Raw genomic sequence first — 68,403 nt, 5'->3', positions numbered from 1 at the left:
ACAGACAGAGATGCAGAGACAGACAGACAGACACATGGAGACAGACAGACAGGCAGACAGACAGACAGAGAAAGAAAAAGAGACCAAGAGAGAGGAAAGAGACAGAGAGTGGCACACAGACAGACAGAGAGGTAGGCAGAGAAAGAGAAGAGAAAGACCCAGACAGACAGAAACAGACAGAGAGAGACCGTCAGACAGAGAAACAGACTGAGAGAGACAGAAACAGAGACAGACTGAGAGGGACAGAGACAGACAGAAAGAGACAGAGAGAGACAGAGGGATGAACTGGCTCCTGGCCTCCTAGGAAGATGCATAATTTCTGAGAGGAGGAGAAGGACCTCCCTCCCCCAACCAGAGAGTGAGGAGAATAAGACACCTCCCTCCTTCCCCAACTCTGGACCCAGCCCCAGCCCAGCCCCAGCGCTGCACAGGAGCGTTCTGTGGCCTCTGCTGCCCCCCAGAGGCGTTCACTGGAAACATGCCCTCCTGACGCAGCTTCCCAGTGGCTGGAGACAGTCCAGTCGCTCCTCCTTCCTGCCCTCATTCCTGCCAGGACCCCGCTCAAATCCCCTCCTGGGGTGCACCTGGGGCTCACGGGTGTGTCTGTCCAACGCTAACCTCCCTGGCTACAACTACTGCAAGTATTTTTCCTTATTTTCCCTTTTTATTTCTTTTTTGGTTGTAAAAATAAAATATTAGCTATAGCCGGGCGCAGTGGCTCACACCTGTAATCCCAGCACTTTGGGAGGCTGAGGCGGGAAGATTTCTTGAGCCTGAGAGTTCAAGGCTGCACTGAGCAGAGATCTTACCACTGTACTCCAGACTGGGCGACGGAGCAAGACCCTGTGGAAAACAAAACAAAAAACAACAAAAATGTCAACTATAAAAAACTCATATAGAATATGTGTGGACGTTGAAAGCTGGAAGTCCCACCTAATTCTGCCGCACCACCCCAGTCGACCTTGGTGACACGGCATCACTGCTGGCCTTCTCCACCAGGCAGGAGGTCCTGTATTTCCAGGAGGTCTTTGCTTATGGGCCCATCTCATTCTTTTTTACAGCTGTCTTCGTAGGGGAGCATTTTCTCCTTCCTTTCAAATCTCTTTGAAATTACTTCCTGTTCTACTTGTTGGCAGTAGGGTCATTTCTGCTTTTCCTGGCTCTGCCTTGACCTGCAGGCATTTGTTTATTGTCTGTCTTATATCTTCATGGGGGTGGTAGCGGGGGGCCTTGGATCAGCTTCCAGCAGAAAATGCTCATCGAGTGAATGACCAAGCAAACACTTCTCTTACGGATGGATGGATGGATGAATGGATGGATGGATGGGTGAGTGGATGGATGGATGAGTGGATGGATGTGTGGGTGGATGGATGGATGAGTGAATGCATGGGTGAGTAAATGGATGAATGAGTGGATGAGTGAATACATGAATGGATGATCGGATGGATGAATGAGTGGATGAGTGAATACATGAATTGATGAGCGGATGGATGGGTGAGTGGATGGATGGATGAATTGACGGGTGGATGGATGGGTGGATGGATGAGCGGATGGATGGGTGGGTGGATGGACAGATGGGTGAATGGATGGATAGATGAGTGAATGCATGGGTGAGTGGATGGATGAATGGACGGGTGGATGGATGGATGGATGAGCAGATGGATGGGTGGGTGGATGAGTGGATGGATGGATGAGCGAGTAGATGGATGGGTGGGTGGATGGATGGATGGATGAGCGGATGGATGGGTGGATGGATGGGTAGATGGGTGAGTAGATGGATGGATGGATGGATGGATGGATGGGTGGGTGGATGGATGGATGGCTGGATGGATGGATGGCTGGATGGATGGATGGGTGGGTGGATGGATAGATGCGTGAATGGATGGATAGATGAGTGAATGCATGGGTGAGTGGATGGATGAATGGACGGATGGATGGATGGATGAGCAGATGGATGGGTGGGTGGATGGATGGATGAGTGGATGGATGGATGGATGGATGGATAAGCGGATGGATGGATGGATGGATGGATAAGCAGATGGACGGGTGGGTGGATAAGTGGATGGATGGATGAGTGGATGGATGGGTGGGTGGATGGATGGGTGGGTGGACGGATGGATGAGTGGACGGATGGGTAGGTGGATGGATGGATGGATGGATGAGTGGATGGATGGGTGGATGGATGGGTAGATGGGTGAGTAGATGGATGGATGGGTGGATGGATGGATGGGTGGATGGATGGATGGATGGATGGATGGATGGATGGATGAGCGGATGGATGGATGGGTGGGTGGATGGATAGATGGGTGAATGGATGGATAGATGAGTGAATGCATGGGTGAGTGGATGGATGAATGGACGGGTGGATGGATGGATGGATGGATGGATGGATGGATGGATGGATAAGCGGATGGATGGATGGATGGATGGATAAGCAGATGGACAGGTGGGTGGATAAGTGGATGGATGGATGAGTGGATAGATGGGTGGGTGGATGGATGAGCAGACAGATGGATGGGTGGATGGATGGGTGGGTGTACGGATGGATGAGTGGACGGATGGGTAGGTGGATGGATGGATGGATGGATGAGTGGATGGATGGGTGGATGGATGGATGGATGGGTGGGTAGATGGATGGATGTATGGATGGGTGGGTGAGCGGATGGATGGGTGGGTGGATGGATGGATGGGTGGATGGATGAGCGGATGGATGGGTGGGTGGATGGATAGATGGGTGAATGGATGGATAGATGACTGAATGCATGGGTGAGTGGATGGATGAATGGACGGATGGATGGATGGATGAGCAGGTGGATGGGTGGGTGGATGGATGGATGAGTGGATGGATGGATGGATGGATGGATGAGCGGATGGATGGATGGGTGGATGGATGGACAGATGTCTGTTCGGCAGGAATACAGAGCAACTGAGACGTGCCTGCACTGCTGGAGGGAATGCACAGTGGTGCAGACACTTTGGAGAGCAGCTTGGAAGCTTCTAGAATTAAGCACGTATCTGCCATGCTACTTAGCAATCCCACTCCCAAGTATTTCCCAAGAGAAGTGAGCATTTATGTTCTCGCAAACACCTGTACATGAAGGTCAATGGTGGCTTTATTCATAGTGGACCACGCTGGATATAACCCAAATGTCTTCAATAGAAGAATGGATAAATAAATGGTGGTGCATCCAGACAATAGACTATACTACCCAGCAAAAAAAAAAAAAAAAAAAAAAAGAGATTAATTACTGATGTGGGCAACAACCTGGTTGAATTAGTATCTTCAATAGGAGAAGCCAATCAGGAAAGGCTACACACCACATGACTCTGAGATAGGAGGTAGCAGGATGGGTTTCAGAAGACACAGGTCACAAAGACCCCACTGATAAAACAGAGTGTGGTAGAGAAGCCAGCCGAAACCCACCAAATCCAAGATGGCAAGGAAAGCGACCTCTGGTCGTCCTCACTGCTCATTACATGCTAATTATAATCCATTAACATGTGAAAAGACACTTCCACCAGTGCCATGACCGTTTACAAATGCCATGGCAACGTCCGAAAAGTTACCCAACATGGTCTAAAAAGGGGAGGAAGCCTCAGTTCTTGGAATTCCTCACCTCTTTCCCAGAAAATCCATGAATAATTCAGCCCTTTGTATAGCACGTGATCAAGAAATAACCCTAACAATAGCCAGTCAGCAGCACCCAGGGAAGCTCTGCCTATGGGAGTAGCCACCCTTTTATTCCTTTACTTTCCTGTCACCCAGGCTGGAGTGCAGTGGCATGATCATAGCTCGCTGCAGCCTCGGACCCCTGGGCTTAAGCGATCCTCTTACCTCAGCCTCCCAAGTAGCTGGAATTACAGGTGCATCTCACCACGCCCAGCTGATTTATTTATTTTTTGTAGAGACAGGGTCTTGCTATGTTGCCCAGGGTGGCCTCAAACTCCTGGCTTCAAGTGATCCTCCCAACTCAGCCTCCCAAGTAGCTAGGTCTGCAGGCATGGGCCACCACGCCCAGCCTTATCTTTAGCTTGAATTTGCGTTCTGTTTTTTGTTAGCTGTCAGAGTTGCATTTAGCAGTATCCCCCGTGGCTATCAGTTGTACCTTGACTTACAGAATGACAGCCGTTTGGGTTTGCAAAAGCCTTTCACAGTCTGAGTGCAGCCTCCTAAATGCAGAAATCTCTGATGCAAAGCCCCACAGGCCCAGGGCTCAATTCCTCTGGGGCAGGGCTCTCCCCACCTGCCATGGAAGGCCTCGGAAAGTTCCGGCATTCAGAAAGTGCTCGTGCTGTGTACAGTCTGCCTGCTCCAGCCCGCCATGCAGTCAGGCCTCTAGACTCACCCACAGACAGAGACAGGACCTTCGGGCAGTGAGGCCCTTCCCACCTTCCCACCCCACCACACTCCCTACCTTCCACAGGCAGGACCACCGAGCCACCCCTTCCTTCTTGGTCCCCCATCCCCACCCCAGTTCGAGAGTCTTGAGAGTAGATAGGAACCCCCAAGGAAACACAGCAATCACAGAAGTACAGACCTGGAGGCCACATTGCCAATCTGCCCATTTTACAGATGAGAAAACAGAGGCCCAGGATGGGAAGGGAACCATCCAAGGTCATCAGCAAGTTAGAGGTGAGGCCGAGGCAGGGCTTGGGCTGTGTCCTGCCTCCCGGGTCAGTCCCCATCCCTACACCCCCACACTACCTCGTGAACCACTTGCTTTGCACGTCTTGTTTAATTCAATCCAGTTCCACAAACGTTCATCCAGGGACCGTGACACACAGCACGCTGGCTCTCCGTTCTCTCCTGGAAGAGCGAAAACGCAGCAATAATGAATGAGCTTCCACTCAGGCTGATGAGCTTTGTCATCGAGCTCCACACCGGGCAACGGGGCGGCTTCTTTGCCAGGGGAAATAACTCCTTAAAATATTGAAATAAAGGCTTTTAGAAATTGTACATGGATTAAGGTTTCATTTCTTAAAGAACTAAACAAATAGTGCAAGAGGTGACGTGGCAGGTTTCAATATTTGCAACAAAGACAGAAAGCCTCACGCTAGGAACGAAAAGATTTTAAGACCGGAGCTTGGCTAAGTTTGGCAGAAAACAAAGGGACGTGCTCGACTCAATTCTGCTCCACAATGGAAGGCGGCCCAGCAACGGTGGGTTTCCTTTGTGTTTGCTGTGTGGTGTTAAACGAAATACTTCAGTTCACATAAAACTCCAAAGCTTGGCTGGGCTCCGTGGTTCACGCCTGTCATCCCAGCACTTTGGGAGGCCAAGGCAAGTGGATCACCTGAGGTCAAGAGGTCGAGACCATCCTGGACAACAAGGCGACACCTCGTCTCTACTAAAGATACAAAAATTAGCCAGGCGCAGTGGCGGGCACCTGTAATCCCAGCTACTCAGGAGGCTGAGGCAGGAGAATCACTTGAATCCGGGAGGCGGAGGTTGCAGTGAGCCGAGATCGCACCACTGCCCTCCAGCCTGGCAACAGAGTGAGATTCCGTCTCAAAAACCAAAAACAAAAACAAAAACAGAAAAAACAAAATTCCAAAGCTCGGGGCATCCCTGGGCCACACAGTACTCACAGCCCTGGCGGAGCTGAGACTACGCCCAGCAAGAAACGCCACTGGTCTCTGTTTTAATTTTTTTTTTTTTGGAGACAGGGTCTCACCTGCCGCCCAGGCTGGAGGGCAGTGGCACCATCACAGCTCACTGCAGCCTTGACCTCCTGGGTTCAAGCCATCCTCCTGCCTCAGCCTTCTGAGTAGCTGGAACTATAGGTGTGTGCCACCACCCTTGGCTAATTTTTAAATTTTTTTGTAGAGATGGGGGTCTCGCTATGTTGCCCAGACTGGTCTCAAACTCCTGGGCTCAAGTGATCCTCCCAGCTCGGCCTCCCAAAGTGCTGGGATGACAGGTAAGAGTCACCGCGCCTGGCTCCAAGCCATCTTTAAATACTCCCCGAGGAGAGCTTTTATTTCCTTTCTAGATGAGTCTCTCCCTGGATCCTGATAAACTGGATTTGTTTTTTAATAGGATTCTTTAATTTCCTTTGGGAAAAATTGGAATTTTACATAGACGACCCTGGGTTTTGTTCTTGTGATAAAATATCTGTAGTTTTCAATTGCAGATTGAATCTTTTTTTCCTCCAAAAACCACAGTAGCAGATGCTTCTTAAATCGTGCCTCCCCCCACCCTCAACTCGGACTATCAAAGTTTAGAAAAAAAAATAACGGTTCATTATGTCTTTCCAGATACCTGGGTACTAAAGGTCATCTCTGCCTCGCAGAGCGCTCTCACTGGATCGTTTATATTTCTGTGCTGCTACTTATTCAAGGGTCTTTGCAACCGTAGCTTGCAGGTCACTGCCAACAGCAACTCTACAGGCACACAGCAAGACCACAAGATTGTCACACCCAGCTGGGGACACAGCGAACGCAGTGATGAGGCCGGTGGAAAAGCCGGACTCCCTGGGGCACGGAGTCTCCCAGGCCTCGGCTGCAGGTCTGCCAGCGTACAGGAAGATCTTGGCCGGCCACAATGGCCCATGCCTGTAATCCCAGCAATTTGGGAGGCTGAGGTGGGGGGAGTGCTTGAGCCCAGGAGTTTGAGGGCAGCCTGGGTGACATAGCGAGACCTTATCTCTACAAAAATATTCTTTAAATGAGATGGATGTGGTGGCATGCACCTGTAGTCTCTGCTACTCAGGGGGCTGAGGTGGGAGGGTTGCTTGAGCCTGGGAGGTTGAGGCTGCAGTGAGCTATGATTGTGTCACTGTACTCCAGCCTGGGTGACAGAGCAAGACCCTGTCTCAAAAAAAAGAAAAGAAAAGAAAAGAAAAAGGCCGGGCACGGTGGCTCATGCCTGTAATCCCAGCACTTTCAGAGGCCGAGGCGGGCAGATCACCTGAGGTCAGGAGTTCGAGACCAGCCTGGCCAACATGGCGAAACATCGTCTCTAATAAAAATACAAAAATTAGCCAGGCATGGTGGCGGGTGCCTGTAATCCCAGCTACTCGGGAGGCTGAGGCAGGAGAATCACTTGAACCTGGGAGGTGGAGATTGTGGTGAGCCGAGATCGCACCATTGCACTCCAGCCTGGGCAACAACAGTGAAACTCCATCTCAAAAAAAAAAAAAAAAAGAAAGAAAAGAAAAGAAAAGAAAAAGAAAAAGATGTATAGCCCAGCAGTGAAGCCTGCCCACTGTCACCCCTCCTGGCCCTGACTTCACCTCCTCTGCAGGGACATTGTGTGTCTGCTTCTCCGAGTCAATATCCAGCTTCTTTGTTTTTCTTTTTTTGTTTGTTTGTTTGTTTGAGATAGAGTCCAGCTGTGTCACCCAGGCTGGAGTGCAATGGTGAGATCACAGCTCACTGCAGCCTTGACCTCCTGGGCTCAAGAGATCCTCCCACCTCAGCCTCCCGAGTAGCTGGGACCACAGATGCCCACTACCATGCCCACTGATTTTATTTTTATGTTTGATAGAGACGGGGTCTTGCTGTGTTGCCCAGGCTGGTCTCGAACCCATGGCCTCAAGCGATCCTCTCGCCTCGGCCTGCCGAAGCTCTGGGATTAAGTGTGAACCACCACGCCCGGAAGTGTCCAGCCTCTACACCATCACAGCCTACCTCGGTAGCCAGAACTGTGGCACTGAGGCTGTTTTGACATTTGCCAGGCCCGTCAAGGGGAATTCAGGAAGTGTAGGTTGGCTTCATTGCTATGTCTAGTCTTTCCACTTCTTGCAAAAGCCCAGGAGTGCAGAGAGCTCAGAACTATTGACCACAGTGGGTGTCTATTCATCTGTTACGACCAGTGGGTCCCTGTGCCCCATGAAGGGAAGGAAGCTTCACTGAGCATCTCTAACATGCATGTTCTGCACTGGCCCCTTCTGGAAAGGGGATGTCATAGACTGCTCCCAACTATTCAGCAAGCAGGAATCAGTTTCTCCAAAAGGAAAAAAGCACTAGACACAGGCCACAGCAGGAACAAACCTCGACATTGCGCTCAGTGAAGAGAGCCAGACACAAACGGACACACAGTGTACGGTTCCATTTATAGACAATTTCCAGAACAGACAAACCCACAGGGTCAAGAAGTAGAATCGTGGCCAGGTGCGGTGGCTCACGCCTGTCATCCCAGCCCTTGGGAGGCTGAGGAGAGTGGATCACCTGAAGTCAGGAGTTCAAGACCAGCCTGGTCAAGATGGTGAAACCCCGTCTCTACAAAAATACAAAAATTAGCCAGGCATGGTGGTGGGTGCCTGTAGTCCCAGCTACACAGGATGCTGTGGCAGGAGAATCGCTTGAACCCGGGAGGCGGAGGTTGCATTCAGCTGAGATCACACCACTGCACTCCAGCCTGGGCGACAGAGACTACGTCTCAAAAAAAAAAAAAGAATTGGCCGGGCGCAGTGGCTCACGCCTGTAATCCCAGCACTTTGGGAGGCCGAGGCAGGCGGATCACAAGGTCAGGAGATCGAGACCATCCTGGCTAACACAGTGAAACCCTGTCTCTACTAAAAATACAAAAAAAACTTTAGCCGGGCATGGTGGCGGGCGCCTGTAGTCCCAGCTACTCCGGAGGCTGAGGCAGGAGAATGGCGTGAACCCAGGAGGCGGAGCTTGCAGTAAGCCGAGATGGCACCACTGCACTCCAGCCTGGGCAGCAGAGCGAGACTCCATCTCAAAAAAAAAAAAAAAAAATTAGAATCATGGTTTCCAGGAGATGGGGGAAGGAAGAATATTAGAATATTTAGAACCCCTCATTATATTATGTAACTGAAGTATTTTTTTTAACTCCCAAATGCATGGGAAGTTGCTTTTACATTCATTCATTATCTTTTATTTTATTTTTTTTGAGACAGGGTCTCTCTCTGTTGCCCAGGCTGGAGTGCAGTGGCACGATCTCAGCTCACCGCAGACTTGACCTCCCGACCTCAAGCGATCCTCCCACCTCAGCCTCCCAAGTAGCTGGGGCCACAGACACACACCGCCACGCCTAATTTCTAAATTTTTTGGAGAGATGGGAACTCCCTGTGATGCCCAGGCTGGTCCCATACTCCTGGGTTCAAGCGATTCTCTTGCCTTGGCCTCCCAAAGCGCTGGGATTACAGGCATGAGACGCTGCGCCCAGCTCTACGTTAATTTAGTTTTTGAATAGTGATTGGTTCAGGGACCAGCATGTGACCCAGACTGGTCTAAGGAGAGTCAATCCTGGGACTTCTGGAATTATTGAGCAAGAGAAGCTACGGAGAGGTAACTAGGCCAGGGGAGACAATTTCACCATAACCCAGGGACAGCCCATCTGAAAATGATGCCAGAACAATTACAAAGTAAAGAGGCCGGGCGCGGTGCCTCACGCCTGTAATCCCAGCACCTTGGGAGGCCGAGGTAGGTGGATCACTTGAGGTCAGGAGTTTGAGACCAGCCTGGCCAACATAGTGAAACCCTGTCTCTACTAAAAATACAAAAATTAGCTGGGTGTGGTGGCACGCACCTGTAATCCCAGCTACTCATGAGGCTGAGGCAGGAGAATCACTTGAACCCTGGAGGCGGAGGTTGCAGCAAGCCCAGATTGTGCCACTGCACTCCAGCCTGGGTGACAGAGCAAGACCCCGTCTCAAACAAAAAAAAAAAAAAAAGAAAAAAAAAATTAGCCAGAAAGAGAAATCCTTTCAGCCCAGGCTCCTTCCACTTGTATGAACCCATCAGTCCCCCTGCAGGAGCGGAAGACAACTGGACATGGGTTTCTGTCTCCTACCCTTCCCTCATTCATTCCAAAACCTCTATAGCCTAAATAGAATAAAATATCTATGTTTAATGTCTGTGTCACTGGCCTGTATCACAAATGTCTTCTCCAACTGTCTGCTAACCAGCTCCTCTTAAAAGGCTGGCTGAGAGAAGTGAGAATAATGATCATTTCTATAGAAAGATGATTCTACCCATGACTGCACCACACAAAAACTTCGAGGGATGTTGCGTTGACAAGACAGCCACAGCCAGGCACGATGGCTCACGCCTGTAATCCCAGCACTTTGGGAGGTTGAGGTGGGCAGGTCACGAGGTCAGGAGATCAAGACCATCCTGGCCAACACGGTGAAACTCCATCTCTACTAAAAATACAAAAATTAGCTGGGCATGGTGACACACACCTGTAATCCTAGCTACTCAGAAGGCTGAGGCAGGAGAATTGCTTGAACCTGGGAGGATGGAGGTTGCTGTGAGCTGAGATCACATCACTGCACTCCAGCCTGGGCGACAGAGCAAGACTCTGTCTGAAAAAAAAAAAAAGAAAGCCGGGCGCAGTGGCTTACGCCTGTAATCCCAGCACTTTGGGAGGCCGAGGAGGGCAGATCACGAGGTCAGGAGATCAAGATCATCCTAGCCAACATGGTGAAACCCCATCTCTACTAAAAATAAAAATAAAAATAAATTAGCTGGGCATGGTGATGCACACCTGTAGTCCCAGCTACTCAGAAGGCTGAGGCGGGAGAATTGCTTGAACCCAGGAGGGTGGAGGTTGCAGTGAGCTGAGATTGTGCCACTGCACTCCAGCCTGGGCGACACAGCAAGACTCTGTCTCAAAAACAACAACAACAACAACAACAACAGAAAAAAATGGCCATTCAAGCAGCCCCTGGGGGCCCTGTGCAGGTCCTGATAGTCACCACTCCAGCAGCGTGTAGAGAGCCCTGCCAGGCCCAGGACGGCCCAGCCACACGATCCATTTGCACTCAAGCTGCTCCTTGTCAGGTCTAGAGCAGCAAGGTCTGTTTATCTAAGGATCGGGAGAACAGCTGGTTAATCATAAATGTAACAGCTAAATTTACGATATTCCGAGCCTGGGTAATATGGCAAAACTTCATATCTACTAAAAACACAAAAATTAGCTGGGCGTGGTGGTGTGTGCCTGAGGCAGGGGGATTCCTTGAGCCCGGGAGGCTGAAGCTGCCGTGAGCCATGATCATGCCACTGCACTCCAGCCTGGGTAACAGAGTGAGACCCTGTCTCCAAAATAAATAAATTAATAGATAAAATAGGCCAGGTGCGGTGGCTCACGCCTGAAATCCCAGCACTTTGGGAGGCTGAGGTGGATGGATCACGTGAGAATGGGAGTTCCAGACCAGCCTGACCAACATGAAGAAACCCTGTCTCTATGAAAAACACAAAATTAGCCACGTGTGGTGGCACATGCCTGTAATCCCAGCTACTAGGGAGGCTGAGGCAGGAGAATCACTTGAACCCAGGAAGTGGAGGTTACAATAAGCCGGAAATAGCGCCACTGCACTCAAGCCTGGGCAACAAGAGCGAAACTCCATCTCAAAAAAAAAAAAAAGATAAAATAATGAACATATAATGTTCCAGCGAATTGCTGCTGTGTGTTGGCTGCCCCTCTAAATCCCACAAGACAGGCACCCTCATTTTTCATCTTCATTTTTAAGCTGAGAAACTGAGGCAAGTTGCTCAAAATTAACAGCCAAGGAGGTTGATTCTGATGCCTAAAGTTTTACCTAATCTAAGATTTGCCATACCTGGGAGTCCTCCTGGTCTGAAGACCAGACTATCCGAGTTCCTGCCATTATAGGGCAGCAGAGGAAAACAGAAATCATCGTAACACAAAAACCGTTACTTCACTGGTGTCCACTCACACACCCCTCTCCGCCGAGCTTCAGAATCTTTCCTGTTGAGAGGATGGGAGAGCGTGTCGTGAGGCTGTGGAAAAACAAAGCACATCAGCTGCAAAGCCAAACCATCTATCTTCCAAGAGACGTAAGGTTTCAGGAATCTAGGCCAGGCACGGTGCCTCACGCCTGTAATCCCAACACTTTGGGAGGCCAAGGTGGGCGGACCACCTGAGGTCGGGAGTTCGTGACCAGCCTGACCAACACAGAGAGACTCCATCTCTACTAGAAACACAAAATTAGCCAGGCGTGGTGGTGCATGCCTGTAATCCCAGCTACTTGGGAGGCTGAGGCAGGAGAATTGTTTGAACCTGGGAGGCGAAGGTTGTAGTGAGCCGAGATTGCACCATTACACTCCAGCTTGGGCAACAAGAGCAAAACTCCATCTCAAAAAAAAAAAAAACGGTTTCAGGAAGCCCACAAATGGGATGCCAGGGATGCTCAGACGGAGACCAAAGCCGTGGGTCAGCGTGGGAGGCCCTGGCAAAGCCACATAGTCAGGCGGCTGAGAGTGAGGCCACGCCCATGGCTAATGGCTGGATGGCCCTTCAACAAGAAAGGGTGTGACTATTAAATGATGAAGAGAGACGTGGCCAGGTGCGGTGGCTCACGCCTGTAATCCCAGCACTTTGGGAGGCCAAGGCGGGCGGGTTGCGAGGTCAAGAGATCAAGACCATCCTGGCCAACATGGTGAAACCTCGTCGCTACTAAAAATGCAAAAATTAGCCAGGCATGGTGGTGGGTGCCTGTAATCCCAGCTACTCAGGAGGCTGAGGCAGGAGAATTGCTTGAACCCGGAGGGTGGAGATTGCAGTGAGCCAAGATCTCGCCACTGCACTCCAGCCTAGTGACACAGTGAAATTCTGTCTCCAAAAAAAAAAAGAGAGAGAGAGAGAGACTTGTGGGGAAATTGACGGTGTCCTTGTCCATTTTTGTAAAACCAATCCTCTTCATCCTGGAGCTGGGAAAATCACACACAATGGGAAGGATAACGTGTGTAGCGATCATACAATTTGTCAGAAAAATTACAATCCTACCAAATCGGCACTTGACTAAGTCTTTGTTGGTTCTACAAATGAACACACCATGGCATTATCACCGACAATTTATTGAATATAAGACAAACTTAAGATACTTTGCTTTTTTTTCATTTTTCAAAATAACTCCTCGAACTCTTTGCCCCACAATTGGCACCATTACTATTAGATTCCCATTTTATGTGAATGCACTTGAGTGAGTCTTTCTTTCCAGTTCCTTTACCCTCGGAGAACAGTCAATGGCATGCAATGAGGTCCTCTTCCATTCTTCTAGATATATAAATTCTGCCCAGGCATCCATCCAGGCTGCCAGAAAGTTCCTGGACCACCACCTCAGCCTAGGACAACCTTCCACCTCTCGTTTCTTTCCTACTGTCTTTATCTTAGATCTAGACCCAAACCACCCAAACAGTCCCTCACATAAGTGCTTAGCAGTGTCATCAAAAACAACATCCAGGCTGGGTGCTCACGTCTGTAATCCCAGCACTTTGGGAGGCCGAGGCGGGCAGATCACCTGAGGTCAGGAGATCCAGACCAGCCTGGCCAACATGGCGAAACCCAGTCTCTACTAAAAATACAAAAATTAGCCGGGCGTGGTGGCAGGTGCCTATAATCCTAGCTACTCAGGAGGCTGAGGCAGGGGAATCACTTAAACCTGGGAGGCGGAGGTTGCAGTGAGCCGAGATCGCACCACCGCATTCCGGCCTGGACGACAAGCGCGAGACTCCGTCTCAAAAAACGACAACAACAACAAAAATCCATCTTGTTCTTCAACATCCCTTTTTTAAAGGTGATAAGTTTATTTCAGACGGTTTTCTCTGAGAGGACACGATCAGATTTCTTGTATCTATTTGCCTACAGAGAGGGAGAATACACAAGCAGGTGAATAAAAGCGAGCGAACCTTTTGAAGATTTCAGATGGCAAAGCAATCCACTGGCAATTTGCTTGTGGGGTATGTGTGGGTGGATGTGTGTTTAAATTTAGAGCCGACAGAAACTTAGACTTTCCTGGGAAGTTGATATGCTTCCTGTTTTTTGAGTATTAGAACCATGAAACTCATCATCTCTCCTTTTGTGTACTGGCTGCAAGAATGCTCAAAAATGAATTTCCCCTTGATTTATGTCTATTTTGATCATTTTCTGTATGCATGCTTTTTATTTTAGGCCTCCAGAAATCATCACTGGAAGGAGCATGCTTCATTTGACTTGACTTGGATTGGATACGAAGTCATCAAATGGTGAGAAGAGGGAGTCAAGATATTCCTTGGAGCTTCAGTGGTGTAAATGTCAGAGGTGTTTGAACCAGAGCAACTCCATCTTGAATAGGGGCTGGGTAAAATGAGGCTGAGATCTGCTGGGCTGCATTCCCAGACAGTTAAGGTATTCTATGTCACAGGATGAGATAAGAGGTCGGCACAAGCTACAGGTCATAAAGACCTTACTGATAAAACAGTTTGCAGTAAAGAAGCTGACCAAAACCCACCAAAACCAACATGGCGATGAGTGTGACCTCTGGTCGTCCCAGCTGCTACACTCCCACCAGCGCCATGAGTTTACAAATGCCATAGCAACGCCAGGACGTTACCCTAAAGGGTTTAAAAAGGTAAGGCACGAATAATCCACCCCTTGTTTAGCATATCATCAAGAAATAACCACAAAAATGGGCAACCAGCAGCCCATGCTGCTCTGCCTATGAAGTAGCCATTCTTTATTCTGTTACTGGTGGAGGGTGTCCAGGTTCTTGGCATCTCGAACAAAGAATTGGACAAAATGCACAAAGCCACCGGGCGCGGTGGCTCACACCTGTAATCCCAGCACTTTGGGAAGCCAAGGCGGGCAGATCACCTGAGGTCAGGAGTTCAAGACCAGCCTGGTCAACATGGCGAAACCTCGTCTCTAGTAAAAACACAAAAGTTAGCCGGGCATAGTGACGCACGTCTGTAATCTCAGCTACTCAGGAGGCTGAGGCAGGAGAATTGCTTGAACCCGGGAGGCAGAGGTTGCAGTGAGGATCACGCCACTGCACTCCAGCCTGGACAGCAGAGACTCCGTCTCAAAAAAAAAAAAAAAAAAAAAAAAAATGCACAAAGCAAGAAAAGAATGAAGCAACAAAAGCAGAAATTTTTTGAAAATGAAAGTACATTCCATGGCGTGGGGGCAGCCAAAGCATAGGGGCTCAGGGCCCCATTACAGAAATTGTGGGGGGTTAAATACCCTCTAGGGGTTTCTACTGGTTACTTGGTGTACGCCCTATGTAAATAAAGAGGATGAAGTCAAGTTACAAAATCATTTACTCAGTGTACACCCTATGGAGAGGGTATTTCCTGTCATAGCTGAAGTGTTTCCTGCCTCCAGACCCTATTTTCCTGCCTCAATTCCTTTACTTTTCTAATAAACTTGCTTTCACTTTGTGGACTCGCCCTCAATTCTCTCTTGGGGTCTGGATCGGGACCCCTTTCGGGTAATATAGACAGAAAATACAGCCTTGACATGGCTGTCAGGAAACGACAGTAAGGCCTCTGAGGGTGGGGTTCTGAAGGGATGTTAAACGCCCCACCCCGAGGAAGGCTCTGGAGGCTCCAATCACTTTCAGCCTCTGCTAAAGATGTCCGACCCTACCAATAAAACTTCCAGCAGCGGGGCGCGGTGGCTCACGCCTGTAATCCCAGCACTTTGGGAGGCCGAGGAAGGCAGATCACCTGAGGTCAGGAGTTCAAGACCAGCCTGACCGACATGGTGAAACCCCATCTCTACTAAAAATAAAACAAGTTAGCCGGGCCTGGTGGCGCGCGCCTGTAATCCCAGCTACACAGGAGGCTGAGGCAGGAGAACTGCTTGAACCCAGGAGGCGGAGGTTGCAGTGAGCCGAGGTCGCGCCACTGCACTCCAGCCTGGGTGACACAGCAAGACTCCGTCTCGAACAAAACAAAACAAAAAACCTTCCAGCTTGGAGAAACTGAGAGTGAGCAGTAAGGAGTGAGGGGGTCCCTGGGAGGAACCAGAACTCATCCCGCTTCAGGGTGGGGCTGGCCCCCTTCTTGGCCTTGGCCGGGGCTTCGTGTCACGGAGCGCCCGAGGGACGGCCGGAGCCCACCCCAGCCCGCCCGCCGCCTGAGCCTGGCCGAGCTCTCTGCACCTGCACACGTCTGTAAAACGCGGATGAAATGCTTCTACTGAACCGGCTGGCTGAGATGAAATGAGTTATGGGTATAAAGCGCTTAGAGCGATGCCTGGCGCACACTCGGTGCCAAATAAGCGTTCGCTGTGGCGACGATGACGCCTCCAGCCCAAAGCCCGTGGTCGAGCAGGGCCGGGCTCCCAGCGCTAGGGGGTTCCTAGGCGCGGCGCTTCGGGGGTCCTGGACACAGACACGGGGGACAGAGCTCCTACCAGCGACGATCCCGAGGGTCTGCAGCAGAGGGGCTGAGGCCCGGGACGGGGGTGGTCGCAGGGCCCTTTCCTGAAAAAACGGGGTCCGGCTCTAACGCGCCCCCAAGCCCTGCCGGCAGCGCGGAACCCGAGCCGCTCAGAAGCCCGGGAGCCCCAAGTCTCCGGGACCAGAAGCGCCGCGGCCCTGACTTCCGGAAGGTGGACGGAACCCGCGGACGGGGCGGGCCCGCGTAGCGCACGCAGAGCCACTTCCGGGCGCGGCGCCGGCTTGGTGAGCGCGGGTACTCGCGGGCTTCCTCGGGCGGCTGCGTCCCCAGTAGCCCGGCCGGCCTCGGCACCGCGTGTCGTGGGGGTCCCGGGCCGCGGCTGCAGGGCCGGGGCGGCGGCGAGGCCGAGGGGCGGGAAGCCACTGCCCGGCCTGGCAGTGTGAACGTGCAAGTCGATCCCCTAACCCAGAAAGCCCCAGGCGCGGTCTCTATGGCGGCCCCGCTCCTGCTTCTGTTTTATTTTTTTACGGACAGGGTCTCGCTCTACTGCCCGGGTTGTAATGCAATGGTGTGATCACGGCTCACCGCAGCCTCGACCTCCCGGGCTGAAGCGATCTTCCCGCCTCAGCCTCCTGAGTAACTGGGACCACAGGCGCGCCCTGCTGATTTTTTTATTTTTTTTTTTGGTAGAGATGGGGGTCTCGCAATGTTGGCCAGGCTGGTCTCGAACTCCTGGCCTCAACGATCGTCCTGTCTCGGCCTCCCAAAGTGCCGGGATGACAGGCATGAGCCACCGCGCCTGGCCCCTTCTTTTGAATGGGCCTCCTTGCGTTTCCGTTTCAATGCCCTGTGCTACTTTTTTGGGAGCCCCAAGGCTGTACTGTTTGATTGACTCCTTTTTTTCCCCTTTCTTTTTAACCTAAATTAAAGCTGCCACTGCAGAGCCCCGCCATGGAAGACATGCCGTTGGTGATATCAAAACAGAAGACGGAGGTGGTATGCGGGGTCCCCACCCAGGTGGTGTGCACGGCCTTCAGCAGTCACATCCTGGTGGTGGTGACCCAGTTTGGGAAGATGGGCACCCTGGTCTCCCTGGAGCCCAGCAGCGTGGCCAGTGACGTCAGCAAGCCTGTGCTCACCACAAAAGTCCTTCTGGGGCAGGATGAGGTAAAGTGGATTGGCCGGGAACCGTGGCTCACACCTGTAACCCTAGCACTTTCAGAGGCCTAGGTGGGCAGATCGCTTGAGGCCAGGAGTTTGAAACCGGCCTGGGCAACAAAACAACACACACACAAGTCACTACAAAAAAACAAGTGCCTACAAAAAATATATAGAGAGAGAGAGGCTGGGTGCAGCGGCTCACACCTGTAATCCCAGCACTTTGGGAGGCTGAGGCGGGCAGATCACTTAAGGTCAGAAGTTCCAGACCAGCCTGGCCAACATGGGGAAACCCCATTTCTACTAAAAATATAAAAACTAGCTGGGTGTGGTGGCACATGCCTGTAATCTCAGCTACTCGGGAGGCTGAGGCAGAAGAATCGCTTGAACCCGAGAGGCGGAGGTTGCAGTGAGCTAAGATCGTGCTACAACACTCCAGCCTGGGTAACAGATAGAGACTTGGTCTTTAAAAAAAAAAAGGAAAAGAAAAGGAAACAAAAAATTAGCTGGGCCTAATGGTGTGTGCCTGTGCTCCCAGCTACTTGGGAGGCTGAGGTGGGAGGATGGCTTGAGCCCTGGAGGTTGAGGCTGCAGTGAGCCATGACTGTGCACTGTGCTCCAGCCTGGGTGAGAGAGCAAGACTCTGTCTTTAATAATAATAATAATAATAAAGTGGTCAGGAAGGGACCCCCAGGGAGGAGCATAAACCTCTCCAGTGGCTGTGATTTGTCAGTAAGGACATGGGGCATCTGGCGGACAAATACCCCTACAGCGATAGCATTTTCCGGGCATTTGTGGGTCTCAAGGCGCCCTGCTTGCCCTCAGTGGATGCTTTGTCCAGCCCGCAGGCATTTTATCCAGCAGACAAGCAGAAGTAGCAGTTTTGTCATTCGAGCCGCCTCCCCTGCCATGGTACATTACGTGAGCAGGCGGCTGGCTGTGCTGTGCTCTGTGGAGATCACACGTGAGATTCGACAGCACTCGCCTCTGCAGGCTTCTCTTTCCTGGGTTCTTTTAGATGAGAGAGAGCCAGAAGAGGCGGGGCTGCGGAAGGCGCTGGGAAAATGAATGGAGTGATGGTCTTCAGCAGTGTGCCCGTGACTGGAGTGTTCTGAGTGCTGCCAGAACTCTGAGTCACAGTTGCATGGACTTATGTGGCGGTTAATGGTGGTGTGGGAAGCCTGCCTGGGTTCCTAAGGGATACTTCATGAAAGCATTGAGGAAAAAACCAGGTTTCTTGCAGTTAAAATGGTTTCTTCTTCCTTTCACCAGCCTCTCATCCATGTCTTTGCAAAGAACCTGGTAGCGTTTGTGTCTCAAGAAGCTGGAAACAGAGCAGTCCTCCTCGCCGTGGCCGTGAAGGACAAAAGCATGGAGGGGCTGAAGGCGCTGAGGGAGGTGATCCGGGTGTGCCAGGTGTGGTGACCTGGAGGCAGCCGCCCCGCGCTGCTCAGCAGGACACGTGAACACCCAGACACCCACTCAGGGACTCAAGTCTCGCCTCCCTCCCTGGTGGAGGGAGGAACTTTGGCACTAGCCCTTGGAGCCAGGAAAAAATACTCGTGTCTCAGGCAGACTCTTACTCTGGTTACTAAGATCATCTGTGCATGACGGGGAGGGTGGAACAGGTCCCGGAGGAGTCGTGAATGGTTCTCACCAGGACCTGAATCGTTGCTTGTGTTTGAGAATTGGAGGAATGAGTCAGCAGGCGTGGCTCATGGACCCCCGTGTGCAGGATCAATTGTAGGAGGAAATTTCTTTTTTATTAAAAGCGAATGTGTATCCCAAAATACTTCACTGTCCTCCTTAACAGTAGCGAGACATTGCAGCTGCACAGCATGAGTTCAGTTTCATGGGCTTCATGAAGGGAAGCTTGTTGGGCAGAAACACAGAGAGACGTAGTTCCCAGGGACTGGGTGGATCCCATGCTTGGGCCTGTGCACGCTGTCACCCAGCTCCAACTCCAGTAACTTCTCTAAGCCTGCTGGGAAGCTGGTGGCCGTCAGCGGACATCTCTTACTATCTTAATGTGTGTGCCCGTTACCGTGCTACAGCTGGGGACAGACGCTGGCCTCTGAATCCTGAATAGCAAGGGAGGAGGGACGCTTCTGTCAAGGGAGCAGCATGCACAGAGGTCAGGAGGGAAGAGCACGGGAGGGCAGGGCACTGTGGGGTGGGTCGCCAGGGTTCACTGGGGTGTGGCTGAACATGATCTCCGTGTGGGGGTAGGCGTGGGTCCTTCCGTGCTGAGGCTGCAGGACTTAGTCTTGCGGGGAGCAGTGTTGGCAGGCATGGGCCTCAGGGTGGCATTTACAGCCCTGATAAGTGGCAGCCTGGGCCCCGCCTGGCTCTCCCTCCAGCCGCTGCGAGGGACGCTTCACTGATCATACCTGAGTTGGAATTTCTGAGGTTGGAAGTCGGAGCTTTGGACCCCTTCACTCTGACAGCAGCAACTGGAGAGCTGGGTGGGATCCCGAAGCAGAAACCAGGCGAGGCTCTGGAGCGAAGTGAGCGCCCAGTGGGCCCTTCCAGGGAGTTGGGGGTTTACTGCCTTAGGTACCTGTAAACAAACGGGCATAAGGTGTGTGTGGAATCAGAAAGGAATATTCCCCTTTTTCTTTTTCTTTTTTTTAATGGAGACTGGTCTCTGTGTTGCCCAGGCTGGTCTCAGAACTCCTGGCCTCAAGTGATCCTGCCACCTCAGCCTCCCAAAGTGGTAGGATCACAGGCATGCATCCTGCTTATTTCTTTCCTTTTTCTTCTTCTTCTTCTTTTTTTTAATTGTCACGCCTATTACCCCATTCTGAACCCCTGCTTGTTTCTTTTTTTTTTTTTAAGGCAGAGTCTCGTTCTGTCACCCAGGCTGGAGCGCAGTGGTGCAATCTCAGCTCACTGCAACCTCCGCCTCCTGGGTTCAAATGAGTCTCAGCCTCCCGAGTGGCTGGGACTGTAGGTGTGCACCACCACATTTGGCTAATTTTTTGTATTTTTTGCTAGAGATGGGGTTTCACCATATTGTTCAGGCTGGTCTGGAACTCCTGACCTCAAATGATCCACCCTCCTCAGCCTCCCAAAGTGCTGGGATTACAGGTGTGAGCCACTGCACCCAGCCTAACCCCTACTCATTTCTAATGGCTTCTGAAGTCCTGCAATTTTCTTTTTCTTTCTTTTTTTTTGAGATAGGGTCTCACTCTGTTGCCCAGTCTGGAGTGCAGTGGTGCAGTCTCAGCTCACTGCAGCCTTGACCTCCCAGGTTCAAGCCATCCTCCCATGCTCAGCCAAGCCACCCAAGTAGCTGGAACTACAGGTGCTTGCCTCATGCCTGGAGCGCCTAATTTTTGTATTTTTAGTAGAGATGGGAGTCTCACTATGTTGCCCAGGCAGGTCTTGAACTCCTGGACTCAAGCGATCCTCCCACCTCAGCTTCCCAAAGTGCTGGGATTCCAGGCGTGAGCCACCACACCTGGCCAATTTTCTCGCTATTAGAAACCCTCGAGGACAGGTGATGGGAGGGGCTGTTTCAGATGCTGGTCCGATTTCGAAGGTGAGTTTGCTAAAGATGGGACAGAAGGAAACTGACTCTTCAAGGGCTCACTCCTTCAGCAGATTGAGGACCTACTGAGCACCCAGTGCCATGGTGCCTGCTGGGTCACCCACAGCCGTGGTCCCTGCCCCTGCGGGTTCACAGCCCAGTCGGCTGTCAGGCAACCTTAGCATGAGAAGAAGAGAGCAGGGGAGTCCCACGTGGGGATCCTGCTGGACTTCCTGGAGGAAGCACTGATGCTTGAGGGCCCCTTGCAGGGGCCCGCTGCCCCCACCAGTGTCTGCGTTTTGGGGGGCCACCAGGGGATACTGAGGCAAACCCATCCCCGGCAGATAGGACTCCCTGCCCAGGGCTTCCACCCAACCTCCCTCGGGCAGGCTGGCATCGGGGTCTCCAGCCCCTCATGAAATCCTACGTTGAGTCTCATTTGGTGTCTGCCTCTTCGGGGACCTGATCCCACAGTTTTAAGGGCCATGAAGGAGTCGATGGGAGGAAAAGGGGAGGAGCATCTGCACAGGAGCGAGGCCCCAGTGGGTAGCATGTGTGTCAGGACGGCTGCGGGGACTCGGCCACCACCAGAGGAAGGGGATCTGTCGGGACGGCTGCGGGGACTCAGGATCACCGCCAGAGGAAGGGGACCTGTCGGGGGGCGGCTGAGGATCACCGCCAGAGGAAGGGGACCTGTCGGGGGGCGGCTGAGGATCACTGCCAGAGGAAGGGGACCTGTCGGGGGGCGGGTCAGGATCACTGCCAGAGGAAGGGGACCTGTCGGGGGGCAGCTCGTCGAGGGCTCAGCCTTGAACCGGGGGCCAGGGTGTGACATCAACAGGTTAATATCTTAGAGCGGGTGCCCGGGCAGAAGCCTCGCCATTCGGTATTAGCCCATAATTACTCACACTTGTCTAAAAGTCAGATGTTTTTGCTGGGTGTGGTGGCTCATGCTGGGAATCCCATCTACTCGGGAGGCTGAGACGGGGAGGATGGCCTAAGCCTGGGAGTTTGAGCCCAGCTTGGGCAACAGAGCAAGACCCCATCTAAATACATACATGCCTGTCTAAATACATACATGCCTGTCTAAATACATACATGCCTGTCTAAATACATGGCTGTCTAAATACATACATGGCTGTCTAAATACATGCCTGTCTAAATACATACATGCCTGTCTAAATACATACATGCCTGTCTAAATACATACATGCCTGTCTAAATACATACATGCCTGTCTAAATACATGGCTGTCTAAATACATACATGGCTGTCTAAATACATGCCTGTCTAAATACATGCCTGTCTAAATACATGCCTGTCTCCACCAATAAAAACCGGACAGTTTTGTGGAAGAGCCACAACTTCGCTCATGTAACCAGCGGGGACACGGCGTGGACGGGGCTCCAGTGTGAGTCCGGATGCGGGTCTGCAGCTTGTGCTTCCTGACCTGTCCCTTAGTGATAATGGTAGACCTGCTCACTGGCCGTGGGATCGCCCTTCCCACCGGGGCTGCCCATTCAATCCTCACCCCGTGAGTGGCTCCCCGCATTTTCCCTACACGGAAGCAGGCCGCACCCCAGAGAATGGGGAAGCTGGAATCACCCTGCAGGGTGCCCTGGAGCCCCCATCCCCCAGTCAGGGGCCCCCATGGTTCTCCTTCATGGCTTCCTTTTTTTTGAGACGGAGTCTCGCTCTGTCGCCCAGGCTGGAGTGCCGTGGCGCGATCTCGGCTCACTACAACCTCTGCCTCCTGGGTTCAAGTGACTGTTCTGCCTCAGCCTCCTGAGTAGCTGGGATTACAGGCGCACACCACCATGCATGGCTAATTTTCCTATTTTTAGTAGAGATGGGGTTTCACCATGTTGTTCAGGTTGGTCTCGAACTCCTGACCTCAGGTGATCCGCCTGTCTCAGCCTCCCAAAGTGCTGAGATTATAGACGTGGGCCAGTGTGCCCGGCCACGGCTTCCTTTTCTTTCACGCCGCAACTGCACCAGGGCAATGGTTCTTGCCAAGGCCAAGGTTGGCTTTGCCTCCATGCCAGCTGGTCTGGTGCGGCACTGTTTTGGTGAGGAACAGTTTTCGGGAGAGCATTGGCTCCTGAGAGCCAGGCCTGGGAGGCCTGTCCTGTCTAATTGGGCCCTCATGACTGTCCTTCAAAGGTAAGCCATGGAGGCCGGACACAGTAGCTCACGCCTATAATCCCAGCACTTTGGGAGGCTGAGGCAGGCAGATCACCTGAGGCCAGGAGTTCGAGACCAGCCTGGCCAACATGGCGAAACCCGTCTCTACTAAAAGTACAAAAAGTTAGCCAGGCATGGAGGCATGTGCCTGTAATCTCAGCATTTTGGAAGTCTGGGGCAGGCAGATTGCTTGAGCCTGGGAGTTCGAGACCAGCCTCGGCAACATGGGGAAACCCCATCTCTATATCTAAAAAAGCATATAAAGAAAAAAATTAATTTCATAAAAAAAAATAAAGGTAGGTTGTGGAGAAGCTAAGGCACAGGAGGGACGGGCAGGTTGCCTGGAAGCTCCTGGGATGTCCACGCAGCTCTGCCACATGTCATGTGCAGGGTCCCACGGCCACCCGCCTTGAAGGCGATGCCGAAACGGGCATATAATTGAGACTGGCCCCCCAGTGCCCTCCCGAGGTCCTCCTTCACAGCCGCCTGGCAGCCGGTAACAACGCAGACCGAGGCTAAGCACCTCCACCATCCAGCTAGCTCCTCTGCTGTAAATCAGATGGCGGCAGCTGTGGAAGGGCCCCGGCCCTCTGCTTTCTGGGCCCGCTCCCAGCCTCATCACTTCGGAGCAGCCCCTGCTCCAGCGAGGAGCTCTGTGGAGCCGGCCGTGGTTGCAGGCAGGGCCATCTGCTTTGGGGACTGCTGCTCCTTCAGGAGGATGAGCTGCCTGTGGTTTTCACCCAGAGATCCAGCTGGAATCGCAGCTCCCAGACACTCACGGCTCACTGTGAGTGGTGAACATGGGGCCCGTGGCAGCCACTGCGGCCGAGACAGTGGACAGTGTTCACTCTTTAAAGCAATGCCCTTGTGCCCACACAGTGCGACGTCCAGCACTGTTTTCTGCTCAGCTGCGAGGGAATCTCCCCAAGCCTCCCCACCACCCCCTTTTCCTAAGTGGACCTGGGGGCCTTGGAGGTCAAGAAGAGCCAGTGGGGGCCCTGTTCTTGGCTGTCGTTTCAAGCGGCTTCTCCAGGGGGTTGACAGAGCCCTGGGCCCACATGGACAGATGATGACAAATGACCTGCAGAGGGAGACGGTGGCACATGGGGACCAGCGGAGTGAGCTGGCCTCGGCTATCTTGTTGAGCGCCTGGGAATGGAATTGGAACAGGAGCCCCGGTAAGTGACTGGAAAACTGGAATGAGGGCCTGACCGATGGGAATGAACCAGAGACAGCGGAATGATGTGCAGATGACTGAGGGAGGCGCCCTGCCACGCTGGTTTTGTAGTTTGGCATCGCAGCGAGAAAAACAACAAACCCCGTCTTGTGTGTGGTGAGGGGTGGCTCCGGCAGAGAGTGAGGATGCGTGAATTCCAAAACAACTGTGAGAAGACCAAAGGCGCCAGAGCTCTGGGGATTCAGAGTCGCTTTCAGAAATAAGGCCGGGCGCGAGGCCCACTTTGGGAGGCTGAGGCCGGAGGATGGTCTGAGCCAGGGAGGCAGAGGTTGCAGTGAACCCAGATCATGCCACTGTACTCCAGGCTGGGTGACACAGCGAGACCCTGTCTCCAAAAAAAAAAAAAAAAAAAAGAAGCAAGAAAGAAGCACACACCTGGGGATGTTTTGATGAAGACTCTGCTCTCGTGGGCCCCAGAACACCCCGAAATAGGCTGCACGAAGCCGTGAGCCCTGGCACCTGAAGGCGCGAAGGTGGGCTGGGAGTTGCTCACTGGCAAGGTGGGTGTCAGCCTGAGGAGGGCAGAGGTCAGCTGCCCCTAGCTGGGCACGATTTAGGACACAGGACGGGAGGGGGCACTGGGTCTGGAAGGAAAGGCGGGGGAGGGAGGGAGGGGTCTCCAAGGAAAGGGAAGCCAGCAGTGCTGTTCCTAAGCAGTATTCCATGGAACTCGCAGACAGGACTTGGGACACGCACCTGCCCTGCCCGTCTGACCTCACCCCGACCACCCAGGAGGGGAAGCGCCATGGAGGCCACTTCACAGGAGGGAAGATCAAGGCCCAGGGCCATGCGTGACGCCCCCACCCAAGGTTTAGCCCAGGAAGGGGGAACAAACCGCGGCTCCAGCCCTGCCCCCCACCCATTAGCCAGGGGCCTGCAGCTCCTGACTCAGCTTCCCCCATCAAACGGGGGCTCATCCCGCCCCACCCGGGTGGGAGACCCAACCTTCCAGGCCCACAGGAGCTCGTGCGTGCATCTGACGTTCCAGTCACCCGCGTAGCAGGCGTGCGTGGGCAGGGGCAGAGCTTGGTGGCGATCCATGTCCCGACACCCTCAGACTCCCGAATGGGACTTTTCAGGGGTGAGGGGGCCAAAGAAGGGGAGGCAGGGGCTGCATCACTCGTGAAGGGGCATCGGGACCCGAGCCCACTTGTGATCCCACGTCTGAAATCCACCAGACAGGGAGATTGGTCCAGGCTCACACCCGCTGGGATGGCAGGAGGCAGGGGTGGCATGTGGACAGATGTGGGTCCCAAAATCCGGGCAGGGGGGAAGGTGGAGGGTGTGGTCCGTGCCAGCTGTACCCAGGCAGGTAGGGCCGGCTGGGTGGGGAGGGGGTGGGGCTGGGAGGAGTTCCTGGGTCTGGGGAGAGGCCACTGCTCAGGAGCAATCATCTCTCAGGGACCCAGGCTGCCCGCCGCTGTGAGGAGGGGGCAGCAGAGGCCAGGAGGCCGGGGGCCGAGCTTCAGGCCCACCCCGCCTTGGCCCCCCCTCTCAGGCCCAGAGACCTGCAGCCAACCTGCCTGACAGGCTGAGCGCCACCAGGGAGGTGAGCTGCGTGGGTGTGGGAGTGCGAGAGTGTGTGTGTGTGTGGGGGGGTGCATACCAGAGGGGTGTGGTGTCCAGGCTGAGCCCCTGCACTTCAGTGGGGTGGGGGGGCTCCTAGAAAAAAAAAAACATACCTTGAAATTCAGAGAATCACAGTCCGCCAACCCCTAAGCCTCACCGCCACCTCAGAGGCTGGGCCCCAGGATGGCACCTGGACACCAAACAGGGTCTCCAGCCAGCCTGGCAAGTCCAGGCCAGACGAGCACCCCCCATCCTGGCTCCAGATGAAAGGGTGCCCCCGACCCGTACACGCCCAGGGCTGGCAGCTCCCTCAGGTGAAGGCAAGTATAGGCAGGCCCTGGGTGACTTTCTGGGGATGGGGGCAACAGAGGGACCAGGGACAGGAGCAGGGAAGTGGGGGCTTGGCCCCAGAGGACAGGACGGGAGACCTATGGGAGGAAGAGAGCAGATCCTTGGGACGGCCCCACCCTGGGATCTGGGGCTGATGGGCTCAGGCAGAACAGAACTGCTCGAGAGTCAGAAGCTGAGGCAAGCGCCCCCCTATGCTGCACCTGCCTGCCAGGTCGCCAGGTCAGCTGAGACAGTGGAGCTGAGTCCCAGGGCCTGGCCAGGCTGGCTCTCCCATGCAGCAGCCTGCGTCCCTAGAAGGGCAGATGACAGGGAGGCCAACCTGAGGCCCTGGCCCGGCCTCCCTGACCTGCCACATAGCTCGTGCCGGTGGAGACAGGCACAGGCTGGCACAGGCTCTGCCTGAGGTCACAGACACCGTACACAGCCAGAGCCAGGCCCCAGCTTGTGGCATCTGGCCCAGGGCCTCCTCCTCCTGGCTGTAGGGGCTGCTCCCCGGCCCCAGTGAGGAGGGGGCGTGTGGATCACCAGAAGGCCATGCTGCCTGCCCGCCCCACTTGGCTCCCAGGAGGCCGTGCCCGTGGACAGGAGCCGGGGGAATCCCAGAAGCAGAGCTGGGAGGATGTGGAGCCCCATCCCTGTCACCCCCTGCTCACACCCGGGGCTGCTGCCTTGGTTAACTGCTGGCCAGGGCCCCCAGGGGAGGGCCGCGGGACCAGGTGGGGCGGGCCTGGGAAGCCAGGTGTCCGAGATGGGTGCCCACCAATCACCTCATCCCCCTGGTGTGCAGCTCTGCCTGAGCTGCACACCAAATGAGCCAGCCCTGAGGAGGCGGCTCCCGGGCACCCCGAGTTCCACCCAGCAGTGAAGGAGGCAGGCAGGGGGTACACCATGCCTGTCCGCATCTGCAGAGAGACGGGCAGGCAGGGGGTCAGGGGGTGGGCACTAGCAGGGCAGCCGGCCTGGAACCAGGCAACAGCTCATGGGCCCTTAGCCGGGTTTCTCATGAGGGCAGGAGGAGGTGGCTGTGCCAGGGCCAGGGTGTGGGACTGGCTGGGCGGCTTCTCAGCCTCCCCACAGCTCTGGGCACCTGGACACAGTGAACAATGGTCAGAGGGCCCCGTCGCCTGGATCTGGGCAGACAGGTCTGTCCTGCAATGGGCTTGGTCAGTGTCCCGCTCCCGCCAGAAAAATCAGGCCCAGCCGGCCCTGCCTCCTCCTGTGACCGGGTGCAGAGGCTGTGACACCAGCACCGGGTGAGGCCTCGATCAGCCGGCGAGCCCTGTGAGCAGGTGGCAGAGCGGTCAACCTCCCGACTGCCCCTCCCTGGGGACCAGGCCCTGCTCCTGACATCCCCAGACCAGCACACTTGGTCCACGGTTCCCGAGCTGATGCATCTGGCTCAGCCAGGACAGCTGTGGGCCGAGGAGATCAGCAGGCCTCCCTGTCCAGTGCCCAGCTGGCCCTGTGAGAAAACCCCACCTTTTTCCACAGAGGATCTGCCTCTGGCGGAAGACAGAGCTTTGGAGGTCCCTCGATCTGTGTCCGGGGCCCAAGCCCTGAGCCTCCCCAAAGCCAGAGCCCTCCCAGAAGCCTGGCTCTGGTGGCTCCAGCCAAAACGGTCCTGCTGACATCTAGCCACAGTGCCTCCTGCTGTCTGCACAGCCATTCCCACCGTCAGCCCAGGGAGGGGCCTGAGGCTTCATCCTGTGCTGAGGGCTGGACGCAAATCAAGCAGGGGCTGGGGCCTCAGTTTCCCCGCCTGTAGCATGGGCGAGTTGGATGAGGGGATTCCCGGTCCCTTCCAGCTCTGCGCATGCCCAGGTACCAAAGTCTTCACCCTTCAAACGGGCCCCCAGCCATCGTCACTTCACAGTTGTCCGTGACGGTGATCCCGACACAGCCAGAGGGCGACATCCACACGCGCTGAGCCGACTGCCTGGGGCTCTGCGGGCCGGGTGGGAGGCCGGCAGGAGTACCTGTGGCTGCAGAGGGAATGCAGCTGGACGGAAGTTGGGGACCGCCTTCCAGCACCCCTGCCTGGCCAAGGGGAGACCTTAGCCCACAGGGCCACCGCCTCAGCAGGACAGCCCCCACCCCGCAACCCCCGTGCCCGGAGCATGGACAGGGCACAGCTTAAGGCTCTGGCAGCTCCTGCAGAGGGAGGACCAGCAGCAAACACAGACAGGTGGACGGGGAGTCACACATGCACTGAGGAGGGTGATGGGACGGCGGGGATGGTCTCTCCAGAGGTGACGCCTGAGGCTGCAGGACAGAGTCACCCGGGAGCAGGGTCGGTTGGTCCAGAAGGTCCCTGCCTGGGGAGCAGGCAGGCTCCAGGAGGGCCCAGCCAGGGTGTGCATGCTGTGGCTCTGGGCCCGGGCCCGGGTGGGCACTGATGGGGAGGTTAGGCAAGGCGGGCCTGAGAGCTGGGCGCGACTTCCCGAGCTTGTTCCCCACCTGGGAGCCTCCCTGGAGGGACAGTGTCAGTGGAGGAGTTGGAAAAAGCAGGCAGGGTGTCCCAGGGAAGGATGTCCCAGGGGCCCTCAGCCCGGGCCCCTCACCGACCCCTCAAGGATGCTGGACGCATTGATGCACCTATCGTTCCCATCTCTAAAAGGGGAACAGGCCGGACGTGGTGGCTCAAACCTGTAATCCCAGCACTTTGGGAGGCTGAGGCGGGCAGATCACCTGAGGTCAGGAGTTCAAGCCCAGCCTGGCCAACGTGGTGAAACCCCGTCTTTACTAAAAATACAAAAATTAGCTAGGTGTGGTGGTGGGTGCCTGTAATCCCAGCTACTCGGGAGGCTGAGGCAGGAGAATCACTTGAACCCAGGAGGCGGAGGTTGCAGTGAGCCGAGATCACGCCATTGTACTCCAGCCTGGCGACAGAGCGAGACTCCGTCTCAAAAAATAAATTAATTAAAAATAAAAGGGGAACAGTGGCTCCAGTCATTCCAGCCTCAACCCCTTGAGCCCTGTTGCCCAGGGCTGTGGGAGGGTAGGAGATATGAAGGACAAAGAGTGTGTGGATCCGTTGCGGGCACGGAGCGGGACTTGGTAATGGTGGCCCCAGCAACATGAGCCCAAGCGTAACCAGAACAGGACAAGAGGTGGGCTGAGGGCCCACGTCCCTCTCCCAGGAGCCGGGGTGAGTGAGTTTTTTCTCCACAGGGGCCTCTGCATGGGGGTGACAGGGACGCTCAGGGCCCCGCAACCCCTTGCCAGACCCCGAAGAGTCCAGGGACTGGGCTGTCACTCCCCCCCTCCTGCCTTGATCCACAAAAACCAGAAATATTTCCTTTTTTTTTTTTTTTTTTTTTTTGACACAGAGTCTCCCTCTGTCCCCAGGCTGGAGTGCAGTGGTGTGATCTCAGCTTACTGCAACCTCTGCCTTCTGAGTTCAAGCGATTCTCCTGTCTCAGCCTCTTGAGTAGCTGGAATTACAGGTGCACGCTGCCACACCTAGCTAATTTTTGCATATTTCGTAGAGACGGGGTTTCACCATGTTGGCCAGGCTGGTCTCGAACTCCTGACCTCAAGTGATCCACCCACCTTGGCCTCCCAAAGTGTGGGGATGACAGGCGTGAGCCACCACGCCCGGCCCAGAAAACATAAATGTTTCCAACACATCTCTTGGGGCGTGGATTTTTTTTTTAAATTCAGATGAAATTCACATAACATCAATTTACCCAGGTTTAAGTGAACGATTCGGTGGCAGTAAGTATGTCCACAGTGCTGTGTGCCTGCCGCCTCTACCTCATTTCAGGACCCCTGTCACCCCCCAGAGAAACCCTGTACCATTAGCTCTCCACCCCTCCTCCTGCAGCCCGGCCCTCCTTGGCCTGCCGCAGACCTCTCCCACCTGTCCCCACCAGGTGGCAGCTGCCTGGCCGTCTGGCATAGGCAGGTGAGGGCGCCAGGCGGCCAGCAGGTTCCTGGGAGCCAGCTGCCACCCAGCAAACAGCCGGGAGGATAGGGTGTCAGCCGTGGGAGGGGACAGGAGGGGACGGGCCTGCAGCCTGGGGCCCAGGTGGGCCGCTGGGGACGTGAGGCACCGGCTGCCCCGCCCCAGCCTGGCACAGCCCTTCAGACCGTGGCCTTGCCGCACCCACAGTGGGGCCTCCAGTTGGGGCCACGTGGCCATGAGAATGACCAGCTAGGCTTCCCTGGAGGCCGGGCCTCCCTGGACTGGGCCAGGTGCTTCCTGCCAGCAAAGGTAGACCTGGGCCCTGTGACCGCAGACCAGAGGGAGAGGAGGAGGCTGGACTGGGCTGCAAGCGTGGGAGAGGGTGGACTCAGGGCCCCAGCAGGTTAGTGGGAGATGGAACAGGCACCCAGGGCTGCCAAGAACCCCAGCAAAGCCGGGCTCCCAGGTGGGTGGGCAGGTCCCAGAGCCAGTGGGGGCCGGCTCCTCCCATGAGGGTGGCTGCACACCCCCTCCTGCCGGGGCAGGCGGTGCTGGTCTGCGCCCGCTCCCCAGACCTCCCGGGCAGGCAGGGCAGCAGGGGTTCCCCCTTTTCTGCCCCACTGGAAGACGGTCTTTGTCCCCTAAGAAGCAGGCTCCCAGCAAGCCTGAGACTCGGAGGTGGAAGCTGGTTTTACAAGGGGGAATTGAGGTGGGACCCTCAGGTCGCAGGTGGCTGATGGGTGAGCTTCGATGGCTGAGCTCGGAGCAGGGAGGGAGCCGGGCCTGGCGCTGGTGTCCGTGTTGGGGGTGCGGCCTGGTGGGTGGCTCAGCCTCAGCTCCCGTCTCACTGTCTCCTCCCTCCCCGGCTGCTTCCTGCTGCCGGGAGCCAGTACCTTTGCCCTCACTCCTCCCGGTGTGTGTCCTCCCTCCCTCTGCAGATGAGTAATGTCTCAGGGATCCTGGAGACAGCCAGCCTCCCCTTGGTGTCAGCGACCTGGCCACAGCCCAGCCCCCCACCGGCCGTGCCAGCTGGGCCGCAGATGGACCACATGGGGAACAGCTCCCAGGGGGCCCCCTGGCTCTTCCTCACCTCCGCACTGGCCCGAGGCGTCTCGGGGATCTTCGTGTGGACTGCCCTGGTGCTCACCTGCCACCAGGTAAGCCCTTCCGCCCCCGAGCCTCCTTCAGGACCTTGGTCTCCACAGGATGTGGCCGTGGCTCAGCCCGGTCCCCCTGGGTGCTGCTGCTACAGACGCTGTCAGAAGTGGGATCGGCCAGGGCACAGGGGAGGGGATGAGCTTCCCCAGGACGTGGCGTGTGGGAGCCGGGCCTGAGAATGGGGAGGTCTCTGCCAGGCTGAGGGCAGAGCGCCCACCGGGCACCCCTGGCTACTTCACAGGCTCGTCACTCGGCTCACTGAGGTCCGCAGTGTGGTCCCATTTCACAGACAAGAATACTGAGTCTCAGAGAGACCAGAGGTCTTTCCCAGGCTCACATAGCCAGAAAGGGGAAGGGGCCTTCTCCTTGCAGAGGCGTGACACCCTGGAGAAGGCTGGTGGGAGGTCGGCAGGGGTTGGACTTTGCTCTGTAGGGAGCTGGGGAGCAAAGGTCACAGCTTGCTAGAGGGACTGGGACTCCTGTGCAGGAGATGGGCGAGAAGCAACTTCCCCAAGCCCGAAGCCACACACAGCCCCCGACCCAGAGCAGCCGCCAGGTGGGAATAGAACAGCCCCCAGGTAGAGAAGCGGCCAGGCGCTGTGGCAAGGAAGGGCCAGGCAGGGGCAAGGAGGAAGTGGTGCCCGAGGGCAGGGGCTGGGCAGAGAGGGCAGGGAGTCAGGCACAGGACCCTCCTGAGAGCCTCAGATACACAGAGAGGCCAGGGCGGTGTGCGCAGGGGTGGGGTGGGAGTGCGTGTGCAGGCCCGCGAGGGCCACACGGCTGCAGGGGTTTGTCCAGAGCCCTTGACCCCAGTGCGGTGAGGTGGCTTTCAGGGGGTGCTGGGAGCCCAGGAAGGCTGTGGAGGGCTGGGCTGAGAGCAGAGCTGCTTCCCGGGTGCACGGGGCACTGGTGTAGGGAATGGATCTGTAGGTGAGCCGGGGCAGGGGGCCATCAGGAGACTGGCAGGCAGGGACACCGGTGGCCACAAGCCTCCGAGGGAGCATCTCAGTGACAGTTTATTAACTGCTTATTAGCCGGGCATGGGGGCCTGCACTGTTAGTCCCAGCTACTTGGGAGGCTGAGATGGGAGGATCGCTTGAGCCCAGTTCAAGGTTGCAGTGAGCTATGAACAGATAACCAGAACCCACGGTAGACGTGTATGAGTGTGGCCTGGAGTGTGCAGAGCCGCGGAGGCAGTGCTGAGGCAGGCCCTTCCTGTAAGGCCATCAGAGAGGGCTTCCCAGAGGAGGCCGTCTTTCCGCTGTAATCCTGGGAACCGGCTGTGTGTGCGCGGCTATAGTGTGGCTTCAGCTTCATGGGGCCTCGCAGTCAAGACAGGGCTCACGGAGACCCCTTGGGCTGGAGTTCAGGCCCTGTCCCACCCCTGAGCCCACCGCCAGAGTCACCCTTGAGTGAGGAGTCCCAGGCAGGACACAGAGTGGCTGGATCCCCCTCACTTTATACATGGGAGGACCGAGGCCGGAGAGGACAGTGGCTTGTCAAGGTCACCCAGCCAGGCAGCGCCAGCCCCGGGAGAGGTCTCCTGATGGCTGGTCATGCCGTCCCTCCCAGGGACCAGCGGGGAGCGTGTGACTGATAAGAGTCTGTTCCTGCCTCCAACCTCCCCCAACTCCCTGAGCTGCACCCCAAGCGGCCAGGTGCACGTAGCCTCTGTTTGCCCACCGCCACGCATGCACCTCCTCCAGAAGGCCTTCCCCAGGAGCCCCCGTGTGCCCAGCTCCCAGGCTCAGCTGACCCTGTCTCAAAGACCCTGTAGTTGAGTTGTATCCTCACAGAAAACATGGAAAATTGGTCAGGCGTGGTGTCTCACACCTGTAATCCCAGCATTGTGGGAGGCCAAGGCGGGTGGATCACCCGAGGTCAAGAGTTTGAGACCAGCCTGGCCAACATGGGGAAACTCTGTCTCTACTAAAAATACAAAAATTAGCCGGGCATGGTAGTACGCGCCTATAATCCCAGCTACTCAGGAGGCTGAGGCAGGAGAATCACTTGAACCCGGGAGGTGGAGGTTGCAGTGAGTTGAGATTGCACCACTGCACCCCAGCCTGGGCAACAGAGCAAGACTCTGTCTCAATAAAAAAAAATAATAATTAAAAATTTAAAAAAAAACATGGAAAATCTAGAAAGGTTTAAAGGCAAACACTATAATCACCCATATTTTTTCCCAGGCTTTCTCTTTTTTTAGGCAAGATCTCACTCTGTGACCCAGGCTGGAGTCCAGTGGCGCAATCAGTGCTCACTGCAGCCTCCACCTCCCGGATTTAAGCCGTCCTCCCACCTCAGCCTCCCGAGTAGCTGGGACTGCAGGCGCCCGCCACCACGCCTGGCTAATTTTTGTATTTTTTAGTAGAGATGGAGTTCGCCCTGTTGACCAGGCTGGTCTCGAACTCCTGAGCTCAGGCAATCCGCCCACCTTGGCCTCCCAAAGTGCTAAGATTACAGGCGTGGGCCACCGTGCCTGGCTCCTAGGGAGGGACAAATTCTTAGGAATCAAAGGGTGCACATCCTTTGGAAGCCCCCACAGCAAAAGCCAATGTGCCTTCTGAGAGTCTGCCCAGCCCAGGACCAGGACGTGTCCCCTCTCCTTCCCCCGGGTTGGACACTTAGCTGGGCTCTAGAAACGCCTGCTGAATGAAGGAATGAGTGAGCGTTCCCATTCCCAGGCTAAGAACAAACAGGACCCTCACTCATGCCCAAGGAACTTATTCAGAAAAAAAAACACCTATTGTACAACATGGTGACTGTTATAAATAGCAATGTATTCTCTGCTTGAACATTGCCAAGAGAGTACCTTTTACATGTCCTCCCCGCAAAGAAATGCTACGTATGAGAGATAATGGAGATGCTCATGGGTTTGACTCAGCCATTCCCCACGAACACACATATCGGACATCGCGCTGCACACTGTAAATGCATACAGTTTTGATTTGCCAGTTTAAAAAATAAATTTTAGGCCAGGTGCAGTGGCTCACGACTATAGTCCCAGCACTTTGGGAGACGGAGGCAGGAGGATCCCTTGAGCCTAGGACTTTGAGACCAGCCTGGGCAACACAGTGAGACCCTGTCTGTACAAAAAATACAAAAATTAGCCAGGCAAGGTGGTGCACACCTGTAGTCCCAATACTCGGCAGGCTGAGGTAGGCAGATCACTCGAGCCCGGGAGTTCAAGGCTGCAGTGAGCCATGATTGTACCACTGCACTCCAGTCTGGGCGACAGAGCGAGACCCTGTCTCAAAAAAAAACCTGGGCAAGAGAGCGAGACCATGTTTCTCAAAAAATATATATATATTTTTTGAGACAGGGTCTTGCTCTGTCCACCCAGGCTGGAGTGCAGTGGTGCAATCTTGGTTCACCGCAACCTCCACCTCCCAGGCTCAAGCGATTCTCCTGCCTCAGCCTCTCTAGTAGCTGGGATTACAGGCGCGCGCCACCATGCCTGGCTAATTTTTGTGTATTTAGTAGAGACTGTGTTTCACCATGTTGGCCAGGCTGGTCTTGAACTCCTGACCTCAAATGATCCACCCACCTCGGCCTCCCAAAGTGCTGGGATTATAGGTGTGAGCCACGGCACCCGGCCATAAAAAGTCAATTCTTCAAACGTGTATTATTTTTAGTTGTAACCAGAAATATGTATTTAACATATACATTCATACTTATATGTACTTCTATACTAAATACGTATAAAAGTATGTATCTAATTACAATAGGCAAACAATTTATTTTCTCTAATTGTAATAAGGATGCCCATTGTAGAAAACTAGAAAATGCAAACATAGAAGGTGCCTGGTGGCCTGCGCCCACCCCCACCTCCTTCCCGGCTCACCTGGGCTGGTCCAGGGGTACCGGGCGGGCCCGGCTCTCACGCTAACCCTCCTGCGCCCAGATCTATCTGCACCTGCGCTCCTATACCGTGCCACAGGAGCAACGTTACATCATCCGCCTGCTCCTCATCGTGCCCATCTACGCCTTCGACTCCTGGCTCAGCCTCCTCCTCCTGGGAGACCACCAGTACTACGTCTACTTCGACTCTGTGCGGGACTGCTACGAAGGTGGGCGCTGGGCTGCGTCAGGTCGGGGGAGCGGAGGGAGAGACTCCCCGGGGCCTGCATGCACGCACACACTTCCGTGGCCAGCCCCCAGGGCACCCCACTCTCCCGGCCCCTGTCAGAGGGGCTGCCAGGGTAGTCAGGGTTAGCGGCGCTGGCAGGCCTGGAACACACGACCGACCCCACAGCCTCCGTGAGAGGGGCTCGGTGGACCTGCCCTGGCCTGGGGTGAAAGCGGGGCCCTGATGGAGCACCCTGACCCTCTCAGGCTGCCCCGCTGGGGATGGGGTCCATCAGGAGCCTCTTGCTGTGTGGCCTGCCGGGCTCAGCCCCTCCTGAGCCTCCTCCTGTCCTGGTGAGATGGGTGCCATGGGGTCCCGGTGCAGCTCAGGGCTCACGGCCGGTCCCCCTCTGTGCTCCCTGCAGCCTTTGTCATTTACAGCTTCCTGAGCCTGTGTTTCCAGTACCTGGGAGGCGAGGGCGCCATCATGGCTGAGATTCGTGGAAAGCCCATCAAGTAAGCCCGTCACCCCAGAGCCCCCACACCCCACACACCTGGGACAGGGAGCCCGGCGGCGCCGGGGCTGCATTCTCCCGCACCGGCTCAGGGACGTCCCCCGCAGGTCCAGCTGCTTCTACGGCACCTGCTGCCTCCGGGGCATGACCTACTCCATTGGGTTCCTGCGCTTCTGTAAGCAGGTGAGGGGCCCCCAGCCCTGCCCGCCCTCCTCCCACCCAAGCCTGTCAGGCGCCCTAGCCAGCCCAGCGCCACCCCACCCAGTGTCAGGGGGCTGCTTATTGCTGGCTGCCCCAATCCCTGTTCCTGGGCCCCTGGGGGACCTGGCCCCAGGCCCACCAGGTGCCGTCGCCCCCAGGCCACTCTGCAGTTCTGCCTGGTGAAGCCCGTCATGGCCGTCACCACCATCATCCTCCAGGCATTTGGCAAATACCACGACGGGGACTTCAAGTAAGGCGGGAGCTGCGGGGACACCTGGCATGAGGTGGGCACTGGGTCCCCCAGGGCCCGGGAGTGGGGCCCAACGAGGCGGACTTGGTGTCCAGCTGGGCTCAAGTAAGGTGGGAGCTGCGGGGGCACCTGGCATGAGGTGGGCACTGGGTCCCCTGGGGCCCAGCGGTGGGGCCCAACAAGGCAGGCTTGGCGTCCAGCTGGGCTAGGGGCCCCGCTCAAGACAGGTACCCACTTCTTCTCCACAAGGACCTCGGTGCCTGCCAAGGCCGGGGGCCTGAACCTCCCCTCACAGGACACGGCCAGGGTGAGTCTAGCGTCTGTGCCAGCATCTGTGCTGAGGACCCCAGGGCTTCTGGCCAGGCAGTGATGGCCCCAGCCCCCGCCCAGCTTTGAGCACTCTTGGTATTAAGGGCACCTGGGCCAAGGGGACCAAGGTCCACCCCGACCTGTTGGCTGAACAGACAGGCAGCCACCCAGCACAAGGAGGACCTCTGCGAAGGTCCACACACATGCTCACCAACACCACACAGATGCTCACACACGTGGACACGTGCTGTCACCTGTGCGCACACATCACACACGTGCATCACGTTCCCACATGCACACAGCACATGCGCAAACCGTGCACACACCACCACCACACACGTATGTACACTCACATGCACGCAATATGTGCACACACACAGCGCACCCCACCCGTGTGCACACGACATACATGCACACACCTATGTGCACACACTCACACGGGAACGACACCTGTGTGTCCACCACACAGAGGATCTTCAGGCAGTGGCCAGGTGGACGGGGTTGGGAGGTGGCGTTCCGACAAGAGGCAGCCTGGATGCTGCCTGAGCAGTGGACAGGATCCTGGGACGAGGAGGAGCAGGGCCGGTAGGGAGAACGGCCACATGTCCCTGCCCTACCCCTGCATAGGCCCCCCAGCCACCCCCAGCTCCCCACGCTCTCCTGCAGGCCCTGGAGTGAGGATCAGATCGGGGCAGGATCCCTGCAGGGCCCATGCTCCCAAGCTCAGGGTGGGGGCCAGGCCGAGGGTGCGGCGGCGGTGGCTCTAGGGTGGGGACAGTAGCGGGGTCGTGGGACCGCCCTGACCACAGCCCCCGTCTGTCCCAGTGTCCGCAGCGGCTACCTCTATGTGACCCTCATCTACAACGCCTCCGTCAGCCTCGCCCTCTACGCCCTGTTCCTCTTCTACTTCACCACCAGGGAGCTCCTGCGGCCCTTCCAGCCCGTCCTCAAGTTCCTCACCATCAAAGCCGTCATCTTCCTGTCGTTCTGGCAAGGTGTGTGGGGCAGGTGGGGCAGGTGGGGCAGGGGTGCTACCGAGGTGGGGGCTGCAGTCCAGTGAGCCTGGGGTCACCTCACGCCCCTTTCCCCAGCCCCCACGTGCTTCAGTTTCTCCAGCTGCAGCACAGGTCAGCTGGAAGCCAGGGTAGAACCTGCGGGCATGAGGGAGTGGAGAGGTCCCGCCAGCACGGGGGAGTGGGGAGGTCCTGCCAGCAGGTCTGGCCCCACGGTCGGTGGAGAGAGGTCGCACAGAGGCCACACCGGTGTTTCCTGAGTCCTGGTCCCCACTGGGCCCTGGGCCAGGCCAGGGCACTGACAGTCCACCTTGGCAGAGGAGGATGGCCACCAGACAGGGCACGGGCCCAGGATCTGGGGCTGGAGCAGCAGGGTGGGCCCGGGAGAGCTCCTGAGCACCTGCTGTGCCGAGACCCCCGACTTTGGAGGCGCCCTGCCCCCCTGAACCTCAGTCTCCCGGGGTGGGACAAGACCACACGGACGGGGTCACAGCACCTGTCAGAGGAGCCGCTGCGGGGTCCGGGGCCTCTTCCTCCCCTGCAGACCCCGTCTGGGGCTGGGGCTGAGCGGCCGTGGCGTCCGCAGGGCTGCTGCTGGCCGTCCTGGAGCGGTGCGGGGTCATCCCGGAGGTGGAGACCAGTGGCGGGAACAAGCTGGGGGCTGGCACGCTGGCCGCCGGCTACCAGAACTTCATCATCTGCGTGGAGATGCTGTTCGCCTCCGTGGCCCTGCGTTATGCCTTCCCCTGCCAGGTGTACTCAGAGAAGAAGGAGAATTCACCAGGTACACCCTGCCTTCCAGCCGGGGCACCCGGAGCGCACAGCCCTGCCCCGGGCGCCAAGTCTGTGTCCGTGCCATTCTCGAGGCCCAGGAATGCCAGCTCGCTGGGCAGGGAGATGGGCAAAGGGCATCCGGCTCCAGACAGGCACCTGGGCTGTGTGGGGTCCAGGCGGTCCCAGACCCCGATGGTGATGGGGGATGGGTGTCCCCTGCCAGGCACACCCCCATTAGGGCGGGGACAGCCTGTGGCCTGCTGGCTTCTCATCAGTCACTGTGGAGAGACCAGGGTGCCCACCCGAGGCCAGCCAAAGGCGTACTCCGCTGCTTGGAGCCCCTCGGAAGCTCTAGGGGACGTGGTCCTTGGCAGGGGTCTGGCCAGGGACAGGCCCGGTGCTGGGTGGAGCAAGCTGGGCTGGGGTCCAGGGGTCTGGGGCCACCCTCTGCTGGCCGAGGCCAGACCTGGACATGCACGAGCTACAGCCCTGGGCATCCTGGGAGGGGGCTTGTCCGGGGGGCTGGATTGCAGAGGGGATGGTGGGGCTCATACACTGCCCTCCCCCAGCGCCCCCGGCACCCATGCAGAGCATCTCCAGCGGCATCAGGGAGACAGTGAGCCCCCAGGACATCGTGCAGGACGCCATCCACAACTTCTCCCCCGCCTACCAGCACTACACGCAGCAGGCCACGCACGAGGCGCCCAGGCCCGGCACCCACCCCGGCGGCGGCTCCGGCGGGAGCAGGAAGAGCCGGAGCCTGGAGAAGCGTATGCTGATCCCCTCGGAGGACCTGTAGGGGGGCCTGGGCTGCCAGTGCTGTAGGGACCCAGGCTGCCCAGGCCTCTGGGGAAGAACAGGGTCCCCCCACCCACCAACTCCTGCCAAAGGTGGGGCCTCTCCTGAGAGCCCACCTGTGAGGCCCTCGGAGCCCACTTCCCATCCTCCCTCCAGCCAGGGGGTCAGGGCACCTGATGGCCCTGCCAGGCACCCAGGTGGGCCTGCCACCCCAGGAGAGGGCACCTGAGCCAATCGGAAGAGCCTGGGGACCCCCTGGGATCACCCGGCCATCAGCCCCAGGGGCCACTGTGGGGCAGAGAGTGAGTGTGGCTGCGGGGCCTTGGCTGCATGGGCCCCACGGGAGCTGTGAGTGGGTCAGACTCCCTGGTTCAGGAGACAGACAGCGGACGGATCCCAGGCTGGGCAGCTGGAGGGAGGGGCGCCAGGGCGCTGGGCAGCCAGGCTCTGACACAGTCAGCAGCTCCGGGCGCCGCAGGCGGGCGGGGTCCACACAGGCTGGCCGGGGCTGGGCCTCCTCGGAGCCTGCTATGGCCCTCGTGAGCACGTGGAGAAGGGCCCACGTGTCTCCACACGCCAGCCACAGGGGAGCCCTGGCCAGGCGCCCACCCAGGGGAACGTGTGCCTGGGATGGGTCACGGAACCACTGGGCACCTGTGAGGCTGGCCAGCACGGTGGGGCTGTGGGAATCGCTCTTATTTATATTTAAACACCTTGGATTTTCTACCGGGTCTTGGCTTATGTTCCCGCAGGGCATGAGCCTGAGGAGCAGGACGCGGTGGGGGTCACAGGAGGCTGCTGCTCAGAGTCTGCATGCGGGAAAGGGGTCCCACCTGTCTGGGGTGGGCAGCCTCGTGGTCCAGGGCAGTGCAGGGCAGAGCCTGGGCTGTGCGATCACAGCCGCTGCCTTTCTCCTGGGAGCCTCCACTTTCTCCAAAACGGGCCTTGTGCCAGCCCCACCCGCGGCGAGCGGACAAGGCCACGAGGGCAGGGCCCTGAGTACCTGGGCGGGGGGGACACTCCCAGGGGGCACAGAGGGGGCTCCCACCTGGGCACCTGCCTCCTCCCCTTCTCTTCTTCCTCCACGTGCCAGGTGGGGCCCTGGGTTTGAGGAGCCGAGCCTCGAACGCGTGCCCTGCCCGCAGGAAGCTGGAGGCTCCCAAGTGGCCTTGGAAATTGCGGCCGCGAGAACAGTAGCCGCCCAGGGACTAAGGGGGCTTCTGGGAGGACACAGCTGGCCCAGGGCGAGGGGTGTCACTGCAGGGCGCCCCCCAGGCCCAGGGCCCGTCAGGGGACAGTACGGTGACCCGGCCTGCAGGTGGCAGTCGGTTCTGTGTGTCTGGGGCCCGCAGCACAGGTTGGGTGGGGGCTGGGGCAGGGGCAGCAGAAGCGGGCAAGGCCTGGGGGGCTCAGGCACTGGGCGTGGAGAGCAGACAGGAAGCTCCAGTGGGCACCACCCCGGGACCGCGGCTCCCACCCATGCTGCCCCCACCCATGGCCACGGCCACCGGGAACAGCGGGACCTGGGGTCTCCGAGGGACTCAGCAGGGTGGGCACAGACCAGTGGAGTCCGGGCTAGAGAGGGCCAGCTACCAGCCTCTTGCTTCCTGGGCTGAGGACATGGGGATCCAAGGCCAGTGGGTCTGCAGGGCCCAGCCCGGCTGCCTGATAAGATAGGCCAAGCTCCTCCCTGCATGGCTGCAAAGACGCCCACCTGTCTTATTGGATCCCCACAGGGATAGACCCACCAGGCGGCCCCTGTGTCTCACTCTGTCAGCAGGTGGGGGCGTGGTGCTCCCCAGGGACCTGCTGCCAAGGGGCAGTTTCTGGAGGCTGGGGACACTGGCCGGGCTCTAGGCCTGCTCTGCCCTTGCCGTGGGGAAGGCCGCCCCGATAGGGGTCGAGTTGCTCAAATCTGCGTTTGGAGGGTGCGTGGCCGAGGGCTCCCCTTCTGGAGACCCAGACACCGCCTGGGCTCCGGGTGGCAGAGGCTGAGGTGTCGGGGGCTGAGCCCCTATGTCAGCAACACCTCAGGCCTGCGTTTTAGGACAGGGGAGAAGTCAGTTTCCTCCAAATGCCCCCTCAGACCAGCTGAGGACTGTGCCAGGAAACTGACATGCTCAGCGCTCACGCCAGCTGGGACAGCGACCAAGCCCAGAGAGATGGAGCAATTGCCTGAGGTCACAGAGCAGGGACTTGGACACCAGGCAGCCGGCTCCACAGAGGCCCTCTCTCCTCCCTGCCTCCTGACCCTCAGACGCCTCCGCCTCCGCGGGTGAGGCTGCTTCTGCTTCTTTCCAATACGACTCGAAGGAAAGCCCTGAGGGCCGAGCCCGCTCTGTGTGGACGGAAGGCAGCGTGGGGTGGTCCAGGCCGGGGCTCAACCTGCCTCGAGGGGGAGCGTGGGCGCATGTGAGCGGGAGGGACGGAGACCAGCATGGTTCCAGTGTCGTCATCGCTGCTGAAAAAGGGGTTTCCCGGTGACAGGCCCCGACAGAGGAGCAGGCCGTGAGGCAGGCAGGAGCCGCGTGTCTGGGCCCAGCGCGCCCGCCAAGCTCTCTAGCCTCTCCTGGCCTCAGTGTCCTTGTCTGGGAGATGGTCCAGCTGAAAATCCCCAGCATCCACAAGGAAGGGTGGAAGCCCTGGGGGCCCCGGCCTGGCCCGGGTGCAGGCTGCATGGCCGGGCGGGGCGGCATCTCCCTTCACAGCTTCCCCGTCTGTCCGCAGCCTCCAGGAGCCCCACACAGGGCTGGGGCTCTGTGCCCCCAACTCACACCCATCGGCTCCCCCAGGAGGAGCAGGCTGGGCCCAGAGCTGCAGGGTGGGCTGACTTAGCTGGGGAAAGTGCCATCCCTGCCATTGCTAGTGACAAGCTTGGGCTGCTGTGGCCCCAGCACAGATTCAACACTCACTGCGTCATGTGCCAGCTGTTGCACACTCACCTCCACGCCCAACTCACAGGAAGCAAGGCTGGGAAGGAGGGAATTGGCCCCAGGCCACACAGATGCTGAGAGTTGGGATTATGATCGGGTGCAGTGGTTCACACCTGTAATTCCAGCACTTGGGGAGGCCAAGGCGAGTGGATTGCTTGAGCCCAGGAGTCTGAGACCAGCCTGGGCAACATGGTAAAACCCCACCTCTACAAAAAAAAAAAATACAAAAATTAGCTGGGCGTAGTGGTGCGTGCCGGCGGTCCCAGCTACTCAGGAGGCTGAGATGGGAGGATTGCTTGAGCCTGGGAGGTCGAGGCTGCAGTGAGCTGTGATCACGCCCCTGCACTCCAGCTTGGGTGACAGAGCAAGATCCTGTCTCAAAAAACTCGAGTTGGGATTTCACCCTGCGTGGTCCAGCACTGAACAGCGTTCACACCTCGGTCAGCTCAGCCCCAAAAGCGGGGAAGGCCGGGCGGGGTGGGGACGGCATGTGGGCAGGCCCGTGGCTTTTCGGAGGAGTCCACGGGCTTCCGGCCACTGTGCAGGGGCGCTTTGCTCTCTGCTCCCAGACAGACCCTGTCTTGCTCACAGCTTCCTGCAGGCTCCTCTGAGAGTCCAGCAAAGCTGGGCGAGATGTCTCCCAGGGAAGGGGGACACTGACAGCCGTGCTGCTCTCTGCTCCTTCCACTGGAAGGGAGAGGCTGCATGGACAGGGGGCTCCGGGTGGGGCAGATGGGGACACTCAGGACTGCGGCCTGACCCTCGGAGACTGAGCCCAGGACGTGGCCACCTGACCAGCACCTCCCCCGTGGCTGTCCCAGCCTCACGGTCACAGGCCAGCAGTCTGGGAAAGCCACTTACACGTAGTGCCCGGATCCTGACCCCGGTGAGGGACAGGCGGGGTCCCCTGGGATTGGGGGGCTGTGGTTCTTGGCCCAAGAAAGCCCCAGCCGAAAGCACCAGCTACGCAACGAAAGGGTCTGAAACCAGAAAATTCTTTATTGCAAAGGTACAAAAGCAGTCACAGCAGCAGGACGCACGGCAATAAATTAGGTGGTGGCCGCAGGGACGGGGCAGGGCAGCGGCGGCCAGACACGGGCCCACATGTGATCTGTTTTCAATAATTTATATCATGATAAAAAGCAGCACAAAAAATAAATAATGAAATGAAACTGCCAAGTAGCACAGAGGCCAGGGTGAGGCGGTGTGGCGGCGTGGCGGCGTAGGGGGCCGGGGTCCCCACGCCCTGGAAACACAAAGACCTGGATCTCTTTGGGAAGCCGGAGGCACGGAGACAGAAAACAAACCCACGTGACAAAGAGGCCCTCATCCTTTTCTTAAATAAAAAAATCCATATATTAAATCATGACAATGAAATTTCAACAATCTGAAAAGAAAAGCAGAACACACCGTGCTTCCCCGGCCCAGCTCTGGGCAGTGACAGCGGCTCCGTCCACCCTGGGGACCAGGGAGTCCCTTCTCCAGCAAAGCACCGCAGGCCAAGGGCAGGTAGAAGCCCACGGCCCACAAGACGTGGACACCAAGAACCCCAAGACGGGACAGAACCGGCCACCCGCTGCAGCCTGTCCTGCGGGGCCCAGCTGCCTGGTACAGTCCGTGGGGAGAGGAAGGGGCACGGCGGGCAGCCTGGGCCTCCGCTCTGCTCCCAACTCCCACCTGTGCCCGTGCCCCCGGCTCTGCTCTGATAGATTTACAGTATCAAACTGGAAAAGAAAGATTGTTACGAAAAATCTGTAGATAAACTGTGAATATAATTTTATATCTCTATATATTTTCTGTTTCTCTCTTTAAATATCCCCCTGGTCCTTATGACATCCAATATGGATTACCTACCACGGCCACGGGGGCGACGGCTGTTTGGGAACACGCACGCCTTTGCTCTGTAGGGACCCAGTGGTCCCGGCGGGCCTGCAGCTTCCCACTCAACTTCTAACAGTAGACACGGAACCAAGTCGCAGCCCCGGGGCTGTCTGTCCTCTGCCCTCCCAGCGTGGCTGGCACCGGCCTGGGCTCTGTAGCCGGTGGGGGCTGTTACGGGGTGGGCAGGGGCAGCCGAGAGGGAGCCGGGGCCCCAGGCACCACCTTGCAGGTCTTACGTGGCGGCCCCCGGCCGGCGGCTCGCATTCCGCCAGCTCCCCCAGGCAGGGGCTCCGCAACCCCCGCGGCTCCTGCTGCAGAGACCCCAGTCACAGGAGGGACCCTCAAGGCGGCTCTCCAGGAAAAGGAAGCCCAAGGTGGAGTGCCAAGCCCACTGGTGCCTCGGTGCTCTTGGAAGGAGGAGCAGGCAAAGGCTCCGGGTGAGGACTGAGTGCTGAGGCCACACCTGCAGCCCGTGGCTGTGCTCCTGGGGGTGTGCGCGCGGGAGCCACGTCCACGAAGCTCTCCTGGCCTGGTGCCTGCTGCCTCCCCACCCGCCGCGCCCTCTGGAGTGCCAGGCTCACTCCTGAGCTCTTCTACAAGCCAGCCGCATCCTGGTCCTGCCCCTCGAGGCTTTCCACCTGCTCTCGCACACGGCTCCCGCCTCCTCCCACCACTCCACGCAACGTCCTCTTCCTTCCACCTCCACATCCATGTCCACCAACGTCCCCCAGGCTGCACCCCCTCTCCCTAGACTGCAGCAGCCCGTCCCCTCGCCAGGCCCCCAAAAGACCTCCTCGTTCCCCCTGCACTGACCACAGCTGGTGAGAAGTAGCTCCAGGACACAGAGCCTGAGTCCTGCTCACCGTCAAATGATGGGGCGCTCCTGCCTGTGTCTGCTGAGATCCGGGACGGCCTGTGGGGTCGGTGTCTGGGGGGCCGGAGCCCGTGGGCAGGGGCTTCTGCGCTGTGCTGCACGACCTCCTCGGGTCACCAGAGCACAGGGGAGACCTCACGACGGATGAGCCACTCTCTCCGCCATGTGTGCCCACAGGCCCTCCCCCAGTGAACGCCAGCAAGCTGCACCCCCTCAGCCCTGCTGCTGTGATGGCAGGCGTGCATGCACACAGACAGACACCACCCCACGCAGGCGACCTCCCACACCGTGCCCACTCACGCAGGCCCCTGCTAAGGCAGACGCGGGTCACGGGCACTGCAACGGGACAGCTGGAAGGACGGAGCTGCCGACACACCATCCATGCTCCTCCCTGGGGACTGCAGAGTCGGTCAGGGCAGTGAGGGGCTCCCGCACCGGCTGGGAGGCCGTGGCAGGACAGGTGTCGAAGGCTGCTTACAGCAGGAGTGGAAAACAAGCCCCACGCTAGACCTGACCACAGGGGCCTGACTCCTGGGGCCGTGTCTTCTGGCAGCCCCCGCAGAGGACACGGAACTTCCCGAGGGCCTTTCCATTATATGTCCCGACTCCCATGGGTGCAAGATACCAATTCCCACACACAGACACATCCTGCGGGGAGCAGGTGGCTGGCGTGAGTGTGTCTGTGGACCGGCGTGCAGCTCTGGGCCCACGGGAGCCCACTCTTCACCCTGCAATACAGTCTCTTCCTGGTGTGAGCTGCCTGCGCCCGAGGGGCCTGCGCTTGGACTCGGATGTTGAGAGTCTGCATCCCAGTGACAGGTACGAGGGTGCGCCCCCACCCGCCTGCCCACCGCCCGCCACCCCCCGTCCCCGGCCGGCACTAGGATGCGGCCGAGAAGGGCACGGAGGTGGAGGAGAGCTCGGCGGACTTGACGATGGTGATGACGCTGGTGGTGGCCACCTTGGAGGGCGCCACAGGTCCCCGGGCCACAGTGCGCGCGAAGGTCTGCAGCGCCTCGTACTTGGAGCGCAGGGCGTCCAGCTCCAGCCGCATGCTGCTGTTCTCACGCGCCAGCTTCTCCACCTCCTGCTGCAGCTCCACGCGCTGCCGCTCCAGCTCCTCCTTCTGCGTCACCCGCTTGATGCGGCAGCTGGCCGCGTAGCCGCGGTTCTTGAGTGTGCGCCGACGCTGCTTCAGGCGGGTCACCTCCTCCTTGGTGAGACCCCGCAGGTGCTGGTTCAGCTCCCGCACCGACATGGACACCAGCTCATCATCGCTGAGCACCGGGGCGTTCTCGCCCGCCTCCTTCTTGACCTGGGGGGCCACAGCGCGGGGTCAGCGGCGGGAGAACGCGGGGTGTCTGCCTGGGACCGACACAGGGGTGGCCAGGGACCCAGCGGTGCCCCTGCACGCCTGCGCTCTCAGGGCTGGCCTTCGCCATCCGCACCAGGGACCGCAGGACACTGCACGCAGGCGGCCCACATGACAGCTGCGGCCCCACAGGACCCTTTCCGAACGGGAAAAGCCAGTGGTGACATCGGTCACTCCTGGTTACCGACAGCCTCAGAGCCCACGAGGACCCAGAGCGCATGGGTCCTGCTGCTGGGACTGAGCCGGCCCACAGGCACACGCCATTGTGGAGGCGGCAAGCGCCAGGCACAGGTGGGCTCGGGCCTCGGGAGCTGGAGCATCGCGTTCACCAGAGGCCACGCTGCCCACGCCTGGAGCCAGGGGATGAGCTCATGCAGTAGCGCCCGGCGGACACACAGCCCAGGCGGGCAGGCAGCAGACCCTGCCACGCCCTCAGCCTGGGAGTCATCTCCTGGAACCACAGTCCCCGATCCTGACTCCACCTCTCCTGTGAACATCCCTCGGCCACAGCAGCCCCCCTCCTCCTGGCAACAGGGAGGCCTCCATCACAGGCTCAGGACGGCCCTGGGATAGCAGGGGCTGTCGGGCCGGGGGCCTTTCCCACGCCTGTGCTTGAGACGGGGCCTGCCTGGAACCAGCCTTACCTTTAATGCCTTATTCGGTTTGGGATTAGTCGTCATAACCCGGGCACGGTCACCAGGACAGAGCTCCCTGGAACTCGTAGCTGGAAAACATGGACAAGCAGAGAAGCCAGCACAGGTCAGGGCCGGCAGCGCCGGACGGGGTGGCCACCTCCCATGCAGGGATGCTTCTCAGCCTGGGGTGGACGGTCACAGCACCATGAAAACAAGACGGGGCACCATCCCGGCCCAGCCCGTCCTGGGGGGCTTCCCAGGGGGTAAGGCATCCCGGCCCAGCCTCTGTCCCTGCCTGAGGGTTCAGGGAAAGGTCTGGCTGCACCTCACACTCTAGCACACTCCACAGAGCGGCTGGGACCCCACCCCAGGGCCTGGCAGCCAGGTGTGGCCCCCTGCTGCCCTGCAGACCTGGGCTGCAGCCGCCGGCACTGTGGGGTGACCAGCAGGCGCCGGCAGTGGCTGCTTCCTGTTCTGACTCTCCCTAAGGTCAGAGAAGACATCTGCACCTGCACAGCACAAGGTGCCCCGTACCGAGGACCAAAGTGACTGGTGGCAAAACCTCCCTCCCTCAAGACAGCTGTGCTGGCCCCGCTGGACAGCGACCCTACGCTGGCAAAGGCTCCGGTGCTCCGGACCCAGCCTGGATCCCCGAGAGGGGGCCTCTGGGGAGCCCCTGACATCGCCATCCCCCACGGTGGGCCTGGGTGGAGCCCCAGCCGCCGTCCCGCCCCGCCCTCCCCACAGGCCACGGGACACCTACCACGGCCCTGGCCGCTGCGGCTGTGACATCACCACCTCCACCTAAGCTGCCCCCGAGCGAGGACCCTGTGGCCCAAGGGGGTGTGGGGTTCCTGAGGGGCGGCAGGTCCGGGGGCCACAGCCAGAGACCAGGGAGGTGGGGGAGCCGCCGCCCTGCCGAGCATTCGACCGTCTGGCGGGAGTCGTCCCCGCGGCCGCCCCCGCCGTCCTCACGTCTGCATTGTGTCACACATTCTGATCATTCATGAAAAACCCAGCCAAAGCATCCCCGGCATGAGCCCTCCGATAGTTGCCATGGCGACCTTGGGACCGAGCCAGCCCCCACGGTCGTCATGGAAACCGAGAAGCCCAAACGCGATCCTGACTTCAGGTCAGGTTGCGCAGACATCACGAGGCCGGCAGGCAGTCAACAAACCCATTTGCACCCGGTGGCCGGGACGGGCGGGCAGAAGGTGCCGGGCAGCTCGCGGGACAGGGGTTCACAGCACCCACTCCCATACCCCAAATACCAGACACAGGTTCCCGCAGGAACGTCAGAGCAGCACACGGTGGTGGGGGGTGTCCTTGGTCAGCACCTCCACTGGACATGGGCATCATGGGGGCGGGTGACCCCATCCCGTCCTCCCTGCCAGCCCAGGACCCTCCCCACACCCTGGGCCAGGGAGCCCTCGGGCCCAAATCCCTCCACCCTCCAGCCCTGCCTCCGATGGGGGCCCCACCCCCACAACCCACAAACCCCCACAACAAGAGGGCCGCACAGGTGAGAAGGGTCCTGCGCCAGGCTGCCAAGTCCGCCGCCCCTGCCAAGGCCAGCTGATCTCAGGGCGCTGACGTAGATGGCACAGGATGGCACCAGCCGGTCCCGGGGACGGCCAGGTGGGCTCCAGGCTCCTCCGCACCACGCCCTGGGGTGAGGGTGACAGTGGAGAGGCCGGGGCCCAGCTGCCTCCGCCACCGTGGGGACCTGCAAATGCCGGCGGCTGGGAGCACCATGAGAAACTTTTCCATGTCAGAGGGAGGGGCCGCGGGCACCGCTTCCAGCTCCACTGCGAGCACGTCAGTGCACAGGCCGGCCACGACATAGCTATGCGGTGAGTCACCAGATGTTTACAGAGCCGCGCGCATTCCCACACACCCGGGCCTCCCACCCAGCAAGGACCCGCTCCTGGGCCCCCGGGCCCACTGCCCGCCGTAGCAGCACAGCCGGGCGGAAAAGGAAGGTCCGGGGGAACAGGACCGTCTGGCCAGACCCACGGTGAGGTGTGGGGCTCGGCCGGATGCCAGGGGCAGAGTTCAGCGTGGGGATCTTTCCACTAAAAAGATGCCTCCACGATGCCCTGTGACGCTGCGGAGGCACACGGTAGCCGGGGGTGCCCCAGGAGGGGCGGCTGACTACCTCCAGGAGGTCAAGGTTGCCAGGGCTGCTGGAGCACGCCTGTGCCCCGCTCCAACTCCAGTACTTCGAGGCACACCTGCACTGGGGCCCTCCGAAGAATGAGAGACCTGGCGGACGCAGGGCTCCCAGGCGGCCCCCACGCTGTGCTCGCAAGCCTGCCCCCCACTTCCTTGGGCAGGTCACGACTCTGCTCTGCCGAGGAAGCCTGGACCAGCCACGCGCCCCCCGAGAGACGACGCAGCAGGGATGGCCCAGCCAAGCAGCAAAGCTTCTCTCAGGAACCCAGCACGGGATGGGATGGTGCTGGCGCCTCCCTCTCCCCACCATGCACAGAATAAATCCAAGTAGCATTAACCTAACGTCGCTTTAAACATCAGAGGCAAGAAAGATGACAGCTTGCTTTTGGAAGGACATTCAGAGAAGAGTTTTGTATGCACAAAAAAAGTTTGTAAAGCAACTGATCTAAAAATGGCAACTGCCCTAAACGGGGTTTTGTGAACTGTCCGACCTCACATGGCCTCCAGGGCCGCCAGAGCACATGTAGAAAGCGCTCCCACCCCAGGGCCAGAGACGCAGCCTTAGGGTGTCATCCAGGGGGAGAGCGTGCCTAGGGTCACAGAGACGCCCGTGCACTACCCCGGGCCCAAGGCAGGGGCTACTGCATTAGCACCTGGTCAGCACTGCAGCCAGGCTCCCCTCCAGCAGCCCCCGAGGAACGACGTCCTCGCATTCTGTCTTACGCCCAGCAGCTAACAAAACACCAGCATCGCCACGCACAAGCACCCGACCCCCCGAGCTCCTCTGAGTTTCAGTGGTCACCAGAGAAGTGCAGTGTTCAGCGCCACAGCGGGGGCCTGGGTGGGCGGGTCTGAGTTTCCACTGTGGGGCCCCAACAGCCTACGTTAAGTAAGGGTGCAGCGCTCACGCCCCACGTCCCAGGAGCAGCGCCGGGCAGCAAAGTTCTCCGGCACCACCTATAACTTGGAACAGCTCTCAGGTAACTGGTTTTCTGATGGAAGAGGCAGGGTTTTCAACCCAAGGCCAGACACCTCGATGTGACGCAGAACTAAACAAGGCTCAGCGGGGGCATCATTTCCTCTCAAGGAAAAGGAACCGCCAGCAGCCTCAGACGGTGGCAATTCCTGCGGCTGCAGCTGGGGATAAGTGACGGAGCCGGGACGCCGGGCGCCCCCTTCCAGGATCCAGACCGAGGGCCTGGGCTCCATAAAGCGCAGGGCAGGGCGGCTCTGCCCGGGAAGGCACCTTGCAGAGGGTGAGGATCAGAGCCCGGGGCTCCCGGCGGCAGGGCAGGCAGCCCAGGGTCAGCCGTCCAGAACTGTGCTTTCAGGAGCAGGTGATCCCCAGGCAGCCACCTCAGCTTCTGGAGGATCATGTTTTCCCTTTTAATTTTCATTTTAGAGACAAGGTGTCACTCTGTCACCCAGGCTGGAGTGCAGTGGTGCAATCACAGCTCACCGCAGACCTCCTGAGCTCAAGCGATCCTCCTGCCTCAGCCTCCCGAGCAGCTGGGACTACAGGTGGGCACCACCACACCCAGAGAATTTTAAACTTTTTTGTAGAGACGGGGTCTCACCATGTTGCCTAGGCTGGTCTTGAGCTCCTGGACTCAAGTGATCTTCCTGCCTCAGTCTCCCAACGTGCTGGGATTACAGGTATGAACCACCATGCCCAGCCATTTTTAACTTTTTAAGTCCCAGCAAATACTCACTGGTCACCCATGGGCCTGACCCTGCTCAGTGGGGGGTTGGCAGCCTTGGCATCTCTTGCCGTGCTGGCACAAGCTGAGAAGGACCTGCTTTGGGGTCCAGGAGGGAACACTTTCTCCATCAAGTTGGGACTGGGCACAGTGGCTCTTGCCTGTAATATCAACACCTTCGGAGGCCGAATGCTTGAGCCCAGTAGTTTTAGGCCAGCCTGGGCAACATAACGAGGCCCCATCTCTACAAAAAAAAAAAAAAAAAAAAGAATTTTAAATAGCCAGGTGTGATAGCACATGTGTGCCTATGGTCCCAGCTACTCGGGAGGCTGAGGTGGGAGGATTGCTTGAGCCGTGAAGTCGAGATTGCAGTGAGCTGTGATCACACCACTGCACTCCAGCAGCCTGAGTGACAGGGCAAGACCTTGTCTCTTAGGAAAAAAAAAAAAGAGAGTGCAAAAGTGAGTTGAGCAGCTGACGGCTGGATGACCCCTCTGAACGGTCCCGGCTGTGGCTGCCCATAGAGAAATGGGGATTTCAGCTTTGGGGCTCTGATTCTTCCCATATGAGAGGACGCATCGGGGCCGCCGCTCGCTCTCCGAGGCCAGCATGGGGGCTCTGGATGGGTCACTTGTTCTCGCCCAAGGGGTGAATGATGACACAGACTCCATGCCCCACCCCCTCAGCTGCCCAGCCAGTCTGACCAAGACGGAGTGGCCCTTCCACTTCTATTCTCCGCAGGTCTCCGAGGATGTGGGATGCGGGAGAGGGAGGAGGGGCAGGAGGAAGACCAGGAACGGAGGACGGGAGCTCTGTGCGAGAGACGCGGGTTCAGAAACCCAGCGGCACAGCAGCAAGCACCCTCCCGCCCCCCACCCCCCGACCAGTGACTCCCATGACAGGTGCAATCCACAAAACCAGAGGCCACCCAAGGTGTACCCGCCTCTCCCAGGAGCCTTTCTGCCAGAGACCCCAAGCCGGGTGCCCTCCACACTGGGCCGCAAGGGTAGGTGGGGCCACTGTGGCACTGGTACCCAGTGGGTGCCTGTCAAACAGGTGTCAACCGACTAATTGCAGCCCGGCTGGTCCCAGAGACCAGCCAGACACCCTTCCTACTGAGGATGAGGTCCTACACTGGGAGGGCCCCCACTGTCCAGCTGTCCCGGACACAGCCCCACTCAGCATGCGGGAGGCACCCCACTTGGCACCCCCCAGCCCGGCCCATACCAGCCAGCAGCCTGGCCCTGGCTGGCTGCCCTCCAGCAAGCCACGACTGTCGGCCCGGCTTGGAGGACGTCTGGTCACCTTGCATTTGCAGTCTGAGGAAGCTGTGTCATTCCGCTACATCCAGAGGTGACTCAGGCAGCTGCAGCAGCAGAGAGCAGACTGCAGAATACACCACACCCCCTCCAGTCCCCGCCCTGGCTCCCACCACACCATCCTCCTGACCTCGGCCTCCAGCTCCCCGTCCGCATCCTGTTCTCCCCCGGCCGCCCTGGGGCTTCAATCCGCTCCCAGCCTCCAAGTCCAATCAGGGGCATTCCGGGGGGCCCAGATGCCCCCCAGCCCCCAACCGCATCATTCACCGGAGTTGCCCCTGCCCCTCTCTCTTTTCCTCGTCCATGTGCCAACGGGGCTTGATCCCAGCCCTCAAGCATCTCCCGCCTGAACCCACAGCACCTGCCCAGGCTCCGGCCTCCAGCGTCTCCTGTCTGGACCACAGCTTTGCCAAATGGGATGCCCTCACCCTGATCCTGGTGCCCCCCACACAGCCCCACAGGCAGTCAAAAGTCTTGGGGGTTCCTCCCAAACCCCGACTCCCCCACCCCAATGCCGTTTCAGGTTTCTGATCACCATCTGCAGAGAGCACGTGGTTCCCTGCCCTGCTTCTTCCAGAAACACTCCCCACTGCTCTCCTCCTCGCATAGGCAAGCACCCTCTACCAAAGCCTGGTTCTAGATCCTTCTGGGGACAGGGGGCCTCCCCACGGCATGGTGAGCTCCTTGCAAGCAGGGAGAAGGTCTTCCCTACACCCCACACTAGCCCCCGCTGTACGAGATGAGCCGGCCCCGCATGGGAGGGAAGGGAGAGGGCAGTCTCCACCCCAATACCTTCCCCAGGACACCCGACACACAGTGCGGAGAAGCAGGAAGGCTCTACACCAGACCCCACCGGCCCTTAGGACAGGCCAGCAGACCTCATGGCCTGGGCTTCCTCATCTACAGCAGCTGGTCAGGGGGTGGGGCATGTGGCCACTCAGGTTCACTTGTACCTGCTCTAAAACTCTATGATTTTAAGACGACACTCCCAGTTTCCTGAAACTGTAGGAAAGCGGAAACATGACGAGTCTGTGACTTATAAAAAGCAAAAATAAATAGCGGGGAAAGGCATCTTCCATTCGCGGAGAGCAAGGAGGGTGGGGACGGAGCGGTGAGTCACTGTTTACTGTTGAAAGGCGGCCACACGGAGCCTTCTCTCAGCTGGCCAGATTTCCATTTCCCGTGTGGACTGGACCCGAAACCCAGAAAGTCCACTCCAGAAACCTTTAGACTCAGAAACAGCTGGGACAAGAACAGGCACAACTTCTTCTCGGTCTGGGTGGCAAACAGCTTTGCCAGAGACTGTAAACAAACGCAGCCATCGCTGAGCCCCGTGGGTGAAAGCACACGCCTTGTAGACAGCGAAGTGGCCCGGAAGACGGTCTCCCTTAACAGCAGCCTCCCGAGTGCACACAAAGGCTGGCGCCCCGACAACCCTGACCCTCGGTAAACGCTGGCTCCCGGGTTTACCAGCACCTGGGGAGTCGACGCTGCGGGCAACCAGCCCCTTAAAGCCCTGGCTCGGTTCAAGGATAAAAGGCAGGAGAAGCCTGGTTTTTCTGCTTTAATAAATGTCTTATTTTGGAATAATGAGAGGTCTAGTTTTAAAAGCAGACTCCCTCTCCCAAGGTCAAACTCAGACATTCCTACTGGGTTACCTAAGAAAGGGAGATGTTCTCATAAATGGCACCGGACGCCCAAATAGGGTGTAGCTGTGTCCCAGACACCTGCACAGCCCACCTATGTTCTCCAGACCCCGCCCACGGCTCTTTGAACGCTCCATGTCCCTGAAGACATTGGGTTTGGAGAAGCTGCACAGGGCACCCCACTCTGTGTTGGAGATCCCCTTACAACAACACGCCGTGATGGTAAAACCTCAGTGCCAGTAAAGAGACCTGGCAGCCCACCCTGGAGAATCAGAGGGGTGGGAAGGGCGCTGCCAGAGCCGAACCACACAGATATCCCCTAGCCCACGGTGTGGGGCGGTGGGGGGCGTTTTGAGTCTCAGGATCTTCCCAAGGCCAGGCACCTGGCCAGAGATTGGCTGGCTGCCTGTGGGTCACCTGCTGAATGAATGGTGAGTGGATCTAATTTCTGCCTCAGCTACAAGAGCTACTTAAGAAGCAAGAAACAGCATGCTCAGGGACGCAGGACACCGGGAGAGGGACACGGGAGGCCCCACGAACACGGACACACACGGTGTGAGCGTGAGAATGCAGCGCGGGGCCACTGCTGTGTCCCAGGTGGACCCAGGTCAAGGGCCAAGGCCAGGCGGGGTCCTGGCTTTCTGGGTTTCTCGGTGGCGCCTGGTCCCACCCCCCAGGATCTAGAGGCTGTGCAGACGCAGACACACACAGTCACGGGCACATACACAGTTTCCTGAACTTGACAGAAGCACAAAAGAACTCACGCAGTGGGAGCGGGAAGAGGCCGGAGCCCCTGCCCCACACGTGAGCAAAGGGACGCGCCTTGGGGCCACTGTCACCTGCCCCCCTCCCGCCTCCCCACGGCCTTCCTTCCAGCAACCCTGGCAGGTGGGCGGCTGAGAGCGACACCAGTCCCAGGATCCCGCCTGTGGGGAGACCCGGTTACCCCCACCCCGTTCCCGGGCACGCGTGGGCCCAGCCACTGGGCCAGAGCGCCGCCCGTCACCGGGAGGAAGCGCGGGGGGCAGTCCGGGGCCGCACGCGGAAGCCACGCTGGGGCGGAAGCCGCGGGGAATCCACGCGCCCGCGCCCGCGCCCTCCCCGCACCGCCCGCACGTGGCGCCCGCCCCGCCCCCCGCAGGTGTGAAGGCGCGGGCCCGATGCGCGCCGCCGACCCGCGTGGATCCTCGTCCTCCCAGGTCTGGGGTCGGCGCCCTGGGGCCCCCGGCGCGGCAAGCATGGCCCGGGCGGCACGTGCAGGGGAGAGAGCCTCGCGTCCCGGGGAAGCCCCCGGGCCTGCGGGGCGGGGCCCACCTGGGCAGGTGCCCGGGCCGCGCCGCGGGCCGCATGAGGGTCTCGGGCCCCGCGCACCCAACCCCGCCACCCTCGGCCCGCGCCCCAAGGCGGCCGTGACTCAGCGGCCAGGTAGCCCCGGCCCCGCGCCCCGGTCCCCGTCCCCGCCGCGGCCCGGGCCCCGCTGCCCCACCGCCCCTCACCTGGCGTCGCGCGGAGGGCGCGGGCGCGCGGCGGGTCCTCGCGGGCACGCGCTGTCCTCGCGCCGGCGCTCACTGTCGCGCTCCCCTCGGCCGCCGCCGCCGCCTGGCGCTCGGGCTCCGACTTCGCGAAGAACAACAAGTCCCCCCCCGCCGCCCGCCGCCACCGCACCCGCCCGCCCGGCTCCCCAGCATCTGACACCGCTTCCGGGATCCGCGGCGCGCGCGTCACACCGCCCTGCCCCCCGGGGCCACGCCCCCTCCCCGCCCCGCGGCCACGCCCCCGGCCACGCCCTCCTCTCCCGCCCGGGGGGCCGCTGGCCCCGCGCGCACCTGCAATCCCCGCGCTTTGGGAGGCCCTGCGGGAAGATCTGTGGAGGCCGGGAGTTCAAGACCAGCCTGGGCAACATAGCGAAACCTCCCTTCCCCCATTCTCCGTCTCTACAAACATAAAAAACATTAAGGCCAGCTGGGAACGGTGGCTCATGCCTGTAATCCCAGCACTTTGGGAGGCCAAAGCAGGAGGATCGCTTGAGCCCAGGAGTTCCAGACCAGCCTGGACAACACAGTGAGACCCCCATCTCTACCAAAAAATTACAAAAATTAGTCGGGCGTGGTGGTATGTGCCTGTGGTCCCAGATATTCAGGAGGCTGAGGCAGGAGGATGGCTTGAACCTGGAAGGTGGAGGCTGCCATGATTTCATCACTGCACTCTAGCCTGGGTGACAAGGTGAGACCCTGTCTCAAAAAAACAAAACAAGCAAACCAGCAATGTAAAAATGGGGATAAGCGGCTAGTGATCACAGCCTCTGTGGGTGGGGCCAGCCCACTTCTAAAGCCCCAGCTGGTGGTTGCCAGGGGACACAGCAGGCCCAGGATGGGGTTAGGGCACCACTGGCCCAAGGAGTCCTGTGAGGGATCCTCAGGTGGGGGCGGGCCCCTGAGGGAGCTGCCTCTGCTTCCTGTCACAGGTGGAGGACAGGCTGGAGAGGGGATCCGTCTGGAGCCCCTTGCCACGCTTCTGGATCCTCAAGTCCCGCCCCCCTCTGAGCGCTGCAGGAAGAGGAGTTTCAGGCCTGGGCAACCGAGGGCCCCCCAGGGCACCCATGGCATCTGCCCAGGGTTCTGGGAAGCCTGTTTTCTCAGCTCAGGTGGGACCCGGGAGCCTGTTTTCTCGGCTCAGGTGGGACTCAGGAGCCAGTGCAGGGAGGTCTGTGCATCTTCTGGGTGTCGTCCTTACCACCACGTGGCTGGGGATTTAGGCAGCAGCCCAGTGGCCTCTTGCTGTGGAGCACGGGGGCAGCCTCCCGGGCCATCTCTCCCCCCCACTTGCAGGTTCTGCACTGGCCACCTGGGAGGCCCCTCCTTGCTAAGGCCCACACGGCCGTCTGGGGCAGCTAGCCACAGTGATGCCTGCAACCTGGCCGCAGAAACAGGTGCCAAGAAATAACTCAACAGCAGCAGTAGCGACAATGTCCCACGTCCCCAGGATGTTTGCAGAAAGACATCCCCCGGGGATGGGAAAGGTGCTTCCCTTGTCCTGGCCCACACTCTGCACTCGGGGTCCTGGGATGCGCTGGGAGCCTCCAGAGAAGCTGTGGCCGTCTCCGCGGGACTCTTTACGTTACTCATGGTGTCGCTCCTCTAACCCAACTGCATTCTTTCCATAGCAGGCTTTTGTTACTAATCACACAGTTTTATTATCTTTTTAATTTTTTAATTTGTATTTATTTATTTCTGAGATGGAGTCTCGCTCTGTCGTCCAGGCTGGAGTGCAGTGGCACCATCTCGGCTCACTGCAGCCTCCACCTCCCGGGTTCAAGTGATTCTCCTGCCTCAGCCCCCTCGAGTAGCTGGGATCACATGTGCCCACCACCACGTCTGGTTAAATTTTGTTTTTGTTCTTGTTGCTGTTTTGAGATGGAGTCTCACTCTGTTGCCAGGCTGGAGTGCAGTAGCACGATCTCGGATCACTGCAAGCTCCGCCTCCCAGATTTAAACAATTCTTCTGCCTCAGCCTCCTGAGTAGCTGGGACTACAGATGCCTGCCACCACGCCCGGCTAATTTTTTTTTTTTGTATTTTTAGTAGAGACAGGTTTCACCATGTTAGCCAGGATGGTCTCAATCTCTTGACCTTGTGATCTGCCTGCCTCGGCCTCCCAAAGTGCTGGGATTACAGGCGTGCGCCACCACACCGGCTGATTTTTGTATTTTTAGTAGAGACGGTTTCACCATGTTGGCCAGGCTGGTCTCGAACCCCTGACCTCAGGTGATCCACCCGCCTTGGCCTCCCAAAGTGCTGGGATTACAGGCGTGAGCCACTGCACCCAGGCTAATTTTTAAAATTTTGAATTATTTATTTATTTGTTTGTTTTATGAGACAACATCTCACTGTCGCCCAGACTGGAGTTCACTGGTGCAGTCACAGTTCCCTGTACCCTCCACCTCCCAGGTTCAAGTGATCCTCCCACCTCAGCCTCCTAAGTAGCTGGGACCAAGGGCTGGTGCTACCACGCTCGGCTAATTTTCTTTGTTTTTTTTTGTAGAGACAGGATCTTGCTCTGTTGCCTAGGCTGGTCTTGAACTCCTGGGCTCAAGTGATCCTCCCGCCTCGTCCTCTCAAAGTGTTGGGATTACACTCATGAGCCACTGTGCCTAGCCAAAGTTTACTTTTTATTGTGGTAAAGTAAACGCCACATAGAATTTACCATTTTAACCATTTTTTTAAGTTAAAAAAATATTTTTTCAGAGATAGGGTCTTGCTACGTTGATCAGGTTGGTCTTGAACTCCTGGGCTCAAGCAGTCCTCCTACCTCAGCCTCCCAAAGTGCTAAGATCACAGGTGTGATTAGGTGAATAGGCTGGGCATGGTGGCCATCACACTAGTCCAATTTAACCATTCTAAGTGTACGGTTCGGTGGCATTAAGTACATTCACGTTGTGGTACAAACATTGCCATCATCCATCTCCAGAAATTTTTCATCATTTAGTAGTTCCTTTTGTAAAAAATGTTAAGTTCTGGCCGGGCAAGGTGGCTCACGCCTGTAATCCCAGCACTTTGGGAAGCTAAGGTGGGCGGATCACCTGAGGTCAGGAGTTCAAGACCAGCCTGACCAACATGGAGAAACCCTGTCTCTACTAAAAATACAAAATTAGCTGGGTGTGGTGGCACATGCCTATAATCCCAGCACTTTGGGAGGCTGAGACGGGCAGATCACCTGAGGTCGGGAGTTCAAGAGCAGCCTGACCAACATGGAGAAACCCCATGTCTACTAAAAATACAAAATCAGCCAGATGTGGTGACTCACGCCTGTAGTCCCGGCTACTCGGGAGCCTGAGGCAGGAGAACCACTTGAACCCAGGAGGCAGAGGCTGCAGTGAGCTGAGATTGCACCATTGTACTCCAGCCTGGGAAACAAGAGCAAAACTCTGTCTCCAAAAAAAAGAAAAAGTGTGTGTGTGTGTGTGTGTGTGTGTTTTGAAACAGGATCTCATTCTGCCACCCAAGCTGGCGGGCAGTGGCACGATCCTGGCTCACTGCAGCCCGGACCTCCTGGGCTCAAGCAATCCTCCTGCCTCAGCCTCCCAAGTAGCTGGGACTACAGACATGCACCATCGTGCCCAGCTAATTTTTATATTTTTAAATAGAGATAGGGTCTCACTAGGCTTCTCAGGCTGTTCTTGAACTCCTGGGCTCAAGCAATCCATCTGCTTCAGCCTCCCAAAGAGCTGGGATTACAGGCATGAGCCACTGTGCCCAGCCTTGAAGAAAACATGTGTAACTTTCTTTATAACTTCAGAGTGGAAAAAGGTTACTCTAATCATGATTAAAAATCTAAATACCATAAAACAGATTCAAGGCAAAAATCCTCGGAAGTAAAGTCACAACACAAAGCACACACTAGGAAAAATACTTGCAACTCAGATCTACCAGGCAAAGGGCTCCTAAACGTGTGTGAAAGAACACAACCAATAAAAGAAGGCAAAGGAGGTGAATAGATCATCCACGGAAAAAGAAATCCACAGGACAAACACGTGAAAAGGTGTCCGTAATCAGAGAAATGCACATCAGAGAAAGACATCGCCGTTCTGCTTCTTGTCCAGGCGAATCCCCAAATCAGATCTCGTGCCCTAAAGGCACGGCTCAGGGAGCGCGCCCTTGGAGGCATTGCTGATGGAGGGGCCGGGCAGCGGAGCCCCAGTGAAAGAGTCTGGCCACACTGTCCATGAGACCATGGCCCCAATTTGTGCTAGAACCCAGCAATCCCACTACTTCTTTGTCCTTCTCCTCCTCCCCCTCCTCCTCCTTCTTCCTCTTCCTCTTTTTCTTCTTTCTCCTCCTCCTTCTTCTTCTCCTCCTCCTCCCCTCCCCTCTTCTCCTTCTCCTCTCACTCCTCCTCCCTCTCCTTCTCCTCCCCCTTCTTCTTCTTCTCCTCCTCCTCCTCCCCTCCCCTCTTCTCCTTCTCCTCTCACTCCTCCTCCTTCTCCTTCTCCTCCCCCTTCTTCTCCTCCTCCTCCCCTCCCCTCCCCTCTTCTCCTTCTCCTCTCACTCCTCCTCCTTCTCCTTCTCCTCCCCCTTCTTCTCCTCCTCCTCCCCTCCCCTCCCCTCTTCTCCTTCTCCTCTCACTCCTCCTCCCTCTCCTTCTCCTCCCCCTTCTTCTCCTCCTCCTCCCCTCCCCTCCCCTCTTCTTCTTCTCCTCTCACTCCTCCCTCTCCTTCTCCTCCTCGTTCTTCTTTTTTCTTTTGAGACAAAGTCTCTTCTGCTCAGGCTGGAGTACAGTAGTGCAATCCTAGCTCACTGCAGTCTTGAACTTCCAGGCTGAAGTGATCCTCTCGCCTCAGCCTCCTGAGTAGCTGGGGCCACTGGTGTGTGCCACCACATCCAGCTAATTTTTATATTTTTTTCATAGAGACAGGGTCTCGCTATGTTGCCCAGGATGGTCTTGAACTCCTGGGCTCAAACCATCTTCCTGCCTTGGCCTCCCAAAGTGCTGGGATTACAGGTGTGAGCTACAGCACTCAGCCTCAGAAATCCCACTTCTAAAACTTGTGCCATTGATCTGCTTGTTCATATGTGAAAGGGACAGGTGCAAGGATCACCGCGGGGACATCGACGGTCATTGTGACCGACTGAAAACAGCCAAGCTGCCATTGTTGAGGGCTTAGCTAAGTCACTTGGTACAGCCACAGAGCAGAGTACTACGCAGCTATGAAAAAGAAAGCAGAAGACCTCTGCATGCTGATTCGGAAGGTCTTCTGGGGTACATTGTTAATGAAAAAGCAAGGTGCAGAACTGGTGTATAATATGCTACCTTGAGTGTAAGAAAGTGCAGGAGAGAAAAATGTAGATTCGTGTTTGCACCAGTACAAGGAAGACTGGAAGGATGAACAAGAAGCTAATAGAGACCGGGCCGGGTGCAGTGGCTTACGCCTGTAATCCCAGCACTTTGAGAGGCCACGGCAGGAGGATTGCTTGGGGCTAGGAGTTCAACACCAGACTAGGCAATGTGGCAAGACCCCATATCTACAAAAAGTTTTCAAATTAGCCAGACATAGTGGCACATGCTTGTAGTCCTAGCTGCTTGGGAGGCTGAAGTGTGAGGATCGCTTGAGCCCAGGAGTTCAAGGCCAGCCTGGGCAACAGAACAAGACCCTGTCTCTACAAAATATGAAATAGCTAGGCTCATGCCTGTAATCCCAGCACTTTGGGAGGCTGAGGCAGGCAGATCACTTGAGCTCAGGTGTTCAAGACCAGCCCAGCCAACATGGTGAAACCTGTCTCTACTAAAAATATAAAAAACTAACCAGGCGTGGTGGCAGGTACTTGTAATCTCAGCTAATCAGGAGGCTGAGGCAGGAGAATCACATGAACCCAGGAGGAGGTTGCAATGAGCTGAGATAGCGCCATTGCACTCCAGCCTGGGTGATAGAGTAAGACTCAGTTTCAAAAAAATTTTAAAAAAATTAGCAGGGCCCTATGGTGCGCACCTGTAGTTCCAGCTACTCAAGAGGCTGAGGTGGGAGGATTGCTTGAACCCAGGAGTTTGAGGCTGCAGTGAGCTAAGATTGTGCCGTTACACTCTAGCCTGGGCAAGAGAGCGAGACCCTGTCTCTAAAAAATAAAAAGAAAAAAGCCAGTAGAAACAGGTGCCTTTGGCGGGGTGGACGGGGCAGGGTGAGAAACCAGACTTCTCTGGAAAACCCGTTTTATGTTCTTTTGGCTGTCGTCAGGCCACATATTCAAAACTATGCAATTCATTATAAAGTGAGATAGTGGAAAGAATGCCTGCCTCATGGGGTGGTTGTGTGGGTTCAGGTTCTAAGGGGCCGTGCAGACCTTTGCCCCATGCCTTGGTGAATGTCCCTGTTATTACGGCTTTATGGCAGAGGCAGCCTTAGTTACACCCAGACAGGCTGTCCCTGTTTGCCCTGGGAAGAGCTGTGTGGCTGAGGCTGTCCCTGTTTGCCCTGGGAAGAGCGGTGTGGCAGCCGGGGCTCTGGGACTGGGGTACAGAGCGGGGTCTGCCCCGGGACCCCAGCAGTGCAGGGCTGGTTCTTGCAGGGAGATGAGTCCAATTGCACCATGAGCCCGGGGCGCCCCGGGAGGGGTGGGGTCCCTCCTACCCTCACTTCTTCCTGAGAGTTGGAGGTATGGAGGGTAACCCGGGGGACTCAGGTGGCCCCGGCTGAGGTCGGGGAAAGGAAGGGACACGGAGACCACCAGGATCAATTCTACTGCAGGGAGAAGACAGGCAGGAGCCCTGAGCATGGCGTGTGGGAGGTGGCCCCAAGAGTTCTACCCTCAGGATGCCCACAGGCTCTCCCCCAGGGACTCACATCCCAGAAAAGTGGAGACTGGAGTCCGGAACAGGCTGGACTTCAGGACCCCCGGCCGCATCCCACCCCCAGCTCGGGAAGTTCAGCGTGGCTCCCCGGGAGCTAAAGGGGGCCCAGTGTCTGCACCCCACACCTCGGGAAGGGGCAGCCTCTGCAGGCAGGTGCTTGCTGACCGCCACACACGATGCATGCTTCTCTGCAGGACGGCAGGGCTCAGCGGCGTCCATCCGTCTCCAGCGCTCCCTGCCCCCGTGAGGAGGAGAGGGGATGTGTCTCTCGGCAGAGGCAGGGCCGCACCTCGACCTGGTCCGTCTGCATGCTCAGGGCTGTCTTGGGTGTGGCTGAGTCAGTCCTGTGCCCTTGGAAGGCTCCACCTGAACAAAGGCCCTCCCAGGAGTGTGGGGGCCCCCGGCTGGGTCCCAGTGTTCAGGCTCCTCCCAGGAAGCAGTGATGGGCCGGGGCTGTCGGGATGGCGGGGGACCTCTGCCTGTGCAGGGAGCAGAGGGAAAAGGGGTCCCTGTGCATGTCAAATCTGGCAGAGGTACAAAGAGCCCCGGAGAGGGAGGAGGTGGGATCTGACTTCCCAATGCTTCACCACTTGCCCTGAGGGCACGGCTGCCACCCTTGAGCCTGCTCCTCATCCCTAAAATAGGAACAGGATCAACTTGAGGGCCAGACATGGGGAAGTTCTTTGTAAACTGCAAAGCGTTCTCAAATGAAAAGACCGGCTGGACGCAATGGCTCACGCCCAGGACTTTAGGAGGCCGAGGTGGGCAGATCACCTGAGGTCAGGAGTTCGAGACCAGCCTGGCCAACATGGCGAAACCCCGACTCTACTAAAAATGCAAAGAGTAGCCGAGCTACGATGGCGCCATCGCACTCCAGCCTGGGTGCCAGAACGAGACCCTGTCTCCAAAAAAAAACTCAAACCAAACAAAAACACAGTTGTTCCCACCCAGTGGTGACCTGGCCTCTGGGGGTCCCTTGGCCTGGACAGCTTCCTGCATCCTTGGTTGTCATGCCGGTGGTGGGGGAGGTGACCAAGGTTCTCTCCCGGAGCAAAACCCAATCAGGCTTCTCTGGCTCTTTCTTTGCTTTTTTTTTGAGACGGAGTCTCGTTCTGTCACCCAGGCTAGAGTGCAACGGCATGATCTCAGCTCACTGCAAACTCCGCCTCCCAGATTCAAGCGATTCTCCTGCTTCAGCCTCCTGAGTAGCTGGGATTACAGGTGCCCAACACCACAACCAGCTACTTTTTTTGTATTTTTAGTAGAGACTGGGTTTCACCATGTTGGCCAGGCTGGTCTCGAACTCCTGACCTCAGGTGATCTACCCACCTTGGCCTCTCAAAGTGCTGGGATTACAGGCGTGAGCCACCATGCCTAGCCTAATTTTTTTGTTTTTTATTTTGTGTTGAGAAAGACAGGGTCTCACTCTATTGCCCAGGCTAAAGTGCAGCAGCATGATCATCACTCACTTCAGCCTCAACCTCCTGAGCTCAGGTGATCCTCCCACCTCAGCCTCCCAAAGCGCTGGGATCACAGGCATCAGCCACGGCTCCAGGCTGCCTTCCCATCTTCCACAAGCATCACTGAATGATGTTTTCTTTTTCTCTAACAGGGAGTTGCTGCTGGCGTGGAGTAAGCGGGAGCCAGGGAGGCTGGTCAACACCTGCATACACAGGACAGACCCACAGCAAAGAATCTTCCACCCACGGGCTGGGGTTGGGGCACCTGTTCCGAGGAAGCCCAAGTCCCTCTGTGACAGCCTTTCCCTCATGCTCAGACAACAGCAAGAAGCAAGTTAAGAGCTGCCAAGGTTGAGTTTCTTTTGGGTGCCAGTCACTGGGTCAGGTATTCGACATTCGTCCATTAGACTCTTCCGAAGGGCCTGGCGAGACAGCCAATATGGTTCGGCTGTGTCCTCACCCAAATCCCATCTTGAGTTGTAGCTCCCATAATTTCCCCATGTTGTGGGAGGGACCCTGTGGGAGGTAATTGAATCACGGAGGTGGTTTCCCCCACACTGTTCTCGTGGTAGTGAATAAATCTCACGAGATCTGATGGTTTTATCAGGGGAAACCCCCTTGTGCCTGACTCTCATTCTGTCTCTTGTCTGCCACCACGTGAGATGCGCCTTTTGCCTTCCGCCATGATTGTGAGGCCTCCCCAGACCCCTGAAACTGTGAGTTTATTAAACCTCTTTTTCTTTATAAATTATCCAGACTCAGGTATGTCTTTTTTTTTTTTTTTTTTTTTTTTTGAGATGGAGTCTCACTGTGTCGCCCAGGCTGGAGTGCAGTGGCACAATCTCGGCTCACTGTAACCTCCGCCTCCCAGGTTCAAGTGATTCTCCTGCCTCAGCCTCCCAAGTAGCTGGGATTACAGGTGTGCACCACCATGCCCGGCTAATTTTTGTATTTGTAGTAGAGACGGGGTTTCACCATGTTGGCCAGGCTGGTCTCGAACTCCTGACCTCAAGTGATCCACCTGCCTCAGCCTTCCAAAGTGCTGGGATTACAGGCGTGAGCCACTGTGCCCAACCAGGGTATGTCTTTTTCAGCAGCATGAGAACAAACTAATACAACAGATTTGTGGTCTCGCAGGAGGACCAGAGAGCCAGGACCGTGGCCCGTAGACGTGCGTGCAGGTGAAATCAGGCTTGCCCTAGCCTTGTTCATAATCGCCCCAGACTGAAACCACCCAGGAGTCCACCACCCGGGAGACATGCCTCATTCCCGGACATTTGCGGTCCACAGCCTGGGCAACAGCCACGTCACCTTTCATGATGTCACACATGGCATTTTCCAGAGAGGGCTGTAGCAATCTCTCCTGTCCTCATGTTCTCATTACGGTGACCTCACCACTCTTCCAGCAAGAGGCTGAGTAGGGCCCTCACCCCGTGAACCTGGGCCGACTTACGACAGCCTTGGCCAGCAGGGGACAATGAAGGTGATGTCATGGGACGTCCAGGGCTGGGTCTATGAAAGGCAATTGTTTGTTTTTTCAAAACACCAACTGCATTAGTCAGAGGTCTCCAGAAAAACAGACGCAAGAGGACGTAGAGAGAGGGATGTGGGGAGACGTATTATGAGGAATCGCTTCATGCAGTCCGTCCGCTGCATGTGAACGCTGCTGGTGAAACTCACCTGCGCGCAAAGGCCTGAGAGCCAGGGGAGGCGATGGTGGAAATCCTAGTCTGAGGATGAAGGCCCAAGGGGGAACTGGGGAAAGTCCCAGATCCAGAGGCCCAAGAACCAGCAGCTCTCATGACCAAGGGCGGGAGAAGGAGAGAGAGAGAAGTCAGCCTTCCTCCACCTTCTGTTCCAGTTGGACCCTCCGTGGATCGGATGTTACCTGCTCTCACTGGGGACGGGGGGCGCCTCTTCACTGGGTCCACTGATCTAGTATTGATCTCTTCCAGAGACACCCTCATGGACACACCAAGAAAGAATGTTTTAGGCCAGGTGCAGTGGCTAGGGCCTGTAATCCCAGCACTTTGGGAGGCTGAGGCAGAAGGACAGCTTGAGCCTGGGAGGTCAAGACCAAGCTGGGCAACATAATGAGACCCCATCTCTAAAAGAGTATCAAAAAATGGCTGGGCACGGTGGCTCACGCCTGTAATCCCAGCATTTGGGAGGCTGACACAGGCAGATCACTTGAAGTCAGGAGTTTGAGACCAGCCTGGCCAACATGGTAAAATCTACTCTACAAAGAATACAAAAATTAGCCTGGCGTGGTGGCATGCACCTGTAACTCCAGCTACTCGGGAGGCTGAGAGAGGAGAATCGCTTGAAATGGGGAGGCAGAGGTTGCGGTGAGCCGAGATTGTGCCACTGCACTCCAATCTGGGCTATGTAGTGAGACTCCATCTCAATTGAAAAAAAAAACAGTATTCAAAAAATTAGTTGGGCATGGTGGTGCGTGCCTGTGGTCCCAGCTACTCAAGAGGCCAAAGTGGGAGGATCGCTTGAGCCCAGGAGGTCGAGGCTGCAGTGAGCTATGATTGTACCACTGCACTCCAACCTGGGCAATAGAGAAAGACCCTATCTCAAAAAAAAAAAACAAAACCTGTTATACCATCTGTCTGCCATCCCTTAGCCCCCTCAAGTTGACATAAAATTAACCAAGAAAGGTTAAACTCTGTGAGATGAATGCACACATCACAAAGAAGTTTCTCAGAAAGCTTCCGTTCAGTTTTTATCTGAAGATATTTCCTTTTTCACCATAGTCCTCAAAGCGCTCTAAATATCCATTTGCAGATTCTACAAAAAGAGTGTTTCCAAACTGCTCCATCAAAAGAAAGGTTCAACTCTGTGAGATGAACGCACACATCACAAAGAAATTTCTCAGAATGCTTCTGTCCAGTTTTTATATGAAGATATTTCCTTTTTCACCATATGCCTTAAACCGCTCACAAATATCCCTCTGCAAATACTACAAACAGACTGTTTCCAAACTGCTCCATCCAACACCAACTGGTGTCCTACGAGTCACTACTTGGAGTTACTGTGGAACCCACAGGTTAAGGACGTGGTCCCCCCACACTATCCTCACTTTAGCTGCCAGCCACAGAAGGGGTCCCCAGGCTACTAGATAGCTTCAGGATGGGGTCTGGGGGCCTTCACTTGGCTGAGGACAAATGTGGGCCTTCCCATGACCTCCCCACTCATTATCCAGTGTGATAATTCGCTATCACAGGACAACTCACGGGTTGTGAGTTGTGATTAGAGTTTATTATAAGGGGTACAGCTCAGGACTAGCCATGTGGACTTACCACATAAGGCAGGGAAGTGGGACACACAGGCACCCACGCCCTCTCCAGGAGCTTCGCCTACTGGCACGAGGATACAGCTCAGAAGCTCCCTGAGTGGCTGGGTGCGGTGGCTCACACCTGTAACTCCAGTGCTTTGGGAGGCTGAGGTGAGTGGATCGCTTGAACTCAGGAGCCCCGTGCACCTGGAAGGCCAGCCCGGGTGACATGGTGAAACCTCATCTCTACAAAAAATACAAAAATGAGCCAGATATGGTGGTGTGCACCTGTAGTCTCAGCTACTCTGGAGGCTGAGGCACGAGAATTGCTTGAACCTGGGTGGCAGAGGTTGCAGTGAGCTGAGATCCCACCACTGCACTCCAGCCTCGGTGACAGAGTGAGACTCTGTCTCAAAAAAAAGAAATGAAAAGAAAAGAAAAGAAAAGAAAAGAAAAGAGAAAAGAAACTCCCTGAGCCCTGTGGTTCTGAGTTCAGTATCCAGGTCTCATGACATACGCATGCTTGGTTAAACCACTGGCCGTTGTGATTTAACCCTATCTCCAGCTCCCCCTCCCCGGAGTTCGGGAGCGGGTAGGTGGAGTGGAGTGAAGGTTCCAACTCAGTAATCACATGGCGACCGGGTACAGTGGCTCTCACCTGCAATCCCAGCACTTTGGCAGGCCCACGCAGGAGGATTGCTTCAGGCCAGGAGTTCGAGACCAGCCAAGGCGACCTAGCAAGACTCCATCTCTACCAAAAAAATAAATAAATCAGGGGCTGGGCACAGTGGCTCACGCCTGTAATCCAAGCACTTTGGGAGGCCAAGGCAGGTGGATCTCCTGAGGTCAGGAGTTTGAGACCAGCCTGGCCAACATGGTGACACCCCATCTCTACTAAACATACACAAATTAGCCGGGCGTGGTGGTGGGTGCCTGTAATCCCAGCTACTCGGGAGGCTGAGGCAGGAGAATCTCTTGAACCCAGGTGGTGGAGGTTGCAGTGAGCCAAGATTACGCCACTGCACTCCAGCCTGGATGACAAGAGTGAAACTCCATATCAAAAACAAAACAAAACAAAACCAGGGAAGTGTGGTGGTGTGCACCTGTGGTCCCAGCTACGTGGGAGGCCGAGACGGGAATGTGCTGTTCTTGAGCTGAGGAGTTCGAGGCTGCAGTGAGCCATGATTACGCAGCCTGGGCGACAAAGCCAGACCCTGTCTCTATTTAAAATAAGAACAATAATCATACGATTGGTTCCTCTGGGGACCAGCCCCTGTCCTGGAGCTATCTGTGACTTCACCCTAAGCCACCTCATTAGCAGAAACTCAGATAGGTGGCTTGTTATAACAAAAGACACTCCTGCCACTCAGGAAATTCCTGGTGCCAGGAACCCAGAACAAAAACCTTATCTATCTATAAAGATATACATTTTTTAATAGAGATAGGGTCTTGCTATGCTGCCCAGGCTGGTCTCAAACTCCTGGGCTCAAGTGATTCCCCTGCCTCAGCCTCCCAAAATGCTGGCGTTACAGGTGCAACCCACTGCACCTGGCTCGTTTTTTTTTTTGTTTTTATTTTTATTTTTTATTTTTTTTGAGACAGTGTCTCACTGTCACCTAGGCTGGAGTGCAATGGCATTATCTTGGCTCACTGCAACCTCTGAC

The 68,403-nt window shown here is 57.3% G+C and overlaps 3 protein-coding genes, 1 long non-coding RNA gene and 2 pseudogenes across 8 annotated transcripts; 3 read left to right on the top strand and 3 right to left on the bottom strand.

Annotated features, from left to right (window-relative positions):
- Positions 1-12,776: 12,776 nt before the first annotated feature.
- LOC129523620 (uncharacterized) lies at positions 12,777-16,303 on the bottom strand. The gene is made up of 2 exons (XR_008667154.2): positions 16,112-16,303; positions 12,777-13,576 (listed from the first exon to the last, which is right to left on the bottom strand). It is a non-coding gene; the product is annotated as an uncharacterized lncRNA (long non-coding RNA).
- PSMG3 (proteasome assembly chaperone 3) lies at positions 16,292-19,046 on the top strand. Of its 3 annotated transcripts, none has more exons than XM_004045015.5 (3): positions 16,292-16,382; positions 17,029-17,265; positions 18,529-19,046. In XM_004045015.5, exons 2-3 carry the CDS (start codon positions 17,050-17,052, stop codon positions 18,679-18,681), a joined length of 369 nt encoding a protein of 122 aa, XP_004045063.1. In that variant the 5' UTR covers positions 16,292-16,382; positions 17,029-17,049; the 3' UTR covers positions 18,682-19,046. The 3 variants fall into 3 exon arrangements, with proteins under 3 accessions (XP_004045063.1, XP_055202732.1, XP_063564407.1); XM_063708337.1 differs by having other exon boundaries at positions 16,374-16,392; XM_055346757.1 differs by having other exon boundaries at positions 16,358-17,265.
- Positions 19,047-25,614: 6,568 nt separating this feature from the next.
- TMEM184A (transmembrane protein 184A) lies at positions 25,615-42,927 on the top strand. Of its 2 annotated transcripts, XM_055346754.2 has the most exons (9): positions 25,615-25,758; positions 30,975-31,193; positions 35,099-35,264; positions 35,688-35,778; positions 35,885-35,960; positions 36,137-36,228; positions 37,363-37,532; positions 38,137-38,334; positions 38,894-42,927. In XM_055346754.2, exons 2-9 carry the CDS (start codon positions 30,975-30,977, stop codon positions 39,121-39,123), a joined length of 1,242 nt encoding a protein of 413 aa, XP_055202729.1. In that variant the 5' UTR covers positions 25,615-25,758; the 3' UTR covers positions 39,124-42,927. The 2 variants fall into 2 exon arrangements, with proteins under 2 accessions (XP_055202729.1, XP_055202730.1); XM_055346755.2 differs by lacking the exon at positions 36,137-36,228 and having other exon boundaries at positions 38,894-39,843.
- A 107-nt stretch (positions 42,928-43,034) lies between these two features.
- LOC101138591 (uncharacterized) lies at positions 43,035-45,189 on the bottom strand (annotated as a pseudogene).
- Positions 43,035-55,351, bottom strand: MAFK (MAF bZIP transcription factor K). 2 transcript variants are annotated; one of them, XM_004045017.4, is made up of 3 exons: positions 55,154-55,351; positions 46,827-46,906; positions 43,035-46,125 (listed from the first exon to the last, which is right to left on the bottom strand). In XM_004045017.4, exons 2-3 carry the CDS (start codon positions 46,860-46,862, stop codon positions 45,691-45,693), a joined length of 471 nt encoding a protein of 156 aa, XP_004045065.2. In that variant the 5' UTR covers positions 46,863-46,906; positions 55,154-55,351; the 3' UTR covers positions 43,035-45,690. The 2 variants fall into 2 exon arrangements, with proteins under 2 accessions (XP_004045065.2, XP_030868956.1); XM_031013096.2 differs by lacking the exon at positions 55,154-55,351 and adding an exon at positions 47,581-50,921.
- On the top strand, positions 51,302-53,590 carry LOC109027563 (uncharacterized; annotated as a pseudogene).
- Positions 55,352-68,403: the final 13,052 nt, after the last annotated feature.

The sequence above is a fragment of the Gorilla gorilla genome, chromosome 6 (genome assembly GCF_029281585.2).
Source record: "Gorilla gorilla gorilla isolate KB3781 chromosome 6, NHGRI_mGorGor1-v2.1_pri, whole genome shotgun sequence".
Classification (NCBI taxonomy): Eukaryota; Metazoa; Chordata; class Mammalia; order Primates; family Hominidae; genus Gorilla; species Gorilla gorilla.
The sequence above is the reverse complement of the archived record's forward strand: the minus strand, read 5'-3'. Positions and strand labels throughout refer to the sequence as shown.

What these genes read in the sequence shown, in the direction of transcription:
- PSMG3 (XM_004045015.5), top strand. Translation starts at nt 17,050, where the DNA reads ATGGAAGACATGCCGTTGGTGATATCAAAACAGAAGACGGAGGTGGTA. An exon ending in TCCTTCTGGGGCAGGATGAG is followed by an intron (nt 17,266 to 18,528) that starts GTAAAGTGGATT and finishes TCCTTTCACCAG; the next exon opens with CCTCTCATCCATGTCTTTGC.
- TMEM184A (XM_055346754.2), top strand. Translation starts at nt 30,975, where the DNA reads ATGAGTAATGTCTCAGGGATCCTGGAGACAGCCAGCCTCCCCTTGGTG. An exon ending in ATTCGTGGAAAGCCCATCAA is followed by an intron (nt 35,779 to 35,884) that starts GTAAGCCCGTCA and finishes CGTCCCCCGCAG; the next exon opens with GTCCAGCTGCTTCTACGGCA. An exon ending in TCCTGCGCTTCTGTAAGCAG is followed by an intron (nt 35,961 to 36,136) that starts GTGAGGGGCCCC and finishes CGTCGCCCCCAG; the next exon opens with GCCACTCTGCAGTTCTGCCT.
- MAFK (XM_004045017.4), bottom strand. Translation starts at nt 46,862, where the DNA reads ATGACGACTAATCCCAAACCGAATAAGGCATTAAAG. An exon ending in AACCGAATAAGGCATTAAAG is followed by an intron (nt 46,126 to 46,826) that starts GTAAGGCTGGTT and finishes GTGGCCCCCCAG; the next exon opens with GTCAAGAAGGAGGCGGGCGA.